This window comes from Zosterops lateralis (assembly GCF_965231275.1).
Source record: "Zosterops lateralis genome assembly, chromosome: 2".
Lineage (NCBI taxonomy): Eukaryota > Metazoa > Chordata > Aves > Passeriformes > Zosteropidae > Zosterops > Zosterops lateralis.
Genome location: NC_139763.1, coordinates 81,485,331 through 81,549,537, shown reverse-complemented (window position 1 = coordinate 81,549,537; position 64,207 = coordinate 81,485,331). Strand labels below are relative to the sequence as shown.

Genomic DNA, 64,207 nt, shown 5'->3' with positions numbered 1-64,207 from the left:
TCCTTGCCAGTTTTTGAGCTTTTTTAGTTTACGAGGAATTTATGCGTTTTAAGTGAGTAGAGTTTATGTAGCTACCTGCAGGTGCTCCTAGCTTCAGCTGAACCTCACTCTTGTTTTCATTACTCAGAATGAGCAATTCTCACTACTCCTGAACTCAGCATGAGGCATATGCAGTAACTAATAATTTTCATGATAATTCTAAAAGTGATACTAATTTAAAGAAGTACTGTGTGTTCAGGAGTTTATGGTTTGGACCCTTTTTCTCACCTGCACTAAGGAAAGGAGTCCTTTTACCCTGTAATCTTTTCAATTTGTTTTGCATAATTTCTCTGACTACTTCAGGTTGGTCTTATCTCCTTTTAGCTTCAAACCTTTGATTAAACTTAGACTGATGTGGGTGTTTTCAAAATTGAGTAAAATACTCAGCTGTTATCAGCAATGCACTTGTAGAGGTATCTCACACTGGTAATATCTAAGTTCTAGCTGGAAATGCCCCATGTGAAATAACAGGGTGGCTGATGGATGTGGCCAGGAAGGGACTCAAAGAGAGGTGAGTCTTTTGGGCCACTGATCATCTCAAGAGCTCTGAGGTCTCTCCTTGGGTACCAAATAAGATGATCAATAAGAGCTAAGAGTGAGATGAGGTTTGAGTTGGAGTAGCTTCTTCCACCTTCTCCCATACGTGACTTTACATTCCTGACATGCTTTATTTTGGATCTCACATGTCAGGAGCATTTTTATCTGACTCCAATTGGTCTGAGGAGCATTTGTAAGACTTCATACTACACCTCTAGCTTTGTGATTGAGTTGTGTGTGTGTGTGTGTATGTGTGTGTGCATATGTATGCATGCAACCAAACCTAATCTTGCTTCTGTTTCCTCTGGGTGAATGGTAGTTACTCAGCCTTCATATGCTGATTTTCTTCCAGGGAGTTTGTAAGTGAGATAACTCAGGGATACTTTCAGCAAGCAAATACAAAATATTGGCATATCAAACAGGTAGGATCCCAGGGGGACAACAAACATTCTTGTGTAGTAGTGTTACTCTTTTCACTGCCCTCCACAGCATACCAATCTGATTCATAGAATGCAATACAATAGTTTGGGTTGGAAGGGTCCTCCAAAAACCATCTAGTTTTTTTCCAGGGATGGGGAATCCACCACCCACCTGGGAAACTTGTGCTAGTGACTCACCACCCTCACTGTAAAAAAATTCTTCTTTATATCTAGCCTGAATCTACCCTCTTTTAGTTTAAAACCGGGAGTTGACCTATTGCAACAGGCCCTACTAAAAAGCTTGTCCCTGTCTATATTGGGTTTGTGTGGCAACATCTTCATAGTGAGGGGCTGCAGTGGTGGCTTCTGTGAGGAGCCCTGGAAGCTTCCCCTAGGTCTGACAGAGCCAATGCAAACCAGCTTCGAGATGGCAGCTGGGCAAGGCTGAGCCCATCAGTGGTAGTGGCAGCACTTCTGGGATAACAGATTTTAGAAGGGGAAGAAAGTTATTGTGCAGAAGCAATAAGTGCCAGATGAGAGAGGAGTGAAAAATGTGTGAGAGGAACAGAATGCAGACCCCAAAGTTAGTGCAGGAGGGGAAGGGGGTGCTGCGATGTGTCAGAGCAGAGATTCCCCTGGAGCCTGTGGTACAGGCTATAGTGAGCACCCTAGCTGCACAGAGAGATATTCAGAAGAAATCAGAATTACCCCAGAGAAAGAAGCTGTTAGAAGTTGTTACCCCAGAGCAGGACACAAATGCTGCCCTGTACAGGTTTGCTCTGTCTAGAGGCTTCGGACACTCCATGAGCTCCCAAGTGGCACTGGCTGTTTTTCTGTTAGGAAGTGAACACTGTCAGTACAGAATGATTGAAGTACCTAAAATTAGATGCTTATCACACTTTAGATACCCTAGGATGTCTGGCCTGATCCCAGGATGACCTCTGTGTTGCATATGGCAAACTAGTGGCACAAAGGAGTTGGGAGTAAAGAAGGTTAAGCTGAATAAAATGGTTGCAATGTGGGAGAAGATGTCTTAATTTCTGGCTTTGTTTCTCATTTGTTATCCACATCTATTTTAATTTGTAATAAATTATTTTTCCCTGAGTGAAATCTGTTTTGCTAATGATGGTGATCAGACGTGATACCCCTGTGTTCATTTCAACCCATGAGCTTTTTCATCTTATTTCCTGCCCCAGTCTTATTGAGGAGAGCATGTGATTGAAGACAGATTTACAATGTACATTATACTCACATTTAATTGTAACTTAGTATAGTCCACCTGTGGCTAATCTATGGCATGTAAGAACATGTCACAACTAATAACTAATAGTAATAGGACTGTATTTTAAGTGGTAGAAGCCATTTGGCTGCTGCTTGTTGTTCAGCCTTAGCACTGCTAATCCCCTTGTCACTTTAAAAAGACATTCACAGAGAAATAAATGAATTTCATACATTCTCACAGTTGCTATTCTTGCCTTCTTCCTCCACTGATGTTATTATCATGTGAGGTCTAATTTTGATAGTAATCTCCAAAAGCCCTTGTCACTTTATTGTCTATTATGTGCCAGTCCTACACCTGTGGTGCTATATAAATGCTAATAATACATCAATATGCTCATTCTTTATGAGTTCTGTAGGTGGAATTCCATCTGGTTTGTATATGTCAATTCAGATGCTGGTGTGAAATGTCATTGCTGTTCAGAATTTGTGATGGTTTATGAGCAGTTGGGAAATGACAGGAAAAAAAAAATCACAAGACTGGACCTGTTTATCATTTGAACAAAGACATCCAGCCCTGTGCTTAAGACAGTGGCAGTGACTGGTGTGGAATACGCAGGTGGTGTAATTTTTCTCTGAAAAGCCTTAGTTTAAGTAATTAGGACATTACCAGTCTTTTCTGCTTTTTCTGAATATTTTCAGCTCACCATAATGTATTTAAGAAAGTTTTGATACTCCAAGTACTCCCATTTCTTTCACAAACCGTATCTACTTTGGACTTCAGGAGTTAGTGGTAGGAATTTGGAGCATGGCCAGGCTCCCAGAAAGGCTTTCCTGCCTTCAGCCATACATAGCTGGTCTCAAATGGGCAGGTCCTCAATTCCAGAAAGATCAACCTTGGCTTCCATGTAGCCGTGAAGGAACTTGGCAGCAGGGAGTGATGTGCAGGGTCAGAATAAGTTTATGCAACTGGACTGAAGTTGTTTCCTTCCCCATGAGATACTGATGGATTTGACTAAATTAGACAGGAAAACTTGGTCTTAAGAACCTTGTAATCTTAAGTGCAAGTAGCTAGAGAATATAGGACATAAATTTGCAACTTTTCCTAGTTACAAATTGGATGATGTCTGGAATTGTTCTGACTGGCCAATCTAAATTATGTTCTCAGCTGCTCTAAGTGTACATTCCTTCTTGAGGATTAATGTTACCATGGAATAAAAAGGGAAGCAATTCAGTGTTTCTTTTGCTGGTAAAGAAGAAACAAGTTTTCCCTTAATTTCCTTTCTTGGCTACTTCCACTGGAACAGGTTGTGAACAAGTCTAAAACAGGAACTTTCAAAACCAGAAAGTGCTAATAATTAGTAGGAATTAGCATCTTGAATACTACATGTACATTGTTTAGTGCCTGGTTACACATTTGTTACAGAGACACACGCACAGAGGCTGTCTGGTGGAGTGAGACTAAGAAATGAAAGTTTTATTCCATTTGGAAAACTGTATCATCGCCATCACCCAGGGATTAAGGCTGGTTAGGCAGCATGAGAACTGAGAAGGAAAGAAGGCAGGGACAGCCCTGGGGCTGCGGGTGGAAGGAGGAGGAGGAGGAAGAGGAGGAGGAGGAGGAAGGGAGCTGTTTGCCAGCCCTCAGAGGCTGCCAAGCCGCCGGCCGGTGCTGCCGCTATGGCCGGGAGCGGGAGCAGGAGCAGGAGCGGGAGCAGGAGCAGGAGCAGGGCCACCCTCCGTGCGTGGCTCGTGTGCCCGGGGCTGCTCGGCTGCTTCTTGCTGGGCTTTCTCACAGGTGAGTGCACAGACCCCGGGGCTCAGCCCCCGGCTGCCTTCCCCTGCACACACTCGTGTGCAGCCCCTGTTGTGATTAACGCACCAGCAGGGACATTACACTGCTCTTCAGGGACATGGCAAAGTACTCGTCCCACTGCTTTTCTCAGCTTTCCTGTCCAGCAATTTCAGTCTTCAGGGAGTGAGGAACAGAACGGCTCTGTGCTTCAGCTCAGGACCAGTCCTGGTGAACTGACAGCTTCCCAAAACAGGCAGCCAGGCATTCAAAGAAAAAAATGCAAGAGTTTGAAACTTCAGTGATTGCAAGATCTCCCAGATTTTTCTTTTTTTAATTTTTATTTCCTGTTTTTTACTGAAGATATTTTTAAGTGCTCACATTCAGTTGCTATTTTAGAAATTAAGGGTAGTGTAGAGGAAGAGTTTGACTGTGAGCCAAGTTACTGAAGTTTTCATTATGCACAATGAACTTTACTAGAGATTCTTTTCTGAAGTCTCGTGCAGCATTTTTAATTAAAATTGCATGTCCTTTTTAAACTTGTGTTGTAGCACAAACCTAAGACTAAAGCATGAAAGAAAAATCCATGAGGGCTATTAAATATATAAAATATTAGTTTAATTTAGGACATCCCTGACCTGGTAATTTCTGGTGCTTGTGCTACGCTTATACGTTTCCCTGAACATCATCTTTTGGCCCTTTTCCTAAACAGGATACTGAGCAAGATGGACTTTTGGTCTGATCAAACCTCACCGTTCAGTTCAGAGTGTTACTACAATTGCATTCAAGTGGAACAGGTCATATATACTGTGTATTTGACAGCACACGTGTTTGTCTTATGAAAATTTTCCCACTTTGGGATCGTCTAGCTGTAATAATAAAAGGAATTTTTTTTTGTTGTTTTTCTTAAGACAAACTCATACAGTTGATATACCCTCTCCTACTACCATTTATGCTTACTGAATAAGCATTTTAAAACTGGCTTGGGTGACAGTTAACTTTATTCTTTTAATTATTAAATAGACTAACCCCACCTTTCCCCAAGTCTGTAACTATTACAATGCTGGCAGGGTGGCTGTTCAGTCCTAGACCTTCACTTTGAATATGCTTACACAACTATTTTAAAATACATGCATAAACTAAATAAAGACATTTCATCATGAGTATCAGGAGCTCAAACCCGACACTACAAATAGTTAATTGAGAATTTAAACTATAGTTTAAAATTAATGAGAAATGAGTCTCCCTTAAAAAGGGGATTTACCAGGGATTTAGTGTATACTCTTTTCATTGTGACACTTTTAGGCATTTCAGTCAATTAAATATATTTTACTTTTTTGCTTGAGCCCTCAGACACTGACAGAGGGTGCTCTAAGCCCTGCTCATCCTCGTGGTTTTAACTGTTTAATACCACAGGTTCACCTGTGCTCAAACATCTGAGGACATTCTTGCTAATTAGGAAACTTTTCAAATGTGTTTCAGGCTGGTTTACAAAACTGACCGAGAAAAACCCCAACTCTTCAGATGTCCACCAAAATATGAGGCAGAAACTTGCAGCTGAAATGAAAGCAGAGAACATCAAGAAATTTCTTCGGTAAGCCTTGTGCCATGCCTAGTTTTTTAAACAATTTTATCAGTCAAAAAAGCCAGAAAGTGATAACATTAGCTCCAAGGAAGGGCCTCTGAAAGCAGAGCTTTTAAGATGCTTTGGAAGTATCTAATTTGTATGGAATGTCTGAGGGAAGAAGGGAGAGGTTTACAACTCTTCTGTTTCCCTCCTCCCTGTTTTTGAAGTTGCCTTTTTGAACTGGTTGTGCTGTCAAGTGTACTTCCCTCAGCTGCATTAGTGCCAGTGCTTACCAGTCTTCATGATTTCTCATCTTCATGATTTAATGAAATGTGCTTTTTTTTTTTTTTTTTTTTTTTTTTTTTTTTTTTTTTTCTTTGCAAGTATCTGAAGCTCTAAACTCAGATAACTTTGTTTTCTTTCAGACTGTGATGATTCTTCTGTGTTAGGGATGGTTGGCATGAATTACATCTGACTGATCATCTGTTCAGTGTCTCTTTAAACTTTCAGTTTGAGCAACTAGTCTAAGTGGAAAATTAATCTATTAAAAATTAATGCTACAAGTTTGCATGGCACTGAGTTGCATGTATACTTACAACTTAAAGTTCCTTTAGTGTGGCCATACTGGATAATGTGCTGTTAATTGGGAGCTCTGACATCTCATTATACCCTGTTTTCTGTTTCAGAGATAAAGGGTTCTGTCCATGCTCAGTTGCGTGTATGGTTGGTTAAGGCTTGCATGATGTAAGTGTTAGTAAATGAACTTTTTTGCATCAGAGTGCATCCATGCAGTTTTTCAGAACATCTAAAATGAAAAAAACCCACATTACTGTATATATTTATACTTTCTAAAGAGGAACAAATATATTCACATGAAAAGTAAATAAATACTAATTCTGGTTAGTAAAATGTTTGTATTCAGCATTTAAGTCAGCATCTGCATCAAGAACATCAAAAGACTACTGACAAATTTGATTTCTATATGTTTATTCTAAACCCAGAAGGTTTCATGCTTAACATCAATTAGCTTTTTAAGTCTACAGGCCTAATCTTATTTTGTATTTCTTGCTTTCAGTAGATTGGAGAGTTCCTGAACATTATGTTTGACTGAGAATCTAGGCAACATAGCCTGAAATAGCTCTGTAATTATGCCAAAATCTCTTGGCCGTGGGATATTAATGGTTTCTCATTTGTCTGCTTGCTTTGGTGATGGGCCAAATGCTCCATGCTTGTTGGGTTTTTCTTTTTTGCCTAAATTCAAATAAAAATCAGGAAATGCAGAGGAATTGTGTTAACACACTTTCCAAAAAGTTTGTCAAAAGCGTAAAAAAATGTGAACTTGAGAATTTTGATCCACATTCTTTATTTTTCAGACTACATCTGTTTTTATCATGTGGGGAAAAAAACCTAAGTCTCAGAAAATTCAGCCGCTTTGGTCTTAGCATTGTGTCATAGTTCTGGAAAGGATTAAACTGTTTGGAAGGAAAAATTTGAAAAAAAAACCCCAATCATGTGTGTTTTTCCTGATGGCATATGTAGTATTTAGTATACTTAAAGAATTAAAAGGTACTTAAAATACTAGTGAGAATTAAAGTGCAAGGAGCAAACAAGCAACAGGGCTTGGCAAAGGTTGCTTCCAGACTGGTGCATACCCTCATAGTTTAAAGAGAGGGAACAACAGTGGAGAGAAAAAGGTTGTGGTCTACTTAAAGAATGTGGATGCATTCAAATCCTGGGGCCAGATGGGACTCATGTGAAAGACCTTTATGTTATGATTGCAATGTTGCTGTAGATGAGAAGTTCTGATAATTGAAAGAGGCCTCAGGTGGTTGAAAAAGGCTGATTTTGTGCCCCTCTTTCAATAAGGACAACTTGGAAGGACTCTGAGCTGGTCAGCTTCAGCCCTGGAAGGGTGACAAAATATCCTTCTGGAATCTATTTTCAAGTACGTGAAGGACAGAAATAAAGTTTGCAGGAGTCAGCATTTATTTACTATTTGTGTAGTCAGCCTACCTCAAGGAAATGACTAGCTACGTGCAGAAGTGGAGACATTAGAATGGCTGTAACAGCCTTGACTTTAACAAGGCTTTGAATATCATTCTCATTTGGAAGCTGAGGAAGTGCACACTGTGGAACAGGGGTTAAAAAGAGTCTGAAATGACAGGCTGAAGTGATATTAATCATGGTATTTGCTACCACTAATTAATGGCAATTGCTGGTATCTGACATCTATGGAGCAGCCATTGACAAGTAGCCTGTTGGGAATTGGAAGCTGATGGAGCATACCTGGATGACTGATGAGCCTTCACCATTCCTTTCTTACTTGTCCAATGGGCCGAACAAATTGTTCACAGATTTCTGTAGGGTAGCCCAGAGGGACTGGATTCTATTTGTGACTATTTGTCACCATTATGTGCTATATCTGATGTGGAAGTAAATATTGTTAAGAAGGTTTTGTTATTCAGGCTTTGATTAAGAAAAAAGAGCAAAACCTGTGAAGATAATGTAATGATTTTCAAATTAAACTTATTAAGACCTTAGGACGTGTTATGACAACAATACAAATCCATGATCAGATACCAGAATTATCTGAAAGTCTCCTTACTGAATGTGTAGCTTTCCTATATTTATTTCTGTTTCCTGCATACTGCTAATATTTTTTTGCTGAATCTTTGGCATTGATTTTCATTGCTTGTGTGTAAATGTGGCTATTCCTGCTATGCAAAGAAAAAAGTTCAGTTGACTTATCTTAAGGCCTCAGGAAAGATCCTCTGCTCTGAGTGTGTTTTGTTCATGTCCTGATATTGACTCTGCTTAGCAATCATGTTATACAGCTCAAACTGTAAGACTTTACTGTCCATGCAATGTGTCTTGAAGATTAGCTTTATGCACACTGATCCTATTTCACTGTTGTTTCTCTGCATTTGCTGCTTACTAGTGGTTTTCTGTTTTATTCTAGTTCATTTACCAAGTTGCCTCACCTCGCAGGAACTGAACAGAATCTTCTTCTTGCCAAAAAAATTCAAGGCCAGTGGAAGGAATTTGGATTGGATTCAGCAGAACTTGTTAATTATGATGTGCTTCTTTCATACCCAAATGAAAAGCAGCCAAACTACATTTCAGTAATTGATGATCAAGGGACTGAGGTGATCTTTTCAATGACAAAACTACATTTATATAAAACAATACACAACAACCCAGTGACTTCTTGTTAAAAAAAAGTGTCTTCCTCTGTATTCTTACCTACTCATCTGAGCATGTACTTAATATTTATTAAAGAAAAAATCTACTGCAAAGGGAAATCATATTTAGAAATGGTTTTCCAGGCTATGCAGAAAGCACAGCAAAGTGGCTGAAATCTCAGTGCCTCATATATGTGGAGAGAAGGCAGTTAACACCAGTAGACCATAAGGTGTTAGAAGGGTTCAGCTTAAGCATACATCTAGGTTAATATCCTGTTTCCATAAAAAGCCTTTAGTGGGTGCAGAGGGATGTTTAAGAACAAAGAAATGTATTTCAGGCATGCAGTTCTTCCAGAGTCTAGCTGTTTTCAGCTCAGGGCTTCTCTGAATGTGCTGCAATTAGTCTCCTGAAAAATCCTCATTAGACCTTTTCCAAGCATTTATGCAGTCACTGACCTCATTACATCTCTTTTCCAAGTACCTATCCAAACCTTCTTGAACATCTGTACAATATTTGCTTCCACAACATGCTGAGGAATTGCAGAGATGCTATCACTTTCATGTAGTATTGCTTTGTTTCCCTCACCCGTGAACCTGGTCCCACTGGCTTCCTACGGTGTCTCCTAAGTTAGTGTTGGAAGTAGTTATGAACTAGTCAGTCTACGGACACCTTCCTTTTGAATACCTGGGGAAATAAAGAAGTAGATGTAAATTTCTGACAAGGATCCTGAGCAAGAAGAGGAGGTGGGACTGCTAGAGGAGCATCATAGCACATAGGTAAGGATGATGGGCCAGGTAGAAAGTAAGGAATTCAGGGATGGCATGAGCTTAGAGGTGAAAGAATGAAGAAGTTCTTCCGGAAACCCTGTAACTGCCTCAGCTACAATCTCACAAGGTGACAAAAGGTGGACATGCACCTTAAAGCAACATGAGTGTTATAATATGGAGTGATAAAAGGCAGCCTGATTAACTGGAGTATTGCTAGGTAAGAGATAAAGAGAATAATAATGCAGGTGGGAGAAACCACAAAAGACACCTGGGATGGCATGGATGAACCAGATGTCTTTTACTGTCACCACCTCTTGGCAATTCTCAGCTACTTCTTTCCTTAGGTTCAAGCAGTGACTGATGAGCAACTTCTGACACGTGTTCTGTCTCTTTGTGCTCATATCTGCATTCTATTACAAAATTTCAACTCTGAATCCCTACCTGTGTTTCTGTTTGAACTTATTTTTTTCTATCAATTTATGAAACTATAATTTAAACTGCTGACAAAGCTTAATAACTTGGCAAAAGCCAAGCCTTTTGATACTTTTCATCCACAGAACTGCAGTATTTTGAAAGAGTAATTATTTGACAAGGAGTCTGATGCACGGAAACTGAATAATTGTCTCTTCTGACTTTAGTTTAAACTATAATTAGCATGTGCTTAGTGTGTGAGTTTGTGCCTAGAATGCTTGACCAAACATTACTGTTATTTTTTTGATAGGTTTTCAATACATCATTGTTTGAACCACCTCCACAAGGGTATGAAAATGTTACTGATATACTGCCACCATATAATGCTTTTTCAGCACAAGGAGTGCCAGAGGTAAGAAAAGAAATTATATAACAGTTCTATTACCTATTTTTTAAACACTTTCTGGGACAGATTGTTCCAGCTTCTCAAAATATTTTTGCAGTAGTTTTAATTACCTCTTGTCTTAATTAAAGAACACTCAGGCACTGATAGGCCACATATTATGCAAAGGTTAGAAGTCTTTTATGACAAAAAGGAGTTTTTTCAAATTGCTAATCTCTGAATCACATAATAAGTGGCAAGTTTTTATCTTGATGGAAAATTTTGGATACATCTTGGATTGCTCCATATTATTCAGCACAGGTAGAAGTAGCAATATTGATATCCAGTTGGAAGACATTTTAGATTAAATTCATGCCTTCAAAGGCCACAAAAGTTCCTCATTTAATCTGCTAATTCATTGTGGAACAGGACAGGGGCAACATTGCATTACATAAATGAGTGAAATTATATAGTATTGAGTGTTTGTGTATGCAAGGCATACCACTCCTTTGTCAGAGCCAGAGAAGTTTGTCGGTTTACCAAAATACTCTGCTTTATTTTCCAGCCTGTTTTTAGGACTGTTGTTAAGTGCAGGATAATATTCAAACATCAAAAATTTGAGCCAAAACTTCCTGTAGAATATTGTGGATATCTTTTTCTATTGTTTTTATGGACACTGGATATCATTTGTAGAAATAAAAAAAAAATTAAAAATCCTCTATCACACATAGTGAATGAAACTGTATTTCCGATAATTGATATTTTGTTTGTTGACTGATCACTTGCCACAACACTGCTTTTCTTTTCCGCCCAGGCAGATCTGGTGTACGTGAATTATGGCCGTACAGAAGATTTTTTTAAGCTGGAACGTGAAATGGGAATTAACTGTACAGGAAAGATTGTCATTGCCAGATATGGAAAGATCTTCAGAGGAAACAAGGTAAGGGTTGTGTTTTAATTTTTCCTCCATGGGTCAGACACTGTTCATGGTAGAGCCTGAGGGAATTAGTAAGGGCTGTTCATTGGAACATATGAGCAGAAGGAAGCCTGCAATGTATCCATTGTGACTGCAGTCTAAGAATAACTTCCAAAACAATAAAACCAGATGAATGTATTAAACTCCTGAGACAGAAATGACTGCAAACTCCCTAGGCAGTTCTTGCAAGAGAATAGTTTGGAGAACTGAATAGTTCGTAGAGCCAAGTCTTTTGATACTTGCCATCCATGGAACTGCAGTACTTCGAAATAGCAATGTTTTGACAAGGACTCCTATGCACAGAAACTGAGTAACTATCTAAAACTATGTCTGCATGGAAGCAAATCTCAATGTTCAGATTTATCTGAATTGCATTATAAAAGAAAAAAAATAAAAGCCACATCTTAAAAGTAAATAATTTCACAGGTTAAAAATGCCATATTAGCAGGAGCCCAAGGGATCATACTTTACTCAGACCCTGCTGACTACTGTGCCCCAGGAGTAGAGGCTTATCCAGGTGGCTGGAACCTTCCAGGTGGAGGAGTCCAGCGTGGGAATGTTTTAAATCTGAATGGAGCTGGGGACCCTCTAACACCAGGTTATCCTGCAAAAGGTGAGTGCAAGTTCTGTAGCCTGGGCCATCAAGTACTTTATAAACTGCTGCTGAAAGTGTGGCACTAGAAATTCATTTATTTTCAGCACAGATGCACAGAAAAATGTTGCTTGAAATTCCTATTGATAGTAGTTAATTTTCTATTGCAAACTAAGTTCTATCTGTGTCATTCTAACTGGTTTCAGTTAGGCAGGGGAATAAAGTTTCTAGGAAATTCTTTGTATGGTCCCACCCTTTTGACACCTAAAAAAGCAGGATGTGTAGGTTTATAGACTGTGAAGCAGTAGAAAATGACTGAGAATTTATAGCCATTTTAAAGTATCTGTGTTTCTCAAGAGGGTATAGCTTGAACTAGGTTACACTTTGTCATCAAAGAGGACTAATAGCTTTACTTGGAGGTGTTTTTCCTTGCTAGTCATAAGTTCCAGGCAGAAAAAAACAGTTTAAAATCCCTTTTAAAATGGAATAAAATTCTTGTAGCAAAAATAAGAGCAGCCTGGAGTCTTTTACAAGTTGGCACTATGTACTTCTCTTGTCCTTGTTGGCATCCTAAAGTCAGTCTGAACTAAGATGCCTGCCAGTGCTAGGTGCTGATGGGATGACTATACAGGCACGCTTCTGGAAAGCTCATGGCCTTGTGTGGCCACTGCTGAGGGCATAGGGCAACCTAAAACCAGGAGAGATTGTGTGTGCCAGGCCCAGCAGACTCAGAGAGATGCTGGCCGTCTTCAGCCCAGGTAAATAAATGCACCAGTGGATGACCTCTGTAGCTTGTCAGGTGCCATCTTCACCTCACACACCAGCTTGGTTGCCCCAGAGCCAGCCTGCAAGAGATGTTATAATATGGTGGGACAGCAAATCTAACCTTGCATCAAGTATGGGAGCATCTTTTGCACTGCTGTGCAGATGCATTACTGGATTTGTCATTACAGTTTGGTTTTCTAGAAGTGGCGTGTGAAAATGATGTAAGAATTAAAAAGAATTGTGCATGCTGGTGGCTGCTCTGCTCAAAAGTGTTTCCAGTTTGGTAAAAGTTGCCAAGAACTTTGCTATAAAGTTGACATTTTGTTCTGGTTTCTCAGAATACACTTTCAGGTATAAAGTTAATGAAGGTGTAGGGATTCCCAAAATCCCCGTTCATCCCATTGGATATCACGATGCAGAAGTGTTGCTGCGGTGAGTATACATCAGTCCTCCTCTCCAGAAGTCAGTATTGACAAATCTGCAGATAAACTTTTCATATTAACATATCAAAATCTATGTTGTTACTTACATTTGCTACTCTTTTGTAGTAATGTGTACTTTGGAAAATGTGGAAAATTCAAAGCCATCCATTTTGCAATAATGCTTTTGAAATTTTTGCAAAACCACCTAGGTTTTGTTACAATAATTATTAAGAGAATTTAAGGTTTCAGCCTAATGGTCAACTGCATGTCTTAATTTTCACTTCACAGTGCAATGGGAGGACCTGCAGCTCCAGACAGCAGCTGGAAGGGAAGTCTCAATGTGTCATATAACATAGGGCCAGGATTCACAGGCAACTCTTCTACAAGGTCTGTTTTAATACTTGCCTGTTTATACAATATTAGAAAAAAAAATCCCTCTGAGGGGAAGACTCTCAAACAGTACATATAGAGATACTCTGGAGATATTTACTTCCTTCTGCTAGGGTTACATTTGGAGATAATTATTAGAATTTGAAGATTGCATTAAAAAAGATCACCAATTAGTAGATCAGGCCATATGTCAATGACATTTGGCAATAAATTGCAATAAAGCTAAAGATCACTTTTCTGTGACTTTTCCACATAAAAATAGTTTCAGTTTACATGAGGTATTATTCAATGAGAACAGTTAGTGGACTCTGATGAACAGTGTGTAAAAATGGTGTATCATTATCACTACTCCATCTCTTGGGTAAACAAGGGTATGTCTGAACATATAATTTTATAAAGACTTCATTTGTCATTATTCTTTTCTGTTCTGCTTTAACACTAGCTGAAAATGAATAAAGTAGAAATAACTAAATAAGAAAGCATATTTGACATAATTACAGTGCTGTTTGAGGTATCTTGAACAGTGAGAAAACAATACAATTCTTCCACAGAACTTATGTTTTTCAGTGGAATTTTTAACATCTTCGTACTTGATAGAGTAAATTTCTTATTGTAAATACGCATTAATTCTACACAAACTTCCTTCTCAAAGTGGTTCCATATCAAAATGAAACTTTTGATTCTAGGTAGAAAGTCACTTGCACATGGAAAGGGTGTAAGTATACACACATTCAAGGCACTGGTGTCAGTTATCTTCTGGGCAAAGATCCAGTGGCTGTCCTGAAGTAAGTTTTGATTTTGACAGCTCTGCAGATTTGCTGCTGAAAAGATAACTTTAAATGTGGAGCTCCTGAGGTTTTGCCAGACACAACCCTCCCCATTGTTTGGTGCTTTTTTTCTTCCACAGGTTAAGGGGGCTGTATACTGTGTTTTATCTCTCCGAATATCTGATTCCCTTCGTTTTTATAAAATTTTACAAGTGGATTTTACTGGTGGGGGACAGGGAAGAAAAAAACTGCTTCTAGTAGAAGGTTTTCTGCCTCTAATGAAAGATTCCCTGCCCGTGACAGGGAGGTTGGAACTGGATGACCTTTAAGGTCTCTGCCAACCCAAACCATTCTGTGATTCTGTGATAAATGTTGATCACTTAGATCTGCTGTCTTAAACAGAGATTTTAATTTATTCCTGGATGAATATTCCTAATGACCTTTCTTCTAAGTTCTGTATTATTACATGGACCTGTCTAGAAAACAAGTGTGTTCATTATAAACATCTGTATGTCCACAATTAAAATTTTGGTCAAAATGTAGATGGATTTTTAATTACTGTGCATGTTTTTCAGCTTATTCCTCTAGTACACAATTATCTAATTGGTTCCCACAAATGAAAATTCAATACATTTTGTAAATCTTTGCAAATTTGTAGACTGGCCCAGCTCAAAGGCTTTTTCTAAGGCATCAGCAGCAGGCTAAACTGAAATAAAAAATGTGTCTCTGAGATAGTATGAGTTGCTGAACACACATTGGATCAGTTCTGAACACAAGGTAGAGAAGCACAAACTCTCTGGTTTCCGTGTTATTAGCATGGGCTTTTTATTGGCTTATTACTCAGAAATGGTTATTCCACAGTCTCTTTCATTTCAGAAAAGTCAGAATGCATGTTCATACAAGCAATAAAATAACACGAATATACAACGTCATTGGGATCCTCAGAGGAGCTCTGGAACCAGGTGAGCATCAGGTGCTTGATGATTTTAATTCCTTCTTTCTTTTGCATTTGTTGAAATTGTACTTATGTTCTAACAAAGTTTTTTAGGAAACCATACAATATGGAGTTTTGAGAAATTTTTAATAGTTTTTCTGTCCTTCCCATCAAGCAATTTGTGATTGGCAATTCCATTAAAATACAATGAGAGACATCAGAGGTTGTTGGTTTTTTTTTAATAATGTCTATCATTTTACTGTAGGCTTCCCGTTACATCAGTCGTACATTTTGCCTTTGCAAAAATTAACATCATTCACATTACAGAAAGCTAGTGATGATTTGAGACTTTAATATTATACCATTGATACATAGTAGCAGGTCATACACATGAAAGACTTCTAGGTGGAAAAATACTTATTAAATATTTCTTGTCTTTAGTAAGCATACCTTAGTAGAGTAAGTGAATGGCTGCAGATTCCCTTAAAAAATAAACTTGTAGCACTGGTATTGAACTTCATATTTAATGTGATACAAGTAAAGATGTAGTCAAAGGAAATCACAAGTAAACCAAGTGCATTTTTGATTATAGATTGATACTGTATGTTTGTTTCCAGACAGATACATTATTTTAGGTGGTCACAGAGACTCTTGGGTGTTCGGTGGTATTGATCCAACAACTGGTGCCGCTGTTCTGCAAGAAATTGTACGGAGTTTTGGTAAAACGAAGATGGAAGGTAACTTACTACAGATGTAAAATGATGGATATGGAAAAACAGCAGCTTTGAGGATCAGTGCTTCCATAAGCTGTTGTATTGATTTAAATTTTCACTTCTGTGGAAAGTTTTATTTCTCATTATGAAAGATGTAAATTCATTGAAAGGATGCATGTGTAGCATTGTGTGGTAGCTGGCTGATTTTATTTCCTCGTGAGTATAATGATACCCTCTTAGCTGTGCAGAAGGAAAATATTGCATTAAGAAGAACTGCCTCTGCATTTATATGTTCCTCTAAGGATTTTAGAGAGGATTTTTTTTACTGTTATATCAGTTAAATGCTGTTTTTAAAGCAATTTCAGTTAACTGTGGTCAGTAGACTTTTAAAGTATAAGTTGAGTTTTCAAGTTTAACTATGTAACTGCAGGTTGGAGACCGAGGCGGACTGTTATTTTTGCTAGCTGGGATGCAGAAGAATTTGGATTATTGGGTTCCACAGAGTGGGCTGAGGTAAATAAAAAACTGTGTAAGCAAAGCAAAGCTTTGAAAGTGTGTTGCAGGTGACTGCAGTACCCAGGATCTATCCCTAGACTGCAATCAAAAACTTCATGGTAAATTGGAGCACAACAGACTCCTTCAGTGTTGTGAGGCACTCATGTGTTTACATAAATTACCTACCTACCTACCTACCTTTTTACAACATAAGTGCACTAATCTTCTAAGATTTAAAAATCTACTTTGATTCAAAGCTAATATTCCACAGTGGTCTCTATGTGGAAAACTATCCTGTCATTTAACAGAATGACAGCATTTTATTTAACCCAGATTGATCTAACTTTCCATTTGAGAAATTCCTTAGTTTGTATAAATTTAAGTCCAGATCCTGAACCTCTGATCCATAAGCATGCCAATCTTTTGTATGGAAATCAATCCTACTGAGCAAATTAAAGAATAGGTAATTTGTGAGTGAATAGATCAAAATTCCTGTGAACTCCAGCATTGTAGGGTCTCAGGGGCAGGACAGTCAATTAATTCTCTAGGAGGATCCCTGGCTAAATACCTGCCTGAAAGAAGAATGTCGGGAAATTCAGAAGTGAGGTCCTGGATGTTTTTACCTTCTTTTTCATATTGGGCATGTTATTTTCATCTTCCTTTTCTTGCCTGAGAGAAGAATGTTGGCAAATTCAGAAGTGAGGTTCTGAATAATTTTATCTTCCTTTTCCTGTTGGACATGTTCCCTTCTTAGTGGACTTGTTCAACCCCAATAAGAAATGTAGGTCTTATGAGAGTTTTCATTTCTTTGTAAAATCCAAATTAGAAATAAAGCATGAAGAAAATTGCTTGATGAAACACATTTCTGCTGAACTATGTCAATTTATTAGTACTGACTGGTTTAACAGAAATATGTTGTATTGTTCTTCTACTAGAATTTTATTTGCAAGTTAATATTTATCTGTCTGGATAGAGCTTTCAGATTCTATGAAATAAAAAAAAATAAAATAATTCTTTCTAGTTTAGTTTGTTGGCATGTATTTCAGCAAATCACAAAATTACATAGCAAAATGGCACATGTCAGAGGAAGTAACAAACCCAGAAAAAATGCTCCCAAAGACCAAAGGGATTCCATCATTCTTCTGTTGACAAAGCTGAGATTTCCATTCCTTTAGACTTGCACTGGTTTTTTTTCACCCACAACCTGTTTAGCTTCGAGCTGTAACAGAACGTCTGCATCCTACTGCTGGTTTATGAAACATTAAATGAAGTAAAAGTAATTTAAATAATTTTAAATCATTTACTGAGAAATTTTAACTAGTTGGCATTGAAGTTTCATCCCACCTGAACTCCACTGGTGGCAAAAGTATGCTGTATGTATAACTTCATTTGTGATTTCCTTATCTAGGCATCTCTGCACACATATAAGCACTGTCAAGAAAAAACCCTACACAATTGTTTTAATTATGAAGAATATGAAACAATGATACTTAAAAGATCAATTTGTCTTGAGCAAAGTAATTACTAAATTAAGGAGTTTTATTATGTTCTATTTGTTAAATATTGCTACTGCTGCTCTGTAATGGGTTTTGTTTAATAATTTGGTATCTAGTTATGTATCATTCTTTATTTCATGAAATGGCAGCTGTATAAGGTTAGAAAACTGTAAGCCCAGTTCATATTTGAACGTGTGTTTTAATATTATTTTTTTCCTTGCTTCATCTTCTTGGTGGTGTGCATTACTACTCTTTTAGACCTAAATTAGATTCAGTTTCTCTAGAGACATTCCTCACAGCTTACATTCCTCCTCTCTGCAGCTGCCAGATCTGTCATGTATTAAATCTCGAGGAAAATTAACCCACGATATTCACTATCTTCTATGTAGCAGAAAGAATTCAACAGTGACAACATCCTTTTGCTACACAGATGATCTCCATTGCTCATAAACAAAGGAATTTCTTTATGCTGAAAATATGATTTTGCATATATGCAAGACCCCATATGGGGAAGTGCAGTCAGGCTTCTCCCATCGTATTCTTTTGCAAGATCTCCTCTCTTGGTTTTGTTTTGGTTCTTTTTTTTAAAGATATTAATTTCATTATGTAGTTATCAATTACCAATTAAATTTTTAGTTTACATGGCTTATAAATTATGAGTTTGGTTATAAATTGAATGAATCAAGTAACAATTGCTAACCTAATTAAAAATATCTGTCACAAAGCCAAAATCTCGTGAAATACCACTTACTCATTAAAATATCAATTTCAAACATAATTACCAGTTTGCAAAAACACAAACAAGATGTCTGTATATATTTAGCATGAAAGCAACACTTAGTGGACTCAGAATAGTCAGCCAACTGCATTTTAGTAGAGAATTTCATTGCTTTGAGTAATCCCTTTTTGAAATGGTAGATATGACAGAAGTTCTTGGTTTATCAGTGTTAAAATTGAGTTCAGTGCTGGGAGCACATATGAAAAAATAGAGATTAAAAACATGGAGGGATTCTGGCTGACCTCACAGTCCCATGTTGCATGTTCAGAAAGTCCTGAAGTGCAGAGGTAAAATGCATGTAGTAATGTTATTTTACTGTGTTACAATTCTATTCAATATTTTTCCTGCTCCATCTTGCTCCTGTGTGATGCAGCAGGCAGCAGCTACATTTTGTGGATGTTTTCCACAACAAATTAAGTCCCAGAAAGGAGCAGTGAGTGTCATATGCCCAGATCATTTACCCATCCTCGAACAACATAATTAGTAAGGTACACAGTAATAATTATCCTGACTGAGATCTTAAAGGTAATGCTGTAAAAAACAGTGCACTTGACATGCTCTTGACTAAATGCCTCTAGTTTGAACTAAGAATTACACATTTACAACCCTAGGAAAATGCCAAAGTCCTTCAGGAACGGGCCGTCGCTTACATCAACGCAGATTCTTCTATAGAAGGTGGGTCTTTTATTTTAAACCTTACCCAACTTTACAGATGTAATTTTTTGTTAGTTCTCCATGAATTATTTACTGCATAAGATAGGTATTGTGGTGTAGAGAGTAAGTGTAGCAAATACAGAATTAAGTGGAGAGAGAGAACAGTTTAAATTTTCATGTCACAAATAGTGCCATCCATGAGCTGCAGTCCATGTGTCTGAGTCCAAAATGTCTCCTCTGGAGGAGTTTATTATTCTGTGCTAATGAACTGAGAATTCTGTATGTTAAACTCTCTCTTAACTGCATTAGCTTTAATTTACAGTTGTAGTTTTAATATATGACAGTCTGCTCCTTGTTCTGGCCACAGCTCCAGCTCCTTTCCTTGTGGAATTACAGTATTTTGAGACAATAATTACTATGATTGTAAGACCTCAGGCTTACACTTTGTGGGGGTGGGAGATGCTTTGGTGCTTTGAGCCAGTGTGCTCACCTTTGTTGATTGCCAGAAGAGGGAGGTTATATATTTATTACAGCAGGACTTAAAAAAAAAAAAAAAAAAAAAAAAAAAAAAAAATTAAGCACTAAAAAGTGACAAAAAAACCTTATCCACCATTATCCAATTTACTGTGTCCTTCAGATTATGAGAAGAATATATTATTCAGGAATGCTGCTTAGAAACTGGCCTTTTTTTTTTTTTTTTTTTTTTGAGAGGGCCCAACACTATGATCTATATCATAAAATCCATCTGAAATTATGCTGCACTTTATTATGGATAGACCTTTTCTTTTTTTTCTGTTTTCTGTGCTGAAATAATAGTCAGAAGAGTCCTGTGAAGCTGCTCTGCCTCATAACCTCAGTTATTCAGGGCATTACTCTTCCCATGTCAAATCCAACTTATTTGGGCTTCCTGTGTGTGAATAAAATGGATATCTACAGGCATATTTAGGAACTCTTTTTATTCCTGTCAGCTAAAAATTTTGTCTGTCACAAAAGGATTGGAAAGAAAAGCCAAACCCAGTTTCTAAATGCTCAGTTGGAGTTGGGGAATAAAGAGGGTTAGAGCTGTTCCTTCATTTATGCGGCCTACATGCTGTGTAAAAAGTAGAGCAGAATTTCACGCCTAGAAAATCTCACGAATGAAATAATAGCTTTACAACTGCTTCATATTCTCACCATGGATTGTAACACGTATTTTTTTTAGTTGGTTGGCAGCCAACATGCTGCTGCCTTAACAATTTTCTTCTAAATCTTGATTATTCAAACGTGTCTCTTGCTTTATGCATTAAAGAAAATGTGAAAGCAAAACAACTGGAAAAGAAGTGTGTAATAAGGAAAAGAACACCATGTTCAGTGCACTGGTTTAAGTGTCTTGGACATCTCTCACCTGAGCAGTAAAATCCCCTGTAGATTCATAGCATCCATATACCCTGAAAATTTTGTTTATCATCATATGTTCTCCACAACACTTTTTGGACAGCAAATTATTTCTATTCATTGTCCTGTAGACATGAAAAGAAACAAAGCAAGTCATTGTTTTGAGCACTTTTTTGGTTTTAATTTCCAGTTTTCACATATAGACTCTTCTTGGGAACATCATTAACATTATCTGGCATTTTTTCCCCCATCTTACTTTTTGCCTTCTGTTCAACAAGAGCTTTGCAAAGTGTATGAGTGACAAGGGCTTGTAGCTAATGAGGGATAATTAGGTATAGTTTAGTGCTATGGGAAGGCTTAACTATATTACTGTGGATATACTATAACCAATACGTTATTATCTTGTAGTGACAGCAGCTTACAAAGGAAGACCATGCAATATATTTCTATATATATTCTGAGGCAAGATCTAAATTCTTGCCTCAGTCAAAAAGTTTATCTAGGAAAGGACTGTAGGGTTTAATCCATTAAGAAGATAATGCCACTAGTACATTAAGGGAAAAATTCCATGTCTTTGTTTTATTTTCAGGTAACTACACATTAAGAGTTGACTGTACGCCTCTTCTCTACAAGCTAGTGTATAATCTGACAAAAGAGGTACAGAATCAATCTATTTTTTCTGCCTTTCTAAGAATAATTAGGACTACACATTTATTTGATAAACTTGGACTATTGAATAATATCAGATTTATTTTATTGCTGTGCTGGAAGAATCTTGATCCCACCAAAATCAATAGCAAACCCTCCCATCAGCAGTACACAGTCCATGCTCACAGTTCCTCAGCATTCTTAAAAGGATTGAAACATGTTGCTGACATAAGTGGAATCTTATTTGCAATATACAGTAAAAATAACAATGATAAAAGCAAGATGGTAAAGCACTTGAGCAAGATCAATTCTCTAAAGTTATAAACATTGAAGAAAAATATTTTTGACATTAGCTGGCTATCATTTTCTCTCTGTTCCCCAAAATCTCCTCCATATTTCATTGAGCCCCTGAAATATGTGATAAATATTAAAGAATTAAGAAGATTTTTAGCAGGTCTGATGTATGGATTTGCATTATTTCAAGTGATCTAACCATGACTCCTTTACTTTCACCTCTCTGGGTACATTATCATAAGGCTGAAAGGTTGTAATCCATTAAAGCATGGAACTTTATTTGCTGTATGAGAAGTTAACCAGATTAGGCACCAGTCATGAGGTATTGCCACCCTCCTCAGATGAGTATTTGTCTCAATTAACAGAAGACAGCTTTGTCTGACTTAAGCAACATAGGCTCCCTGTAAAGGCTTTGGGTAGAAATAGGTGCCTTTAGGATGAGATTCATTTGACCAAATGTGATTGTCTACCTTTGTATGTACCAAACTCAAACTATTTCCCCCTGATCTTAAAGGAACTCAGGTCACTTGGTCCAGTGTAAAAATCTGCCCTCTAATGGCACTTGGTAGGATGACTCCCAATCTCCCATCCTGCTGGATGCATTCATCCCGAGTTATTTTCAAACACAGTACACTTTTACCACCTGAAATGCCATGGTTTAGATCTGGGGAAGTTGATCTATTCCCATGAATTTCTTTTCTACATTTTATTTTGCTATCAATTCCTATCTTATTTTTTTCCTATATTAATCTTTCATCCCTGTAGAGGGAAGAAGCTGTGCCATTCAGATATTAGCTCTGACACTTGGCACACTGAAGCACATTCTCTTTTGTCTATAAAAATTTGTGTCCTTTGTGCTGCAGGGCCCTTGATAAAATAATTTACTTTCTCTCTGCAGTATGCCACTAACTCAGGAAGACATTTCACTGCAAAAGATAAACAAAGTTACAAAAAAGTGCTCTGGGCTAAAAATAGTACCTCACTCTTGATCTCAAGTCAACTATTCGGCTATTGCTGGTTTGAGTGGAAAACTTCCATTAAAATACCACGCAAAGTACTTGAGACTGACTTGAAAAAATAAATGTCATATTCACTGTTATTTTAGCTTTTAACAGTAGAAGCATGATGTAAACAATATAAAACCTGGCAGCCTGACCCCTGATTATGTATGTCCAAAGGAACGTTATTTTTTTTTCATATTAAGGTGTCCAACATCCACTTATCCAACACCCAAAGATCTCTTTGCTCTTCTTGTGTTTTAGTGAGCCAGTTCTCACCAGAAAGAAATGTAGTGTACACATGAAGTGTTTTCTTTCAGGAAGATCTGCATTTAAGTGTGGTCCAGCATACAGATGGGACATTTAGCCGTTGACTGGTTTTTTGGCCCTGCTTTACTGCCAGGGTTTAGACATTTGGTCACCACCAAACAGTGTCTGCAATAATTCAACTCCAATTCCCCTCTGATTATCACTGCTTCTTTTGCATTTATACTGAAAGAACTCTTCATCTTCTCTTGAGTTAGCAGGAAGCTTATGCTGATCCTAGATTTGGATCTAAGTCAGGGCAAACATTATGTTTTACTGTGTTCTCAGTGTTGTATGAAAAAGCTGACCAATGTTTTTTACGTGACCAGAGCTGTTAGAATAACATCTTTGCCAGAGATTAGATTGCTTTTGCTCCCTTATGTCAGAGTTCAGCTTGCTCTTATTAATATGCAGTTTCCACTTTAGACCTAGGACTTGACCAGAGTACCCTGAAAATGACAGCAGCCAAGCAGTTATTTCACAAAGTTGTTATTTTCCTACTAGATTCTGACAGGATCTCAGAGGTCAGAACTCTTTGGATTTTCAATTCTGTATGTTTTTCAAGGCTGAATTTAAGTCTCAACAACATGGTGGGACCATGTAAGCGTCCATGAACATTTATGCTTTGTATTTTGGGGGAAAAAGAAGTTCCAATCCTCTGCACATCACAATCAATCTTATATTTAAAGGACTGTGTCTATTAAAGGTTGTTTAGGTGGAGTGGAGGTTGTTTAGGTGGAGAGCAGGAATGGAGTCTTGATTTATTTCTACTCTGCCACAGATTTTCTAAGGGTTTTGGTCAACTTATTTTATACTCTTTCATAGTTTTGCTGGCAGCATGATGACAGCAGTAATATTTACCTTTTCCATCCTGGTTACAGAGGTTTTGGGGGTTTATTTGAGGTAAGGGTGAGAACTACATTTGTACATACAATGTCTTGCACAATGATTCTCCAGGCTTGGTTGAGTCCCCTTGGAACTGCTATAATATGACTGGTTTGTACCCTTCCTTCTAGCACAATTCTTTTGTACCTTTCCTATACAACAAGCAGTCAGATTTTAGGTTTAACCTTGTTGAGAGAATATTGCTGCTGTGCAGGGCAAACCTCAAGTCAAACAAGCTTGTGGTTGTCATCTCCCCATGCCTGCTGAAAGGAAAGCACATTCTAGTTTCTGCAGGAGTCCCATAGTATTATATGTGGTGTTGTGTGTGTACGTGCACCTCTCTCTCAAGTAGATGAGCTCCAGGTATCATCCTTAAGCTTTTAACCTGTTCTTTCCTACTGTCTGTGGTTGGCTCCAAGTGCCTGTGAGATGCTTTCCTTGTTTGGGAACGCATAAATGTGTGCAACAACTGTCAATTATTCACTTCCCTGCCTGCAGCAACACTGCTGGTTAAGAACGATGCAGGGAGCTGCAAAGTATAATGAATTGAGTTAGAGGTATTTCCAATGAGATATAATATTTCCCTCTCCAGATTTTAAGCCCTGATGAGGGTTATGAAAATAAATCTCTTTATGAAAGCTGGCTTGAGAAAGATCCTGCATCTGAAAATAATACCTATCCCAGGTAAGTTGTTAATATGTTTGGGGTTTTTTACTCCAATATTTTAATCATATCATAGCATGGCTACTCACCAGATTTATTTGAGTTGTGCTATTTGTGGCAGCAATACAAAGCCTTTTAGAACAAGGTGACTCTCTAGCAATATTTTTTATAGTAAAATAAGAACAAAATTTTATTATTTTTATTTAATGATGGTGACATTATTCCTGCAGTGAAATGAAACCTTACACTTTCTAAAGACCTTTTTATTTGTAGAAAAGCAATTTTAAAAGCATTTAAAAAAAGCAGGATGGGAAAAATGTTCAAAACACAGTTTAATCACCTACTCGGTTAGATAAAATCAAAATTCTTAGGATAAGCAAACAGTTGAAATAAACTGCCTAGAGCAGTAATTTAAAAAAATTGAGATAATTAACCCTTGTTTATGCGATGGATCTAAATGTATCATATTACAAATCTATATATGTGTGTATTAAGACATCATATTTAAAGGCATTACAACTCCAAAACACTCTTTCCACCTGTGACTCAGACTGAATCTTATTCACAGTGTGGCGTTACTGACATAAGGTAAACAGAACTGCTCCGTTCTGTGATTTGACAAAAATTTTCTGCCTGTTCCTGCCCCTTCTAAAGTGAGTCTCTGGATTCGTTAGACTCACTGGGATTTCTTCCTTTTGAAAAAGTTGCCAGATCTGTCTTTCTTAGTCGATGCACATAGTTCCTTAACTTCAGCTGGTACAGAAGAAACTTTTTTTTTTTTTTTCCTTCCATCTGAGAAACACTAATTATTCACCAGCCCAGACATGTAAACCTAAAACTTAACTTCAAAGGTAAATATTTAAAATTACTCAGAAGGCTACGTCTGTCTGCTGCCGTTTCCTCAGCCCTGCCACGCCACAGCTCCCCATCAGATGGCAGCGCTGTCCCGCCGGTGCCGAGCGCCGCCCGTGCCTTTCCCAGCGGGAATTATTTATCGGTCTTGGATTCTGCTGCGGAATGTGCCAAGTACACAAACACATCTGTCTTTACACATACTGCTGCCCAATTCGTATTATTTTGAAAATACATGATTGATGTTTTAAGACGGCAGAGGCATGCCTGATACAATTTTATGGCTCCTGTGCATAGAGTGTTTTGTTTGCATTTTTAATGTCATCACTGCTGTAACTAGGATTGCTGCAATTAAAAGATCTTCCTAGTAATACTGGATACTGAATCGAGTGTTAGAATAAAATCAGTTAAGTAATTAAGCTTACCACTCATCTAGTCCTTGATCTTACTAGTGTCCCTGATGTGCCATTCAGAAGAACTGACCTCAATTCCGCTGAAAAATCTGCATTTTGCATAAATTACTACTATAACGGTTTAGTAAGTGCTCTCACTAAGATGCTGTCTTTTCTACATGCAGAATAAGTAAGCTGGGGTCAGGCAGTGATTTTGAAGCTTACTTCCAGCGACTGGGAATTGCATCAGGCAGAGCTCGTTACACCAAGAATAGGGTAAGACTGACAGATTGCTTGAAGAAGTTTGATAGTGCTGAGCAGTCATCCTGTTAAAAGCATTTATTCGTAATTAATAAAAAAGCTTCAAAGCATCCTTGACTGGTTTGTATATCAGTGACATTTCTTAATTTAGCAAGAGACCTAAATGTTTGGAGAATGAAACATTTTACAGTGATGTGTATATTCTATAGCATGTCAAGTTCACAGAGAGGTATTTATAGAGTCTGATTGAAGGTGGATAGCTTGTTCCACCATGCTATTAATAGTCCCCTTAATACACAAATCTTCCATAGTTGTGTTCAGAAAAAGCTACACAAGGTAAAAAGGAGCTCTGATCAAGGCCTTTTGCTATCCAAACTCCAAATTGTTTTCACTCTTGGAGAAGGCAGCCTCTGTGCAATTGAACTGAAGGAAGATCTGTGTGGGTAGAGAGAAGGAAGCTTGCTCACTTAATCCTGTGCAACAGTCCACAGATTCAGATTGGTTTGATTTTTTAAATGGGAATACACAAAAATGAAGGATAGTAAATTGTGTTTTGTAGCGAAGAGCTTTTTGATTTGGAAACCATACAAAACATCAGAGTCGTAAAGTGATCAATACATCTTTTAACTGCAGTCAGAATACAGGGCATTGACAAATTTCCTTGCTCTTTTCCAGAAAGCAGACAAATTCAGCAATTATCCTGTTTATCACACTGTGTATGAGACATTTGAGCTAGTGGAAAAATTTTACGACCCCACCTTCAAGAAACAGCTAACAATTGCCCAGTTACGAGGCAAACTGGTTTATGAACTGGCAGATTCCCAGGTCATTCCATTCGACTGTAGAGACTACGGGGAAGCCTTAAAAGGATACAGCAACAGAATTTATAAATTGGCCAAGAAGCATGAAGAACAGCTGAAACTTTACAAAGTATCATTTGGTGAGTAACAGCCACAGGACTGTTTATTTGGTGTATTAATTAGAATCGTGCAGGGACATGTTGCATCTCTCATAGCTCTGCAAATTAATTCTTTCCAGTTTGAATTTTGCCATCACAGTAAAGAGCCTCTACTTTTTTTTTTTTCCAAACACAACACAGGTTTAACACATTATTGTCTTGATAAGAGAGTTCTAACAATTTACATGCATATTATTAATTACAGGCATTATTACAGTACTCATGGGCAGTCAAGGACCTCAGATGTAGGATGAAGAGGTATCTCAGCCTGCTTCTCACTTTCTTACTTTAAAAAAAAGACAACTCAAGTGCTTATGGCAACTGCTTTGAACCTGAAGGCCATAGGTGTCCATTCCTCTTCATCCAAAACTTTATCTGATCTTGGGGAGCTTCACCATCTCTTTCAGTGCCTGGTTGCCATTTTTAAGCCACAGGAGCACTTTCTCAGCTTTCCTGCATGAATACATCTATTTGCTGAGCACCTGAGCACATTGTTCTGGAGCCCATAAAACAGGTCTAAAGCAGCAGAATGCTCTGGATCCCAGGCTGGGATCGTTTCCATGGTCATTTTCTGTCTCCCCTTTTTTTTTTCTTCTTTTTCCTTCTTGCCTTGACCACTCCTTGTGTTTCTGCACCAAGGAGATTTTTCAGTCAGTCCTAAGTAATTTCCTACCTGATAGACTCATGATTTAGAGATATAAACCACCTTTTGGAGATGCAGTCCTCATTTGGGGTATGTGAAATATTTTAAGTAAAATTGAACCCACATTTGGGGAAAATTAAAAATTACATTTTAAATATCATGTAATAATCTAGGTGAAAAATTGTTGACTATTTTGAAAAGACATTCTTTTTTGTTAAAAGGCCTCTTGAGACAGAGGAAACCTTGTGTGATGGATCATCTGGTCTGAGATTCTGTAGAACACCAAGAGTTTTTCAATATGTTCTAGTATTCACTGCAGCATGTCTTGTAAGACAAATTCTATTTTTTTTGCAGTAGTAGAACATCTATTAAAATATCTGTGAAATAACTTATTTTCATTGTTTGAGTTTCTATTTTCAGTATAAAAGTTGCACAAACTGCTTCCTGACCAACACATTTATTCTTGTTCCTAGAATCTAGAAGCACTCTTCTATTTTTAGCTTTTTTTTCCCAAATAATACTGAAACCTCTCCTTAATAACTTTATAAATGTGTCATTATGGCTATTTTTTACAAAGCGTGTTTTTCAGTCTTATTATGATTTTCATGGCTTTTCTCTGATGCCTGATGAATGTTATATTATTTCTTGTATGAAGTTATAATTTCTATTTTTTTATTTATTCTATTGCTCCAGAGTACATCAAATAACATAGGTAGGTTTTACAATACTGTGAAAATTAAAGTTTATTTCACTCAGCATTTTCATAGAATTGGTTATTGACACACTGAATATCAGAAAATTGTTGATTAAGCCTGACTGAATCATATAACTGTCCTTTAAAATAATAGATAAAAGTTCTTATTTGCATTTGGATTCATATTTTAGCTGCTCATCTGCAACAATGAAGGCTGCAACCTTTTCTTCATAAAATATGTGATTGTTGTCATGGGCTATCAGGAAATAATGTTTTCAAGTGGGGAAAAAAAGAAATGTGATGTTTTCTAAAATAATAACATTAAATAGCTAGTGAACATGAACACAAAGTTTCTTACATATTTTTCAGATGATTTTTTTTTCTCTTAAATCCCCTTCTACTGCTTCTGAAAGATAATCTGTTGCAGTGTTATGACCATGATGTCAGCAGGGCAGAACTCTTCCCCCTGGCAAACTTAGAGCTCTTGCCACAGGGTTGTGGACAAGTGTGAATTCTCACCCTCACGAGGTGATGTGTCCCTCTGAGCTGCAGTCTGTAAACAGCTTGCATACATAAAATCTGTGCCTCCATTTGCACCAACTAAACAACAGCAATAAGACAAAAAAGAAGCAAGTGTAGGCTTGTGATGAATAAATAAGTTTGCTAGAAATAGAAGAGCAAATGAGACTGAGGAACAGCTTTCAACAGGAGTCCTGGGAACAGAAAGCCTGTCACGTGAAATTGGGTGATAAATCTATAAACAGTGAAGGGATAGTAGTTGCCAACAGAGGACTGGATTTAGGGAATGATCTAATCATATGTCCCATCCTCCTTCACAATTGAAGAGAGGATACTCAGGTTTAGCCAAAGTTTTCTGAAACTTTTGGGCAAAAATTGCATGTTTTAAACTTTCTAACTTTCTTTCTAATTGAGTTGAGTTTTGGTGTGGCCATAAGTTAGCCTTGTAACATCCACCTGTGATTTATTCTACAAAAATTTCTTGCATTAATCTGTATTAAATAGAGCCTTCCGCAAGAAAATACAGCTGCTACTTCCATTAAAAGGGGAAAAAAAACTCCTCTAAGTAAGTTTTTTCACATGTCTCAGATGTACTAGGCTGGGACAGGGCAGGAAAAAGCAGCAGCCATTCCTGCCCACCTGCCTGCACAGTCAGGCAAACCCTGGTGTGAGTGGCAGAGTGGCAGTGGGACAGCATGGAGGGAGGGACAGCATGTGGCAGAGACACCTCCTGCGCTGCAATTCCATTGTGCAGCAGGCACAGGACTTGGCTGCTTTAACCTGCTCTGTCTGTCCCTGTGTGCCTGTGTCTGTCCTCTCTGTCCCCGTGTAATAGCTGTGCCTTTTGTGCCTCACCTAAAACTGCTCAATGCACATATCACACTCTCCTGTTGTGCTGTGAATCTTTCTCTGAGAGCAAAATCCTGCTGTTCTTGCACAGCCTTCTGGAACAGCTGGTATTTCTGATGGAAGTCAGGCTTTTTATACCTGAACACCGCAGTGCATTTGTTAAACAGGCAACTGCAGAGCTCTCAGCTTGCAGAGACAGCCAATTTTTTGCTTGCAAGGCTGAGGGAAGATGTATGGTTGTGAAAGCTTTACCAAGCATTCTGCTTTACTGTTGCTCTCATTGCAAAAGGTATTTGCTAGTAGTGCAGCTCTTTAAAGTCTGCACTAGGGAAACCAATCAATTATGGAAAGACAACAAAATTAATGCTATTGTATCAGCAGGACAAATGTAGTTCTCCCACTGGGCAACTGAAAGGTATATTTGGCTTAGTGAATACTATGACGTTGTTCATATAGTCCTTCCATTCCTAGATCCTCTTTTTTCTGCTGTTGTGAACTTCTCAAAGGCTGCTGCTGAATTTCACAGAAGACTTGAACAAGTCGACAAGAAAGAGTAAGTCAGGCAAAAAAAAAAAAAAAAAAAAAAAAAGTTATATATATGTATATGTATTTATTTCTGTCCTAGTTTGCCTTAGGTACTCAGAGTGGCAGTTCTTCTCCTACTACACAAGGATTCTCTCTGATTAGTGTAGAACAGAGCTCTGAACTCTGAGACAGGCAGTATCTTTTAAGATGAATTAGCAGATACAAGAATGTTTCCTGTGATTGATAGTACAAGCTGTAGAATTTATTACTAGTATCAGTTTGTCATTAAAATTAGTGTAATACATGGAAAGGCAGGCAGCAATGAAAGTTAGAGTTGGACTGAGATCTCTATTTAGACACCTACACTTGAGTTTGTAGGTGATGCCAGAATTCATACTTTCAGCACTTCAAAGACAGGGGATGATTTTTCAGAGTATCTGAGATATCCATATGATGCTTGAAAGCCTAAGGGCCCTGCAGGATTCTTGTGCCCTCTGAGTGCAGTGACTGCAGGCCACATATGGTATCAGTTGTGTTTAGGCAGCTGAATCCCATCCTTACTGTTACTGTATAGATTAGAACAGGACTATGGACATTTGGCTTATGGGTGGATACCAAAATTTAGCTGTCTTCATCTATGTAAATCTCAGTCTTGCTCTCCCCTCTGTTAGGTGGCATCTTTCCAGTGCCATTTAATACTAAGCAAGTATCTGACACTCTCAGAAACTTTCCCCATTTTATTTTGCATAGTGTGAAATGTTGTTTTCTAACACAGAGGATTCAGAATCTCCATTTGCAAAACTTCATATTTTTTGTGAACTGTAGGCCACACTTTTTTTTTTTTTTTTTTTTCTTCTGTCAATAAAAAAAGAGAAGTGTTTTAAAGGATACTGGGAAGCCATGTTTCCCCTCTGTGTGACATTTCTGTCTGCCTCTCTTGCAGCTCGGTTGCAGTGCGCATCATGAACGATCAGCTGATGTTGATAGAAAGAGCTTTCACTGATCCTCTGGGCTTGCCAGGAAGGAAGTTTTACAGGTGAGGCTAAAAGTTTCTTGACCTGCTGTCTAAGGTGCTCTATTTTTGCAGCTGATTGGTCAATTGAATTCCTGTATAGTTCTCACAGAAATTACAGCAATACATTGCTTTAAGAACAGTGAGAGTAGTGGACTTTGTTTATAAACCTTACAGAGAACTCCTTGGCTACATCAGTCTTGTGGAACCAAATTCCTCTCTTTTGGCTCTCTATCACCTGTGGTCAAACAACACCACCATTATATACTTTTATACATGTAGATGTGCAGTCCTTACTACTGCTGTTACAACTTGCTCTTGTCATCGTCTGCAAAGTGAGGATTGAGTGGAGAATGAATGAACTGTACCGAAAAGAAAGGTGAAAGGAGGGTAGAGCAAAAGGGAGACAAGAAGGAGAGCAGACATGTAGTGATGGTCAGTTGAAGAAAAAAGCCGAGAAGGGAGAGCTTGGAGACAATTTGGAGAGGGGAGAGACCTCTCAGCACAGGATAAAGGCCTGTGAGCTGTGCTACAGGCTATCTGTCCAGCTTTGGCTGCTTCTACAGGTGCTCCAAAAAGCTTAAACAACTCACTACTCTATCCTGTCTAGAAACCCAGTGCTTTTATTAAGAGTACCTGACAAGAAGCCAGCTTTCAGTGTCAGGGGTGTGAGTACCTCACTTTGCTCTCAGTATCTCCCTCTTCCTAACAACTGGATGGATACATCTGACTCACTGATAGATGGCTTTCACGTCATGCCAGAAGTCTTTCAGGCAGGTAGAACTGAGATTCACACTTCTATCCTCCTAAGGTAAACTGTCATTCGCACTTGGAGAAGAATGAAGTTATTTCTAGAAATTCTCTTGTTGGGTGTTTGGAACTGTCTGGGGTTTTTTATTATTAGTTCTTACTTGCTTGGATTTATTAATGTAATTTTAATGCTTCTTTTCATCTGGGAGGACTCTTTCACATGGTGCAATTGTGCTTTGATACTTCATAGTTATAATCAATTTAAGGGCAAATCTGCAGCTATTCATTTTTTAGGAAAAAAAAAAAACCCTGTACCAAAACATATTGACATTTTGTGCAGTTCTGGTCCAATATGATTACTACTTTTCTGAAGAATTCATGCTTTTCATAAGAATTCACCCACAGATTTTTTTCCCCTTCTTTTAAATTCCTTTCCCAGGTAAGTAATCTGCTGACCATCATGCAGCCACTTTGTTGTTTTTGAGGTTTCTATTCCATTTCTCACAATACACTTATAACTAGTTTTATTCCCTGTTCTAGACTGACAAATTACTTTGTCAGGTTTGTTGAGCTCCCATTTTCAAAAAGCGTAACATGGTTTTGTTCCTAATTAAACAAATGTGTCATCCCTTCCCAAGGAGAAGGCCACCTGACCTAAATCCGTGCCCTTTCCTGTGGATGTTGCTCTTGGGACTGTTCCTATCGTTTTAAAGACCAATTTCCTGTGTATTTAGTAAGTTCTGATCTTCCTAGGATTCATGGCTGCTTTATATAGTACAATGCTTTATACAATGAACATGCACTCACACCCCTTTAATCGTTTCTATTGCTTAGGATAATTGCCTTTTTTCTTCTTTTCCCACAGACACATCATCTTTGCTCCAAGCAGCCACAACAAATATGCAGGAGAATCCTTCCCAGGAATCTATGATGCCATGTTTGATATCGAAAGCAAAGCTGATCAACATGAAGCCTGGGAAGAAGTGAAGAGGCAGATTTCCATTGCAGCCTTCACTGTGCAGGCAGCAGCAGGAACACTGAAGGAAGTGGCATAAGATGATTGAAACCTCATACAGTAGGGTCTGGCACGCAGAGCTGTCAGGCTGCTGCAGTGGCCCTGTATCCCCAATTGAGTCTCCAGCCTCCCAAACCACATGGCGGGTGAGCAGAGCTTTGTGTGTCAGAGAACTCTTGAGCTGGGAATTGCTGCATCTCTGGTACCAAAAGAACCATAGCTTTGTGAACAGCCCTGCATGGAAGCAAATTTGGTTGTGGGGAGAAGTGGGAAAAGGGGGAGGCAGAGATCTGAGAGATCTGCCAACTTTGAGGACCCAGTGTTTTGGATGTACAGTTTTGGATGTACAGTTACAAAAAACAATTATTTGCCAAGCTAATTTTGTCCACAGCAGTGACCAACAGCACACATTTTGACAGAAAAAATGTAATACTCAGCTTGCCCATTTTTTGGGCATTCGCCCATTTTTATATTAGAAGACACCAAAGGCATCTCTGCATTTCAGAGATGCAGGACTGGTGAATGTTCTTTACACTGATTCGCTTTTGATTAGCTTTCTTTTACTTAAAAAAAAACCAAAGTGACTCCTATTGATTGCCAAGGCAGTACTGGCCATGCTTGATAATCATGGAAATCAGCTGCTTATATGCAGAAATCCAAAAGCATGTTCTCAGTGGAGTTCATGACTATTCCTCTATGCATCTCCTTCCTCTATTTGAACTTTGGAAAATAAAGGTTTTTGGAGGTAACCAAAAGCTGATCTCTATGCTCTTTTTGGCATTTTTCTCTTGTTCCAAACCCACAGCAGCTTTTGTTCCTATTTTTTCCCAGGCAATCTCTTTCATATTTTTTCCACCTGAAGGAGCTGGAGTAACAAACAATTGTTTCTATTAGCTTGGAGCTTGAGATAATTCTTTCTTCAAATAAGACCTGAAGAAAGTTTTCCACCAGGAGCTGATTTTATATTCAAAGAGGAACTGAAATGCATGAGAAGGCCAGTTGTAGAAAACTGTTTAATTTGCATTAAAAAAAAAAAATCTTGCTTCATTTGCCCTTTGGATTTAATTCTCAACTACATGCTTTAATAAAATTGGTAGAATTTTACAGAATCACATTCCAGTTGGGATTGTTCAGCCTAGGAAAGGATCTGGAGAGACCTTAGTTACAGCCTTCCAGTATCTGAAGTGGCTTCAAGAAGGCTGGAGAGGGACTGTTTATAGGGGCATGTAGCAATAGGACAAGGGAGAATGGCTTCAAACTGGAAGAGGGTATGTTTAGAGTAGAAGAAATTCTTTACCATGAGGGTGGTGAGGCACTGGCACAGGTTGCCTAGAGAAGCTGTGGAGACCCTGTCCCTGGAAATGTTCAAGGCCAGGCTAGGTGGAGCTTTAAGCAACTGGTCTAGTGGAAGGTGTCTGCCCATGGCAGGGCAGTAGGAACTAGAGGATCTTTAGGGTCTCTTCCAACACAAAGCATTCTATGATCCTGTGAACAATGAAGACATTTTTGTTGTTCTCTTTACTTTTACCTAACTGGGGACACTCACAGTTAATAAGTTAATCTCTACATCTGTAGCTGAAGTTACTTCTTAAGGATATCTCGCAATGATGTGACTGGCACATAACTGCACTGGGGTTTTTTTCCCCCTTTCTTTGAACCACGTGCCCTTCCTGCTCCATTGTAACTTTACATTAACTGCAACAGGCAGTACTGAATGTGCCCCCAAAGGAGGGTTAGGATATCTAGATGGTGGAAAAAAAGCCATTAGTGCCTCTTCCTTATGAGCAGCCAAACTTGAATATGTCAGTGGTTGCTGCCGTAGGATCAAGAGTATAAGGCAAACAAGGACTTTGTACACTGAAAAGAAGTATTTGATGAAACTTTCTTCTTCCTTCATTTACAGAAATACATAAACCAGTGAACAAATGTTTCATCAGTAAACATAACTCTTTCAGTGGTAGCTAGCCTTTGAGGTTCTGTACTATTACCTTGCTGCTGCAAAAGAACATATAATCTCTCCTTGCTTCCCTGTGCAGTTTGAAGCTGTAAGAATAAATTACAGCTCACAGCAGGCTGAATGCACAGCTGGCATTGATCGCTGTGTTCCTCTTGTCAATTTAATTGATAACTGTGTGGATGTGAGATTCATCATGACCAGCTACATCCTGAGAAGTATACAAAATAGATTAAATCTATTTCCATTCCTGTCCATAAAGTTCTACTGAGGGAAAGTGATATGCAAACCCTTATAAATAAGGAAACCAAATCACTTACAAATGGCTTATACTAATTTCCACAAAAACTCTTATTCTTGAATTGAAAGGATCAGTTACTCAGAGCTCCAATTGCCTTAGTAGAGAATCTTATGCTCTATAGATAAGCAAACAAGCCTCTGTTGCTGTCACTCAGTACAAAGAACAGCCCTGCCTCCCCATAATTTTGAAGCGTGGGAAGGGAATTTTTCACACTCTCTTTACAAATGGATAACACTGGATCACCTACTCTGACCTTCCCCAATTCCATTTGCCCAGTTCCTTAACTGGCTGAAGCAATCAGTGAATCTTACAACTGGGAGAAACTGACCCTTCAGCCTAGACTGGAGCCGCAAAATAATCTGGCAAAATTAAACTTGGATGGACCAAGTAGCACCTGGATATTTGGATTTTCAATTGCCTCTTTAGAAAATTAGTTCCAAAGGGACTGTGTGTGCAAATTTATTTCAGCTTGGAGACAATTTTAGCAGGACCTGTTGCATTAATACAGGAGGTCGTAGTTTTAAACTGGAGAAGGGTCAGATTAGATACAAGGATTTTTACAATGCAGTTGAGGAAACACGGGAACAAGCTGTCCAGATTGATGGTAGATGCCCCATCCCTGGAAACATTCAGGATGAGAGTTCTGAATAACCTGATCTAATTGAAGATGGCAATGGGATTGGACTGGATGGCCTTTAAAGGTCCCTTCCAACCCAAACCTTTGTTTGATCCTATGACTCAGATTCTGTTATCGTTGAAATACCTTTGGTTTGCCTTTGGAAAGAAATCTGTAACCCTAGGTGCTGGAACCTCCAGGTGACAGTGTCAAACTCATCTGGGGACCTCTCTCTGTAGCTGATAGAAACTGGATACACTCAGCATGACCTGTTGGTTTTGTTTTTTTTTAATCTTTAAATTCCTCTAGTTTCATTCATGGGATTTCAGTGTACAGTTTACAGTGCTATTGAAAAAGCCGAATAATGGTGAACATCATGAACTTCCCTATGGCAGAGAAGACAACACTAATTAAATGAAATACAGAACTCTTGCTTCTGCTGTTTGGAGCAGAACTGAAGTGCTCTGTTGCTCACTGAACAGCACCTACTCACAGAAAGTGTCCCTAGAGAAACCATTAGGAGCTGAATATAGCAAGCGGTCTTTGTTAAGGTAAAAGATTGTTCTCATTACACCACTGAGACTTTGCCAGTAAGAATCTATGCAGTCAAGGATGTTCCTGTCAGCATTGACAGTGCTTCTCCTGATGCATGCTACACCCTTAAATATCTTCTTCAGGTTGGGGAGCTCAAGGAATCTAGGAGGAGGAGGAGGACTAAGAATGCTTTGTTAGACACCCCATGCAGGAAGGGCTGGACCTGGTTCAAATAACTCCAAACATGTTCCAACCTTTAATTAAGGGAAAGAACAGGAGAGGCAATAATAGAAAAACATTTCACAGGAGAGTATTGGATAAGAATAGACTTGCTAAGTTTACATGGCACTTCCCCAGATGTGCTTTGTTAGCTTGCTGACAGTGCAGCTGACGTGTTCCTGATGCTGCCAGCCACATTACTTCCAAACTTGGTTGTACTTCTAGAAGGAAACCCAAGTCACAGTTGCTGGACACAGTGACTGTTGTGACAACACACTTTGTAGCCTGTAAGAAGCAGGAGCTCAGGCAGAGGAAACATGGTCAGCTGAGAGCACTGAAAGATTTAGATCTCTCTGAGGCCGCTCATCCTTTCAGATATTCTGGAACTAACACCCCCCTACTGAAGCATTGCTTTTGTTTTCTCAGCTCGGTCTACTAAGCCATATTTCCATACTCTCCACCAGAGGCATCGTGCCTGGACACCTCCTGCCTGCACTAAAGCTTTCTTCAGTCTGCAGCATGCACCATGTTATCCTGGAACTACCCTTACAAGAGTGTGGGTACTGACAACCAAATTATAGGGTCATCCACTGCCATGGGAAAGGAGTCAAACAAACATGCTCAACTCTTAACTGTGTGATCAAAGAATGACTAGTCTCTATTGTTAAAAGAAAAAGAAAGGATAGTACAAACCTTTCAATAGAAAAGAGTTATATTTATGAGCTGTTTCTCTTCCTGGGACCTCCATTATCCAGAAGTGCCCCTTCTCCAATCACTCCATGTCAGCAGTTGTCTACAACACATCCCATGCTCGTTTTCAAGGCTCCTACATGTATCCCTCTGCAACATGGCACTATAATCAGAAGTATGTTGCTCTACACAGTAAATCTGCTTTAGTTTTAGTAGTTACATAAAAAAGTCTACACCAAGCAGCTACACAATGAGAAACAAGATAAACCAAGTAAGACAATAGCCACCTGGACATGAGGAAAGTTTTAACAGCCAAACGAGCCAGAACAAAGCTTCAGACAGGTTAAAAGAAGTTCAGACAAAGCAAGCCTAGCAGGTTCTGGGGCCCTGCAGAGCTGGAATGAAGCTTTTGCCACGCTGCCAGCCACAGGAATCCTGCATTCATTGAACTGTCACCAGAGATTGGCACCTGGGGACTACATGGGGGAGGTCCCAAGTTTTTTGAAGAGCAATCATTAAGGACAGCTCTTTATCCAGTCATATGCACACTTGTGTCCAGCCCTGGTAAACACGAGAAATGGATGAAATTAACCCAGCTTTTCTTTCTATATTTTCAAACCACTCCAGCTCACCTAATTCAGCCTGACTGGACCTTGGTTTTGCAAGTATCATTTGCAAGTATCATTTTGCAGTCTGATAAAAACAACCAGCCTGAGGACCAGAAATTTGTATAGGATTCAGAATGCAACTGCAGGACTTGCCACTTGCTTCTCAGGCAGCACTACACTCTGTTTTGTACTAAAACACACTTACCAGAATATGGAGAACCTCTGGCAAAATCTGTCAGGTGTCTCATGGCTACTGCTTAGTCTGCACAGGTGAAGAACACCTGCAATGCGCGGAGGAAAAGGGAGGAGGTACAACACTGCAGGCTGCAATATACTCCTGAATAGTTATGCTTATTGAAGTACCCTTATGGGACAGTTTAAGGTAAAACACATGTGCATTATATAATACAATTGTGAAATACAAACACTCATTAAAATGACACATGGTTTAGCTTAAGAATTATGCACCCAGCATTTGGGTATTGCCACTAAACCACACTGAATTTTTGGCCACTTTTCATTGTTCCAACCATACACAAGTCTTCAGGCAATGTATGCCAATATAACTGTTTAATAATAAATGCAACAAATTGAATTGGCTGCTTTGTAAAGTAAAATGTTGTTGAGGAAAAATAATAGCAGAAGAAGCGCTGACCAATACCACAGTGCTCACACAGCAAGATGAACCCTTACAAAGGTATGTGAGAAAAGTATAAAACACTGTCAAGTTTAGCAGTTGGGAGTTGTTGCTTTGTTTTATCCTTAGCATGTCTTCTCTGAATTATTTTTTCAACAAACATGTGACAGTCTTTCTCTCGTAAAAGCTTATTTTCAATTACATTTCAATATCCTCCATTCGTTTTACCAACCTTCTCTTCTTTACAGCTGTTAATCACTCTTGGAAAGCACAAGCATCCCACTTAAGTTACCCAGTTAAGTAAAACTCCGGTAACAGAAGAGCCAACAAGCTTCCAGTTCACAAAGCTGCAGTTGAAGAACTAAAACTACTTCTTTATTGTAGGTTTTGCTCATGAGTAGACACTCCAATGTTAAGTGCTTTCACTACGGGCAGAATGTTTAAAATTTGGGTTCTTTATGTACAAAGTGATATAACCTGATTACAAGGCATTCCCTTGGAAAAAAACTAAATTAAGTCCCTTGGGGTATACAGTGAAGCACACTGTATAAACTCTGCCTCCTTATACACAAGTCTGATTCCAATTAAGGAGGAACAAATTAGGTTAAACACATTAGGCTAGAAGCACATTAGATTAGTTTTCTCCCAAGCATGGAATTCAGCAGTAATATTGCAGTATCAATATTTATCATAAGTTTAAATCACATTTCAGAGAACAAGGTTTCTGGACTAAAAATATTTCATAGATCATTGTAAGGTAACAGATCTGCCTCCAAGGTAGCTTTAAATGAATTTTGCTGCAATGCAGCTTTCTTTAAAATTTAACAAGGAACTAATTTTTCAAATACTTGTTTCCGGTAGGTAACAAAAATATTTTATTCAAAAGGATATTTTCTTTTATGCTTAACACTCATTTGACTGTGGATTAATTTGTAATGTCTGTGACAATACCTTGCTTACCCTCTGGTTAAAACATCTACCCAAACTTTGGGAAAACACCAAGAATTTATAACCATAGAAGATACGAGGCTTCAAGAGGTGAACCCTTTTCTACACTGAGTGAATGCCACAGGTTTTGAAAAGTATCTTCTTTTTCCAAGAAACCAGAAAAAATCATCCAAGCAACAGGACCTTCAGCAACTTTAGAAACAGCCACTGTATCTGGAATTACTCCACTTCCATTAAGTTTGTGACAGCTCAAAATTCTTGGATGGAACTATTTCTGTGAATGAGACAGGCCCTCATCTCAAATTTCCGCAACTCACATATCCTGACTGGGCTGTAGCATTAGAAAGCAACAAATAAAGAAAGGAACTACAGGTGGGGAAAAAGCCCTTGGCGATGCCATTTCCCTCCCGTATAGACTCACATGTGGAAAATTGTCCACTTACATTTTACTTCAACAACCATGTTGCAAACTAACAGGGAAGTTCTCACTCATAACAAACGTAGTCAAAAACCAACCCCAAATGCAACCAGCATATAGTAAGAATTTTATTGAATACATTTAGAAAAAAAACTAGAGCATGAAGACATGAGATTAATTTCTGTGTATAAGTTTTATGAATGTGCAGAATCAAAGAGCCATGCAAAAAGTCATCTCCTCTTCAACTGTTATTCAATACTCCTATAATGGGAAAAATTATAACCATCCTAAAACAGTGTTCCAGACACATAACTCATTACTTTAAAAAGGATCTCCTTCCTGCACAGAAGTAAAAAAAAAATAATAGCAAATTGGGATAGACCAATCATTAACAGGTACAGTATTTATTTAATGAATACTCATGCCATGTTTAAAGAATGCAAGCCAAAAATGCATCATTATGTAGAACAGGCATTTTTTCCTTCAAGGCAAAATTCCTAGTAAAACTAATTCCTGAAATGGTGACTTGATAATGTACATAATCCAGAATACCATCCAATGGAAGATTTTTTTTGTCAAGCTGTACCAGTGCTATGTATGACGTAAGAGTCAGAGTAGCTGATCAGCCCGATGCTTAGCAGTGTATTAACATTCCACATAAATCCCAATTCCTCCAAGAAATGTTATTACAGATACAAGATCATAGAATTGTTATGACTGGAAAAACCTCTAAGATCACCAAGCACCAAGGTAGCACCACCACCATGTTCACCATTAAACCATGTCCTTAAATGCCATAGCCATGTTTTTTTTAACACTGCTTCTCTGGACAGCTTATTCTAATGCCTGATAACCCTTTCCATGAAAATGACTTCTCCTAACATCCAATCTAACTCTCCCCTGGCACAACTTGAGGCCATTTCCTCTCATTCTATCACTTGTTACCTGAGATGCAATATTAGGTATGAAATATGTTATGTTAGATAGGAAAATGGGCTTATACATGAGGGAAAGGATTAAGATTTCTGTCAAAAACTTGCAGACCCATGCAATTTTTCATATTCTAAAGGGATCGTGAAGATGAAGTTTTATATGCACCTGGACAGTCAGTTCTGACTCATGTAACTTGTCTACATGTAAACCCACACTGAAACATACTACAGCTCTTAAACACTTATTTATAAAAATATAGTTAGACTGCATGAACTTAGTCAATTTGATAAATACAGCACAACATCTGAAAGCATGAAAAAAAGACAAATTCAACACCAAGTATTCCTGTTTGTACTGGTTTGCAATTTAGCATTATATTATTAGACAGGTGACAGCCTGTGATCAAAAACCACTTTACTTATTTGACCAGTCTTGCTTTTGGGAAAGTATCAATCGTGATTAGTACACAGGTCTGCTACATGTATACAGTTGGCCTCACCTTCCCTCCACACTTACTAATCAAAGTTACAGCCAAGCCAATATTCCATCAGTGCCTGCTACCACTATGCATGCCAAGATGTCATTGCATGACACACCAGGATCAACCCTTGGTGTGTTGAAGCCAGCTGTGAGCAACTGCTCAAAACACAAATTCAGTGACAGCTCTTGCAGCTTCAGGATAGATGCAGATGGTTATAAAAAATTGCTAAAAATTGCTGCAGGTAAACAGAGAGCTCATGGCAGTCTAGGCCATCTGAAGGTTTATCTATTTTGAAAAGCATCTGAGGCCATAGAAACTACGCTGTTATTGTAAAATCTATATACCTTCTATCTTGACCAATGCTGGTGGGGTTTTATGGGTTCTTTAATTTGTTTGCTTGCTTTTTTAAACAGGTAAGTTTTAAAACTGGTTGTATTGCCACTGATGGGGAGAGTCATTATAGAACACCTGAAGTGTCTTTAGTTTTGTGCTGAAAGTATGAACAACAGGAGAAGAGTAGGAGGAATGAACAAAAAGCAAAAGCAAAATTGGGGACTGTGTTTACAGGAGCTTTCTCCCACTTATGGCCAAGGTGACAAAGCTACCAGTAGAATGTAGTTTGAAAAGAGTGTAACAAGTAGTTACAGGATCCCAAAGCCTGCAGCATTCACAGCAGATGGCCCGTTCATCCACATTTCTCTCCATTTAGGGTTTAGTGCACTAAGGCAGAATACGACTTATTTAAAAACAGAAATTCTATTTTCCCAAGGAATTCAATTCTCCATATAGTTCTTAAAATGGGTTTTACATTATGTAAACCTACTGCAGATGAGGATGCAAATTAAGTGAAAATATGTTTTCCACTTTTTTTAACATATTTAGGTTATTTATATATCCATATGGATAGACACATTTGAACTTGCTCGTTAAACAAGAACTTTATCCTGGCGTTTAAGCACTGCTATTTTTGCTGTCCAAGTTCAGAGTTGTGCACACGCAAACACAGACGGCACGCTAGGAGCTACAGCTATCTAGAATTTTTCATCCACTGATGTTCTCAGTGTCATACTAATAAGTACTCCACTTGCTGGTTCAGAACACATCAAGGAACATCTGTTCAATTTGCAGAGGACCACTTGGCAGGCACACATTTTATAAGCTTGTACCCTATCGATTCTCAGTACCTGACATTTTCAAATTAAAAAAAAAAAAAGAAAAAAAAAAGAGGAAAAAAAGGCATTATTAGAGGTTAACAGAATCTATACAGCAGAACATAGAGCTGAAATTATGTAGAAGGGCCCAAGGGAGTAAGAAACCATGCTCAAACTAAGCAATCGAGGACAAAGGATCTTGAAATGAAGGTAGAGAAGCACCAAAACAAATTTATATATGTGTACACACATATATATATATTTGTACCACCGGTGTTACTTCCTTGGTATTCAGGGACGGTTTCTTTGGTAATGTATTTCCTACTACTTAAAGCATGAAGTAGGACTTCAAGTACTGTCAAAAGAAGTCTGAGCTCAAGTCAAATCGTACTTAATGGAAAACAGCAAGATTCTCAGAAATCTGTATTTCACTTCAGAATGCCTTTACTACACCCTGTGTTTGTCCTGACACTATTCCAGGTCTGCCAAGCCTGGTAGATGAGCACCCATGCATGCCAAGAGCCCGTAAGACCTCTTGTTTACATATACAGGATTAGGCACAACAAAAAATGATGTGCATTTTTTATTACTTTTATAGGAAAACATCTTTATTTCAGCTGTAAGCTGAAATTAGGAAATCATTCCAAGCAGAAATAGAAAGGAACATTACTCTGTGTGTTGCTGCTTGGATACAAAGAAAATAAAACCTCATTTTTACAGCTATCCTGTTTTCAGCCACATACCTTTCTGATGAACTGAAAACAAAACTAAGGTCTTGATTTCTAATTGTGGTCTGTTCAAAAGATATAGTATTCTTTTTATAGTATTTTGATTCAAAAGTACAATTTCAGACAGACATTTAAAAGCATGTTGTTTCTCCTAAGATTTATCCTGTACATAACTGCAGTTTTTAGATGATCATCCTCAGAGTCAAGAGATAAACACATCTATGTGGAGATTATTTTACCAAGATACCTACAGTGTGTCCTGGCTCCTCCTACTACACATATCCATCTACTCTGAGAAGAGTCTTGAGATTTTCAATGTTGTAGAACAGGACAGGCTATACATTCTAAAGGCTGTCAAATATATCCAGCACTTTGGTAATTTTATAATAGTTTTTTGTTTGCATACTCTTCACAGCTGAAATGCTAAGTTATACAGCCATTTCATGGTCCATTTAGTTTTATATTTAACAATTCAAATAGCAAATGTAAAGGAGTAAAAATAAAAATCCCTTCTTGCCACCTGCCTTTTAATTTTAAGCCGATCTGCTTTGATACATCAAAGACAGAAGGAGCCATCAAGTACTGAAATCCTTGGACTAATAGCAATTATTTCATCCCTCCATAGCCAACAAGTATTGAAACAAACCTACGTTTCAGAATACAAAATCTACAAGTGTACAACTTTATATTTCTGTTTATGTAACCTTTTATTCTAGATGTGGAATTACATGCTAATCAGTTTAAACTCAGATTTTTTGTATCTGCATTACTGTATGCTTCATAACAGTGTTGAATTTAGCACAGGCTACCGAATGCATCCAGTCTAAAGAGAAGAGCTGAAAAACAAAGAAACCCACTGTGAACAGAAAGCACATCTACTGGGATAGTCAGTGCATGGCAGGGAAGGTTGCAAGCAAAGGGCAATTAGCTGCTTTGCTCTAAATTCCCATGGAGACATTGCATCTAGCATAAACATACCCATGGGAGCGGGAGAAGAAATAACTGTTACCCTTTCAAGTTTACACCCCCATTTACTGTGCATCAATTCCTTTCTAGAAGGGAACAGATGATCTAGCATTAAAAAAAGAGAAATCTATATAAAAGTTAAATATTTGATTACAGTAGCAAGTCACCACTTCATCATGGGAAATAACTTCTCTTGGAATCGTTATTGATCCGAACTCTCCTTTTTGGGTTGTGTGTTGGATACTGGTAACTCCAGACTTGCCCATAGCAGGGGCTCTGCTTTTCTCATAGTGAGCTCGATCTTTGTAGCCGTCATGTTCACGTAACTCCTCTTTACATCGATCACCTGGAATGGAAAAGGTATTTCACACTTCAATCTGACAGACTGATAGACATTGGGGAATTAAGTTAGGGAGTACCTCATCACTAAATTTCAGTAGATGTAGAGGTAGATGAAGATCCCTCTGGTATCTTGAAAAATCAGCTGTTTCTCATTCCCAAGCTATGGAATGTTTATGGCATAAACATGCCTGTGCATATCCAACATACACTGGCTAACATACAGAAGCAAGACTTTTCTGCAACACCACTACCATGGTGTTGGGACCAGAAAAGACCTTGGAAAGCCACCTTCTGTACAAAGCAGTGTCCATTATGATGTCACATTGGATCTCCTGGGTCATTATATTCAGATTTAAATGGAATTACTCAATGTCATGCAATGAAAATTCTTGCACAAAAATAGAGTAACGAGTAAAACAAAACCATTCTGAAAGAGAGGAAGCTGAATGCTTATGTTTTGTTTTCCTTCTGGGTTTTTTTGTTTGATTGTTTTGTTTCTTTTTAACAGAAAAAAATATTTTTGTACTTACTCCCCATAGCTTCACACTACGATGAAACTCTTTTTCTCCTTCAAATACAATATGGATATTTACCTTAAAAGGAAAAACAACAGAAAATAAGAAAATTTTATCATGTTAATGAAACATCTTACATGTCAAGCATGCTTAAACAGAATATACTATGTTAGGACTTGGATCCTACAATGACCAAAGTGACAAAATTGTCCCTCAGAAATAGAAGTGAGTATCTATTTTAATGGATTCTGATACAGTGGTAGTTGACAGTAACCACTGATGGCTTCTCATTTTAGATAAAGAAATCAAAGTAACATTTTAACACCTGTTTAATATCAGTAGCTGTGAAACAGAATACAATGAAGAATGCTATCAAATTACATTAAGTCAAATATAACTAAATGATGACTATAATTATTTATACATATGGTGATGCAAACCCATCACAATTAAAGATTTTTTTTGCATGCTGTATTGCAGCTTTTAAAAAAACCCACACATTAAACTGCAGATGTCCAAACAGAAGGGAGAAGAAAAGCTATACAAATTTGAACAAACACAAATGCCAAGAAAAAGTAGTTACTCAAAAAAGTCTTATGCTCTCTCTGCCTTGTAAATAAAGCCAAGCAGATTTTCCTAAGTTCAAGTTGCTGATCTTAAGGTAGAGGCTCACCACGGTGCTGTTAGCTTCTACGTAGCTCAGATCAGGGACAGAGTTTTTAGCATATACAGAAATAGTCACTTCTCCTCCAGTCTGGTGCCAGTCATGCCTGCATGGAACTACTTTTGTACTCTATATAAGGAAAAAGGCACAGAAAAAAAAGAACAACTTAGAATTACATTAGAATATTTTTTTACAAGATTAACAGCATAAACACCCAGGATTTTTCTAAAATAGCCAATTAGCATAGCTAATAAAGGACTATATTTCATCTTCAGAGGAGATTGCAAGACTTCACTTACAACTCTTTTTACTAAGTATTTCAGTATCTCCCTCTCAAACAAACTACAACAAAAAAAAATGTTACTTGGTGGATCAACCTCCTTTCCAAGACTACAGTTAGCCAGCAGGTTATAGAAAGGAACTGAAGGAAGAGAAGGAATGCCACGACTCCAAGAATGTTTCATATTCCTGCAAAACAGTTTTATTACCCTCTGTTCTCTGATGCAGAAGAAGTAAACTGTGAAAAATCCCCCAAAATAAAAACAAAAAGCTAAAGTAAAAAAACCCTTTGCTGGATAGAAGCCCATTATCTCAATACACATACAGTTAATACACACATGGTTTCTTTAAATGTAGGTAAATTCTTTACTCTCTTTTTCTACACTCTCCCGCTTCAGGCTCACAACTTCGGCTTTTTTTTTAATCCCTACTTTCTGTACTTGCAAACAATTTTTGAACAAAAATATAAATCTTCAAAGCAAGCAGCTATTATAAGATTTAAAGGAAGTAATGGATTTGTGAAGTAATTTTTCTAAAACGAGGTAACAAAACTACACTTTTTGAAATGTATCTTTATTTTCTTCTGTTAAACATTCCTGATGGTCTCAGTGTCAAATCCATTTTGCCTCAGCAACAGATGATATATTCACAACAAGACCTTTGTGATCACCTGCATCCATTGTGTGACCAAATAACGTATTTCAAGTGTTATGGTCCATTATTATATTCTATAATATTCTTAAAAAATCAAGTGTATCTGTGCCACAGACTACTTCACACTCCATTTCTCAGTTCTCCTGCTGTGTATCCTTCACATTATGTCAGAGGCAGTGATTTGCAATAGCTCAGCTACAGTAATAACTCATTCAAGCTACAAACTACATTTCAGTATTCGAAGTTCAGAATGGCCAGTTACAGAATGCAATCTTAATGCCACTTACCGCATCCTTTTTAGTCCATACGTGTGTTCCTCTTGTGCAGCCTTCTTGAGCTAAAAATGTATTGAAGTCAGAAGTTTTTCTTTTACAACAGCTCCAATACTTCATCCTTGAAAGTTTGCAAAGTAATTAACAAACAATATTTAGGACATTATTTACTGTGAAGATTGAAGATCAGTTTTTTATGCAATATTACTGTTACTTTAGTATACCCCCTTCAAGCATTGCCATTTTTGACTGAAGAGGGAATACAGAATAAATCAAGGCAACATCTACAAAGAAAGCATGAACACACAACTAGTGTGTTTAACTAGACTAGTTAAAAAAACCCTGAAGCTAACTGAATACTAACCCTTCACAGAACACAGGTACAAAAATGGAAGTTAGCTGAATACTAACCCTTCATGGAATATAGGTACACCAGAATGGTATATACATACTTCTTCTGTGCTGTGTGGTCCTTCGTATGTCTGGGGGGATAAAGAATTTTAAGTGTTTTACTGTTACAGGATTTGGAGCAAAGAAAAAAAAATAGAACAAAACACAACAAAAATCAGAAATAATGACCAAAGTACAACAAAGCTTTCGGGTAAATAATCTATTATCTAATGGTTTGTCCTAGCTTTTCAAAGTAACCATTCAATCTTCCTTCACAGAAGGCTCTCTGGCATTGCTAAGAAGCTGTATTTTCTGTTAGTTCAAAGGCACACATCAATGGTGACACCATTTATGCTCATAAAGTTCACTGCAGATCCTCAGAGATTTCTGCCTTTAAGATACTCAGCATTCAGAGAAAACAAGAACTTAACTTGAAAACAAATTAAATTCATTGTTCATAAAACACATGGATTCTTAAAAGACAGTAAAATAAACAATATACAACTTAGCCACTGAGTATCAGATCAGTTCTTCCCAACACAAAGACTGCCAAAGTTCTCCTCCCACCACAGCTTTGGTAGATAATGCAAAAACTGTCAGGTAAAATAGCTATTTAAATCTTACTGTACCATTTTGCACAATGCAAGTGTGTCACTGTAACTTTCACTTTAAATGACTACGTAATACAATGAATAATTTTGGTGCGGGAAGTGTTAAAACACTGACTTTTTAATTCTTCTTGCAGGAAGCATTAACTGTTAAGATCTGTAGATGCTTCTATTATCAGATTATCAAGAGCAACTCAAGTGTTATCAGTAAGCCACCTCTCACTAGTATTATATTTAATATGTTAAGTCAAAACACAAGAGTACCACGGATTTGACAAGCCTACTATTTCAAAGTTCATGACAGCCTTAAAAAAACTTCAACTTTCTGTAAACAACTCACATTTGTCCATACTGAACTGTGTTATCAAATGTGCATTTGTTAAACCAAATGGACTTTGTGCCTTTTCCAAATTAACTTGTAGCACACAGAAAACCAAAACTGCTCACCACACAAAAACCCAGAACTGCTCACCTAACAGCTGAGCAGCTGGATTTAGAGTGTAACTGAACCACTTACTTTTGAACAGCCTGAATTTTTACATGCCGTCCCAATCTTGATTTCATCACTATCTTCCTCTGTAAACAGAATATTACAGAAAATAACGAATGAATTGTATAATCTACTGAACACTTTGCTTTTATTAAGAACGGAGCCAATGAGGAGATTAGAAAAACCTCCCTCTTCAAGCCTCTATTTTCTGCCTGACACTGAAATCTGCCAGAGGTACAAAGAAACATTCCAAAAGCTGTATTACCTATGCATCAAATTCTGGGCTCTGTATCTTTACACATTTTAAGTGGGGTAAATAAAAAAAGATGAAGAGGATCATTACAATCACAGGGGAAGAGAACAATCATTCATCTTGTTCAGTTTTGTAAAACTAAGAATATAAAAGGCTTCAACTGCTGTCTATAAATACACACAAGGAAATAATCTGGATACCATGGAGAAAGAAGAGCTAAATTAGTTTGGCACAAGAACAAAAGAGCACAAAATAGCCACAAGCGTAGGTTGAAATGATAAAGTTTCTTAAGGATCAGTGTCGTTCTGGAACCAAATTCCAAATAAAATGTGGGAAGAAAGAGGAAAAGCACACAAGGGAAAACCAACTACTCTTCAGAGGAATTCCACCAATTTGTGAAGGATTTATATGATGCTGTCTCTGCAATAGGGAGTAAAGTTCATTTCTTGGTAACTCTGTCAGTCACATATCCAGAAATGGATATTCCCATTATGTCCGTTCTAACCAGGAAATCTTAGAAAACACACAGTTCAAATAATGCTAAGGACAATGTACTTCTCCTGACAACCAAGTCTCCATGTTATCCACACTTGAACTTCAATCATCATTCCCTGGACTGGAAGGTATTTTCAAGATTATTAAGAAAAACAACATAATTACAGGAAACCATTAGTTCAGAAATGATATGATCAGCATTTCATTTATTTGTCTGACACTTAGCATCACATATACTTAATTAATTTCCCTGTTTCCTTACCTTTTCTCCCTTCATTTTCTGATGACAGTTTCAGTTTATCAAGAGCTTGTTTCAAGGAAGCTGACACTTTCAGCTGCAAATTTGTCATTGGCTCATCTGGGCTAAAAAAATCCATGCGTTAGTGTCAACTTACTTTGTGAGAAAGAATTTATAGAAGACAAAGTAGTAACTTTTAATCTTCCTACAAGGCTATTCCTTTTAAATCTCCCTTCAACAAACAAACTACATTTGTAAATGCCAATCTTTCCTGTTCATTAAAAAACAGACCAGAAACTGAGAAGGCAAGTCTTGGTTTTCAACTGGAAATCCTAAATACTTTACAAAAATTAAAAAAAAAAAAAAATCAGAGATTCTAAGTAATCTAAATTCAAGCACCCCAAATTATTTTTATTACTGTTTAAAACACTTTACACAGCTCCTAGCGGCATTTTAAGCTATGAGGTTATAGACTTTAACGGTTGCGTCTTGTGGATCTAAGTGCTGAAAGATCAAGCACTTCTTTGTCATAACCAAAATTCTTTTCTCATATTTTGACAATTAAGATAACATCATCACTGCTATCAAAACCAAGGTCTTCTAAGGTTAGTTTTGGAATTTCTACACTATATGAAATGTACAACACTGAATAACCAAGCAAGCTTTAACCTGGCAAACTGAAAACCTTAAGTTTCATATACTGTACCTTGGCCTCTTAATTGTTTCCAATGGTTTTGGTGCCTGAATTATGTGTTCCTGAAATTTGGGTTTCAGTTCAGCTAGCTCCTTTCGTTCAGAGGTAGTTTTGACTTCTGGTTTAACAGGCTCAGGAGGTTTCTCGCTATTATGGAGACCCTTTGTACAGCCCTATTGTGGAAAACATGTTTTTATTTATATATAAATGCAGCGTAGATCGTGTGCATGAAAAATTAACAAAAACTGCAGTAAGTTTTCTAGAATCATTTCTTCAGCTCCATCACCTCTTTTAGCCCACTCTAAACAATGGCTGCAAAAGAAACCCTACCACTAAAGTGGAAAATATTTTCATTTTGGACACTGGTTAAAAGAAAAATGCATACTTTTCTGTCAAGTAAAACAGCAATAAATGTTGACCATCATAATGGCCATCCATGACCATCAAATATTGACCAGCAATAAGTGTTGTCTTTATTAGCAAGTAGTTCCATCAAAATCTATTTTGAGAATTTTAACAATTAAAGCTTGAAAATGAGCCTTGACTTCACCATTATATGAAGAAAAATAAAGCATATAAGAATTAAGACAGTTCTAATAGAAGTAAGCTAATTTAAAACATGTAAGCACGTGTACCATTTAATATTAATCACGGCCACATGACAAGGATAAAAACTGCAAATAATCATGAGTACATACCACAATGCTTAAGAAGTCAGAGAAGTCTGTTGTTCTCCTCTTACAACATGACCAACCCTACAAACATTTGGAATAGAAACAACATAGGCATGACTACCAGACTTGACAACAACTAAAAAAAAGCAAAATATTTATTATGTTCCTTTAAAAGATGTGGCACATCAAAATTAGCAATTGTTTTCTTCCCTTCTGTGGACAATATTATCATTTGCATTTTTAAAAGTCAGAGAAGACTTCTAGCTTGCTGATGCTGCCTTTATCAGAAAGTTCAGTAAATGTGAGACAATACTTCCATGACAAGTTAGGTGCCAACTCTGTACAACAGAAAATAGAAATGTTACTTCATCTCACAAAGTAACATGTAAGCAAAACAAACAAATGCTACACCTGAGACCAGGCTCACCTATGGCCCAATGCACAGGCCCTCTCCCAAAAATGACAGGGATTTTGTTTTTCTTTTCTTGAGCACCACTCAGATCTTTCAATTGCTTATTTCCCACCAACAGAGCTGGATATTTGCACTGCACAGCTATCCAACTACATCAATCAGGAGCACTTTTTGTTATATAAACCAGAAATTCAATTTTAGAGCAAATTGCCTTTCCACTGTGAACAATGTATCTTAGAACTCAAAGAACCTTATTAGAGGCAACAGTTTGACTAATGCAACAACTGCTTTGAAAGCTTAAGTGGTGCAACACAATGGGTTTTAGGTAGGTGGTTCTAAAATACCCTGAAAATATTAACCATTTCCACAGCTGAGGAGACAAAAGGTTCATCCTGCCCACCTAGATTACCTAGAACTCACAGCAGGAAGAAAATTGCTCATTTGCAATTATGATAAATTTTTAATTAGGTCAAGAGGCAGATTACAAAAAGGGAGAAAGTGGTACTTGTTTATAAACAGTGAATATGTAAGAGAAAGAGGGAGTAAATGTAAGTTTTCGAGCTAACTGTATAATTTCTCTCTTTACAATTATGTTGAAGATTTTTGTACTGTGCTCTGAGTACAGCTATAATCTATTTGTAAAATAAATAAATAAATAAATAAATAGCATTGTCTAAGCAACTGTAAAGTATTTGGTCTAAGAGCATTTGTCCCAATTCACCAGTGGCATATGATGGCTGATTCCAGAGTCAGGTACTACAATATAAGCAGTATACTGCAGCTCACAGCAAACACACTGCCCAGCACAAATGCAGAACCTTTCATGAGTCCAAAAGACACCACATCGTAAGGATAAGATGCACTTCCAGTAGAAGTAGTTCATAAGTACCAAGAAAAAAAAAACAAAAACAAAACACTCACCCCTCTCAAAGCTCAGCTGAACAGCAGTTTAGTGTTCTAAGAAAAGTCACTTAGGCTACATCGATAGTAATAAAGTGCCAGACGCTATTTTTGAACACCAGATTTCTGACTACACATAATAAATCATTAGAATGATTTCCAGTACAGTTTCAGTTGTCTCTCAAATGATTCCCTGTAAGCACTTTGTACGCATTCTTCAGTAGACTCTGAAGAGGGAAAACAGTTTAGCACAAAACCAAGGATGGGCTGTGCAGTTGGCCTAAGCACTGGAGACCCAGGTATCCCAGGTATATTTAATTCATCACTGAAGATGGAGCCTAAGAATCCTGGACAGCTGCATAAGAGGCATGGCTGACCAGTCCCAATTTAAGCAACATCCTCATTTGGCTGATTAAATGAACGTGACTGTTTTTTACAGCAGACAAATATTACATACACATTAGTGCCCTGACCACATTAGACCACATGCAGCTGCTCTGAATTCCAAGCAGGTTAATTAACTGAAAGAATATGAAACCTCTCAATGGCTCCACAGTCCTATTTAGAGGACGTAATTAAACTGCTGAGAAACCTAAAGTCAGTCAATCAACAGGAAACAAGTCACCTAGACCTGCATGGCATTTAGACCATATGAGTGGAGTTTTTAATTTCTTTTTCAGGAATGACTAACTGTGCTTTTCTAATTTCATGGGGTTGCTCGCGATAGGCTGAGCATCAATTTCTCAACACTGAAAGATCTGGAATTAAAAAGATGAAAAATCAAAAAGATAATACTTAAAAGGACTGTTGCATACTTACTTTGAGAGCATCATGAAAAACGGGCACACCTGGATGGTATGTGCATGAATCTAGAAGACAGTGATTATTATTAATATTGAGGCATACCAAGAATCTTTATTCATATGATTACAAACCCAGAAAAAAGGTCACATTTGCAATTCATGTACACCATGAGCTGCCCCACTTCCCTGAGTGCACATCATTACTCAGAAAAACACAGATTCCACAAAGAAAGCTCTCTGAGTGCATATATTAAACATAAATAATCAACTCTTCTTTCTTCTTAAGTATTACACAACACAAAGCAGAAAGCAGGTACCTAAGAGAAACTACTACTTCCACGTGGAGCAAGTAAACTTTCTATGGACCATCCCTGGCCTTCATCAGTAATTCAGAAGTAAGAAGGTGACCCTATGGCTACCTGACAGACAGAAAATACTGATTTACCACTTCAAATATATCTATTTGAACCTGACCAGAGCTATTGAGAAGCATTCTGTTAAAAAAAGCCCCTTATTGCAAATCATGAGTTAATTGTTTTAACTGTAATTACCTTGTTCTTTTTTCAATGTCTGTAGTATCTTAAGCCACCTAAGAACCCAAAGGTTAGTCTCCCATATGCATAATTTTGATATGTCAATACTATTTATTACTAACAGATTCTGTACAAACACTATGCTGGAACACAACCTCCATTAATGAAAGTGTTTGTATTCATAGATGTTTATCAACGTTACACAGCTGTTCTCTTTTACTTGTATTCCTTTCACATGTAATAAAACTGCTCTGATTATATAACTTCTCACTGACATTTACTGCGTGGATAGTATTTTACTGACTGACTCTAAACACTATCTCCTAGCCTTTAAAGAAAAATTAGAAACACTTAAAATTAAAAGTGACATAAACAGTAACAATGCACATAATAGGAAGCAAAAAAACCAAAAAGTGTTAAATAACTTTATTAGCAATCTGCTTACAGATATCTAATAAGTAAAAACCCAACCCAAACTCAGTGGTTTTTTTATAAATATGTAGATTTTTAAAGAAACCTTGTGTTGCATAATTTTGATTTTATACTCAGTGCTTAAGTCTAAAGCACTAATACAGTCTGAGAGACACTAGTTCCCACCTTAACTCAAAATGCACTTATTTTGGCACATAAGACCTTCAGCAAGACTTACAAGTATAGCCATAAACCTCTATCAATTCCTTCAGTTTCAGGATGAAAAGCTAATGCTGGTAATCCTCACAGGAAAATTAAAAAGGAAAAACTTGGTTATTTTGCATAGATTCCAGGACTTCACTGTTAAATCAAATAAAAATAAAAGTAGAGATTATTCTTTTCCAAAAGTATGAAAGTATGTCACTAGAAGCATCATGAGGGTAAAAATAAACTCTTTTTTGTAGCAAAGATTATTTCTGAGTCAGAAGACTTAAATGAACATTTTTAATTCTTCATCAGAGGGATGCTGTTAATAATGGCAACTGTTTTAGAGACCAAAACCATCTCATAATCAAATAACTCGGAGGTGGCTACGCTCCAGCTCAAGGCAGGCACAGAAAAGTGCTGGTTGTCCATCTGGCCAAGGGCAATCCTTTTTTCTGGCTCCCTGGAGCTGCTCTGCAGCAGGTACAGCCTGGAGCAAATGACAGCCCACTTGGCTGCTGCCTCCTGAGGGCCCTGTGTGCTCCAGGAGAGAAGATGCCAGGACAAGGAGCTCTGCAGTGCCTCAGCAGATCTGTCCACTGTCCCTGCTAGAGGACAGTGAAACACCAGCTCATCTGCACTCTCACCGAGTCCAACAGCGCCTATCTGGCACAAAGAATCCCTTCTCATGCTAGGTAGGGAAAACTGGAAAATTAGGATACAAGCAGAGAAGAGCATATTCTAGTTCTGATTTGTATGAGATCAGATTGCTGCAGCTTTCAGTTGCTATTCTACATTTTCACTGAAAAAACCCAACAAAACCAGTTACCTCTCCACTGCTGTTAATACCTTTCCTTTACCAGGAAGACCAAAGTATTTCAAAGCCGTTTTCTCTAACCCTCAGATAATTGTTGCAGATACAAGTACCGCAATTTTTCTGGCTTTTCTTTCTGTTTGTAGCTTTTTTGATGTCAATTTCATAGCCAAACTGATCCTACTGTGCACACACTGCTATCACCTTACTGCTACATCCTCAAAGCACTTTATTAGTCATTTCACTAAACGTCAAAGTAGAAATTTGTAGAGGTCACCCAAATGCAAAACCTGGTTCACTGTAGTGACCTGTAAGTAATTACACTTACCTTCAGAACTGCTCAGTCTAGGAGACAGTGATTACACTACATGTTCCAGCCACTCACTGAAACAAATTTCATGTCCTGAAATTGTTTGCCTCAACCCAAACACCACAGAGTTAGCATATAGCCATGCCAACATGACCCAATTTACTACAGCTTGATCACAAACCCTAAAGAAATGTTACTTTTACAACGAGTTCAAGCCACAAAGTCCTAATAGGATTTCTTTCTTCTTTTTTTAACAATAAACACCCTTATCTGTTTTGCCTTTTGGGGCAAAGGGGTGTAGGGGATGGCGGTGGAAAAGACAACTAAATGTAAGCATGCCACAACTGTGCCCACTCCTGCTGTTACTGATATTAGCAAGTCCTACTCAGTATGTTGCCCCTCTCTATGCAAAAATATGTAGCTCGGAAAAACAAACACTCCTTACTGGCACGGTTCTAAACCACGAAAAATGCACAGGCCATAACAGGTTGCCCTACTTCTAACCCTGGGGGGAGTCGCTAAAAACTAAATTAACGCAAAGAGAGCATTCTAGAAATTTAACCAACAGAATTACTTTATGAACCAGGTGAGGGAGAGCCTTCTGCAAACTCAGATCACCCTTCTCTCAGATCAGCCTCTGCGGAATTATGAAATGACAGTTTTCATCAATGCGTTTCATCAGGATTCCCCGCACTCCCAGGAGAAGCGCTGCAAGCGCCCAAGGCACTTGTAAAGGCAGACACACGTGTGCTGTTCTGACACATATAATTACCTGCTTCAAGTCCACACATGTGAACTAAAAAACAAAAAAAACCCCAAACCAACCCACTAAAGTAACAAACAAAAAGCCGCTGGTAACTGTGATGAGTACAACCCCCACAGAGGCCCGCAGCAGAGAAACCTGTGGCCTTGAGAACCTTTGGCAGCGCCGGGCCAGCCCCGGCCCCACACGCGTGTCCCCGGGGCACCGCGGGCCGGGTGACAGCGCCAAGGGCTGGCACTGCCCCGCAGAGCCCGGAGCCGCCCCCGCTGCCCGCACTGCCCGCCAGGGGAGCACCGCGCCCCGGCCCCTCCGCCGCTCTCACCCTCCGTGTTGTTCTCGGGGTCGAAGCGCTGCCCGCAGCCCCGGTTGTAGCAGAGCTGCGACATGGCCGCGGCACCTCCTGCCCCGCCGCCCGGGAGAGCCGAGCCCGGCGGAAGGAAGAGGGATGGAAGGAAGGAAGCCGGGCAGCGGCACCGGGGGCGGGGCAGCTCCGCGGCGGAAAGAGCCGGCCGGAGCCTTCCGGAACCTTCACGAAGCTTCGCGGGGCGGCCGGAACGGGCGGCCGGAACGGGCGGGCGGGCGCGCAGGCGCCGAGCGAGGCCGGGGAACCGCCGAGAGACCGGGCCCGGCAGGGCTGCCCCGGCTGGGCAGGAATTGTCGGCCTAGGGAGAATTTCTGGCACTTGCCTTTATTTTTTTTTTTTTTTTTTTTTTTTTTTAAATTGTGTGTGAGTTTGCTCTGAAATAAACGCTTGTGTGTATTACGTGTTATAAATGTCTGTCTCATCTGCACTGAAGCACTGATACCAGCCCCAGAAACCTACTGTGAAAAACGCTAATTTATGTTCTTTCAGTTTTCTGGAAGTTTTCTTGGCTGCTCCTGACTGCTGGCCCACTCATATATATGCTCTATAGTGTGGATTATAGGGCTTGTATTTACAGTCATAGAATAGTTTGCAGCAGAAGGGGCCTTCAAAGTGACATAACTCCAGCCCCACAGGAAATGCAAGGACACCTCACAGACCACAGCGCTCCAGGCCCCGTCCAGCCTGGCCTTGAGCACCCACTGGGATGGGGCAGCCACTCTCCCAGTGCCTCACTACCCTCACCAGAAACAATGTTTTCCTAATACTGAGTCTAAAACTTTCAGTTTGAAGCCATTCCTTCTTCCGTCACTACATGCTGTTCTAAATACATAACTACAGACATCTACATTTCTGCACGCAATTACAGAGATTCCTCCTGGCTAAACATCTTTTGCACAGCTTTAAAAATAGAATTGCCTAGGTGTTTGCTCAGCGTGTGACAAATCCTGAAGCGAGCGTGCACAGAATGAACAAAAAAAGGGCTTCTTAAAAGGGAGTTGCAGGATGCAAAAAGGATAATCAGGAGGCTGTTTCCAATGTAGCCCTGAACTTCTGCAAACTTGTGAGTTGATGTCTGCTGGCATCTTTTTATGTGTGTCTCACATAAAGATATTCATTTGTCTGAGCCATGGAATACCGAGTGCTTCCTTGTGATCTGCAGTTCCCTTTGAGGCCTCTTGTAGTTTAAAACAGCAAAAAAAAAAAAAAAAAAAAAAAAAAAAAAAAAAAAAAAAAAAAAAAAAAAAAAAAAAAAACACATTCTCTTGCTATTTACCTGAAGCATTTTAATGTATAAGTGCAACTGGTAATAAGAGTTTGGGAAGAAAGGGGAGATGTAAGAATGCCTCTCTTTCTATATAAAAGTGTTTAATTGTTTCTTTTTGTTAGATGCCTTGTGAGTAGAAGATGGACAGAAATACTGCATTAAAGGTGTATGCTATGTCACTACCATAAGGTGAAGAATTGTTCTTAAATATAAAATTCATCTGTTTCCCTGTCAGTGAAAGTGCCCATGAAAATAAAATGTGATTTATATCCATAAAATAAGTTTTGTGGTGTTTTTGTGACCGTGGTTGCATTTCAGCCATAGCGTGCAAAGATACATCTGTTTTAGAAGGAGGCGACATTTTGTTGGCTTTGTGTAATGCAAAAAAAAGTTATGCTTCTGCGGAGGCAGCATCAATTTTTGTTCAAAGAATATTTTTTAAAAAATTCAAGAGGAGTTATTTTAGCAGCGTGGTATTTACTGCATTAAACAGTAGCATTCCTGTGGTGTTAGTAATGGAGATTAGTTCTAACACTCAGAGGAGACTTGTGAAATGAAAAATACAATCGATATGTTTCCAAAAAGCATCATGTGTATATTCCTCACCTAATTGCTATCTCACTGATACGGAGACATGCCTTTATATCTTCCAGGCAGAAATCAACAAAGAATGTATTTGCTTTATAAAATCAAAATTCTACAGCATATTGCATTAAAGAAAATTCACCTGAAAACTCAGTTTGTTGTTAGTTTTAACACAGAGTCAGATCTCTGAAAGTTACTGAGCTGCATCTGTCGTCTTTGTACGTGACATTAAATGGAATGAGGTTTTTTGTTCCACAGAACACTATAGAAGCAAATAATGGTTTGTAATCGGCTCTTGAAGTTGCATGTGTTCAGCCTGCACAAGACACTACAAATTGACAGTACATAATCCTCATCTCATAGAAGTCTGCACAGCTTCACAAAGGCATTTGCTGTGCTTGATAGGAAGGCATGAGAGGCTTTCAACCTACTTTTGGAAAGGTAGAAAGTAACTTGTTCAAATAAGATTTAGATAATCATCTTGTGGGCATGATAGACTTAAATCTAATTTATTCCACTATGTTTTGGGTAGAAGCCTTTCATTTGAGATTCACAATGATAAGGAATAATCATGTAATGGATGATCACTGGGTTTTGGTTCCCTAGAACTCAAAACATGAAAAGTATGTAGATAATTTTTATGTGTTTTGTCCTTTATTTTCAAAGTCTTCCAGAGTGTTGTATTCCAGCGTGTTAGACAAGGTTTTATGGTGCCTTTAGCGATTGGATCTTGTATGAGGTGTTATAAGACATCTTATCTGAGGAATAGTGATTGATTTGGGAGTGTACACTTTATTTTAATTACATCTGCTCTATTTTTCTCATGTCAGAAATGTTATGGTTAAAAATTTTTGTAAGCAGTGTTCTACCTTGAATAGATATAACATAAGAGAGTGTACACTCTGGATTTTATGTATGTATGATAGCAGAGGGATTTATATCCCCACCCCCAGCCTTTTTTTTTTTTTTTTTTTTTTTTTTTTTTTTTTTTTTTTTTTTTTTTTTCCCATGGAGCTAGATTCTATGCAAAGTCATTCCATCTCATCCATGTTTAGTGGGACTTAGGTGTATTTCCAAGCATTGGAAATGGTGTAGTTTCCCTGTAGAACTGGAATCTGTAAAGAAGTAGGATGTTTGAGTTCACTTCTCAAAATGCAGAATCTTTGCAAATCTGATTTTCTTGCCAGTTTGTTGGGGGAGGAGTTTTTCATCCTGGAGTCTTCAAGTCAGGAGATTGTTCATGCAGAACTGCTGAACATGGGATTGCAAATAAGCCCCACACTAAACCAGTTTTCAATAAATCTGAAGGAGGGTGAGAATAAGACTCAGGCTTCAGGCTAGAGCTGTTGTGTCACACCAGAATATTTTTGCTTCTAATCAGAGGCAGAGGGCATTTTGGGCTCCCTCAACTTCCTTGGAACAGAGAGAGAGTCCTTGAAATTTAAGTGGATTTGGAGAAGTCATTTAAAATCAAGGCAGGTAGCTCTGTTTAAAATCAAGGCAGGTAGGTCTGAGAATATCAAAATGTGAAATAATTAAACAAATCCTTTCTTTAGGAAGCTTAACAGAGGTTTAAAATACAAATGTAAATCCTTGTAAAGCTAAAAGCCAAAAGCCTGCAGAGTTTGCAAGAAACTGTCCTGTTCAACTGAATACGTTCAGATTTGATGGGCAGAACATCTTAAAATGTCACATCTCATGGAGATGCAGAACAACTGACTTTTTGGGAGAGAACACTTTTCTCTCCCCTCTGTGATTTTTTAAATGCCAGGTTTTCCCAGGAGGTAAGAGAGATTAAACAGCATCCGCTTCCAATAATCCACCGGAGTGCTTGCTGCTAAAGCACGACCTGAATTTAAGTAGATGCTTCATTAAAGCTCACCACTTCCTTTGATATTAGACTTTAGCACAGGCTTGCTGTGCAATTGTTGGAATTCATTTAAGGCAGAATTTTCAAAGGTAATTTTCTAAGTAACCTAGGTGCAATATCTAGAAAACATTATAATATTTTAGGCAGTTCAGAAGTCTGCTTTCAGGTGCTGCTAAGGAGACTGGAAATGTCATTACTGAGTTCATCAGGATATGGGATAATATGTTGATGCTTCCCTGTTTAAATTTTTCTATGCCTTTGACTTTGCAGAACGTAAAACCTGTTTGATTCAATATATACAGCCATTCTCCAGAGTGCTGCTTTGTCATAACTTGTAGTGATGCATGTATTATAATGACCTTTTTCATTCTTCATGCAGCTGAAACAAGATTGAAATGCTTGAAATTCAATCTGTGAATTATTAAACATAAATGCTATGTTGAAATTTAAAGAATTCAATTCCCTAGATAACAGAAAATACTAAGATAATTCGTGTAGCTACATACAGCGCACTAATGCTGTGACCCAAAGCAATTCAAACACAAAGTTGATGGATTACAGGAATACTGGTGGGAGAAGAACTGAAACTAAATACGCCATCCAGAGACTTTAGCAGACTTGAGAGGTGGGCCTGCATAAACCTCATGAAGTTCAACAGGACCAAGTGTGAGGTCCTGCATGTGGATCTGGGCAATCCCAAGCAGAAGTCCAGGCTGGGAAGAAGATGGAATAAGACCAGCTCTGAAGACTTGGGGATGCTGGTGGATTAGAAGCTCAACACAACACAGCCTGGCAATGTGCACTCACAGCCTAGGTAGCCAACCATGTCCTGGGTTGCATCAAAAGTGGCGTGGCCAGCAGGGCAAGGGAGAGAATTCTGTCCCTTTGCTCTACTCTGATGAGATCTCACCTGCTGTGGCCTCCAGCACAAGAAAGATGTTGGCCTGTTAGAGTAAGTCCAGAGGAGAGCTGTGAACATGCCAGAGGGCTGGAACATCTCTTTTTTTGAAGACAGGCTGAGAGAGCTGGGGTTGTTCAGCCTGCAGAAGAGAGGGCTGCAGGGAGACCTTAGAGCATCCTTCCAGTACATAAGCAGGGCTGCAAGAGAACTGGAGAGAGACTTTCCACACAGAGATGTAGTGATGGGACAAGGGATAATGGCTTTAAACTGGAAGAGGTCAGGCTTAGATTAGGGAGTTATTTACTGTGAGGGTGGTGAGGCACTGGAACAGAGGATGGAAGTGTTCAAGTCCAGGCTGGATGGGGCTTTGAGCAACTTCGTCTAGTGGGTAATATCACTTACCATGGCAGGGGGTTTGGAAACTACGTTTAGGGTCCCTCATCCAACTTAATGTTTCTATGAGTCTCTAAATATACATCAGATATTTAAAAGTTATGGTATAGTAGCATGTTCACTTTAAATTGGTGGATATTGTAATGGAGTGTTTGAGCTTCCATCTCCAGCTTTTTGTCCTTTTTTCTTCTTTCCCTTGGAGGTGACTAAAACAGTTAAATCTGGTTGAAGTTCTGAGCACCAGTTTCAGCAAAATAAAGGGCTTACACTAGAAGTGACCTGGCCTTAGTCCTGGTAAAATAATGATGACCTTTACTTTGCTCCTCTACCCTTTCCTTCACGATTACTCTCACTCGGTCAGTATTACCAAACTCATTCAAAGTGCTCTCTTGGACAGTTCCCCACATCTGATGTTGTTTTCAAAATAAGGGTATTTTAAATGCCTAAATACACAGTGTAAATGTCTTTGTCATAAGGACTCTGAAACTTGAATCTAACAGCTTCAGGTTTTTCTGGAGCTGACATCTGGCTACTTACTTAAGAGCAAAAGAAAAAAGTGCTGATTTTGTTTGGCAACTGCACAAGTTTTAAGAATAAATTGTGGCTATGGTAGAAAAGGTCATTACACAGCTAAGGAGGCTGTGATCTGGTTATACTCTTTTTTTCCATTCAATTTACTGCAAGCAAATGTATTCAACTAAAAGCAGCTATCCAGCATGCTGATTACATTTGTTTCTGGTGCTATTAAGTTAAGTGGGACTAATTGCACATGCGATGGGAGTAGTGTGCAAAAGAATTTACAAGACCATTTTTTGTGAAGTATTTTTCATAGTGGCGTTATCAATGGATTTCTCTGTTTGTTGATAATGAAATAAATTGGGTCGAATCACAACACTTTTTTGAGAGGGATAAGACGTGGAAAAAGCACATTTAGTTTTATGTCAAGAAGTTTAATTTTGATTATGAAAAATTTAAATCTTCCTAATTAAAAAACAGGAGGGTTTGCAAAATGACAGTTTGAGTTTTTGTGTGTAACTCCTATTTATGTATTAAAGAAGATGGGGCAGTAACATGTGAAGAGTGCAGGCTGAAAAACAGCAAACGTATTATGAACTAAGTGTATGCTGGTTAAATAAGTGCTAAGAATTTCTGTCAGCCAGAAGGTGGTAGCAGAATTCTCCTGTAACAGCCCTGGATTGTGTTCCAAAAGGCATTCTCAATACAAAGTGATTTTGAAATGCGGTTCAGAAAACATATTTTTTTTAGTAGCAGGAACAAATAGCACTGACATTTTTTTTTTCATTTGGCAGCATCTTTGAGTAGGAAAGTGTCTTCACTTATGCCTGAGATGTCATGCATTGGGAATGCATGTAGGATCTGTTACTTGGGTTTTGTCTCTGGTTTTTTTTGCAATTGTAATTATGGTTTTTGCAGACTTTTTAATGCCAAAGGGAGCCATTTATGGGCTGAAATGACAAGAGATTTATTTTCCTCGTAGTATCACAAGACTGGAAGATGTCAGTACCATGAGAAGCCCAGATAACACATTATTTCCATCCAGAGGAACTCTGTCATTCTTTCACAGATATAAACACAAATGCAAAGAGTGATATCCTTTGGCTAGGACTGATGCAACACCCCAGTCAGACTCTTATCAAGTCTAAAAACTTGAAGATACAAAGGGATAGGTTTTATTACTCTGTTTTATTGTTTTGTGATGGACTTGTGTGACCCTCTGTGCACATAGCCATTCCTATTTCAACAGAGACACTTTTCATCGCTGAGAGAAACTTGTGAGAAATTCAGGCTCTGGAGCAAAGCCTGTCCCTCATTTTTTCTTAACCACTGTGTCACAGCTCTGATGATACACTGTACTCCTCTGCAGACTTCTTTAAGAAATTGTTCTGTACCTAAGAGATAGTTTCTATGGTAACTATGATTATTATTTTTGTAGTTTCTTGGGATTTTTTTTGTTTTGTGGGTTTTTTGGCTTTTTTTTTTTTTTTTTAATTTACTGGATAGTTTGGAAATAGAGGGAGCAAGGCTTTAGTGTGACATTAGGAAGAGTCACCACAATAAAATAAGCTAGAAAAATAAAACATTCTGTGCTTGATCTAGCTACCAGTAAACTGAAACAGCAGTTCAAAAGAACATCATATAAGCTGCCTGGCTTATAAGTAAGCAGGCTGAAGCTGCTGGAGCTATGCAGGAAAGAAAAAAAAATAAAAAGAGGAGGCCCAGAGCAAGCTCTGGAACTCTTACAATTTTGCACCTGATGGTCTTTTTAAAATTGGCTTTTTACAGTGACTGCAGCTTTCATAGTCTCCTCTTACTGAAGTTCTGACTGAGAAAATCATTCACCCAGAAGACTACAACAACAGGCTATTTTATAATATGTGCTTCTCTTCCCATTTACTGTTCTTTACAGTATAAATTTGAAGTTGTTTTGGGCACTGTGTGCAGAATTTCTAGTGGAGCCACAACAATGACAGTGATGAAGATATGAAATGAGCTGGTTTAGAACACAGCAAAGGATGGCAGGAAATACAAATTATAAGTAGATATAGATATCAGTAGATGTATAAATATTAGAATACAGATATAGAAAACATGGTAAAGACCAGTGGGTATGTACCATGTGAAAAACATGCCAAGATATTGAGAAAATAACAAAATTCTTTGCAAATATGCTGGGAAAATGTATTCGTAGGAAAGGTCCCTTTTAGGCAAACGTGTAGGTGTTGTAAAGATGCCGGAGGTAAGATTGTAGAATACATTGCAACAGCTGGGCATTTGAAAAACCCAAGTTTTACCAACAGCCCTGTTTTCTCTTCAGGCAGAAGCTAGGAGAGGATTAACCCAAAATGAACTTATTGAATGAAAATTCAAATGATTATGTAATAAATAATAAATGTCCTAAAATTGTATTTGAGATCATTGCCATAATGCTGACCAGTTCTCTGTCTGCATGTAACTGTTTCATCTCAGAA

General features: G+C 38.2%; 2 protein-coding genes across 5 annotated transcripts; one reads left to right on the top strand and one right to left on the bottom strand.

Moving 5' to 3' along the window:
• Window positions 1-3,848: 3,848 nt before the first annotated feature.
• LOC310924026 (N-acetylated-alpha-linked acidic dipeptidase 2-like) lies at window positions 3,849-33,806 on the top strand. 2 transcript variants are annotated; one of them, XM_083885039.1, is made up of 19 exons: window positions 3,850-4,011; window positions 5,488-5,599; window positions 8,532-8,718; window positions 10,244-10,345; window positions 11,130-11,255; window positions 11,718-11,904; window positions 12,987-13,080; window positions 13,359-13,457; window positions 15,104-15,189; window positions 15,779-15,898; window positions 16,305-16,387; window positions 19,255-19,318; window positions 21,261-21,328; window positions 24,395-24,486; window positions 25,895-25,985; window positions 26,646-26,910; window positions 30,105-30,186; window positions 31,102-31,194; window positions 32,786-33,806. In XM_083885039.1, exons 1-19 carry the CDS (start codon window positions 3,894-3,896, stop codon window positions 32,973-32,975), a joined length of 2,259 nt encoding a protein of 752 aa, XP_083741165.1. In that variant the 5' UTR covers window positions 3,850-3,893; the 3' UTR covers window positions 32,976-33,806. The 2 variants fall into 2 exon arrangements, with proteins under 2 accessions (XP_083741166.1, XP_083741165.1); XM_083885040.1 differs by lacking the exons at window positions 30,105-30,186; window positions 31,102-31,194; window positions 32,786-33,806 and adding an exon at window positions 27,134-29,270 and having other exon boundaries at window positions 3,849-4,011.
• A 6,169-nt stretch (window positions 33,807-39,975) lies between these two features.
• CHORDC1 (cysteine and histidine rich domain containing 1) lies at window positions 39,976-56,707 on the bottom strand. 3 transcript variants are annotated; one of them, XR_014589300.1, is made up of 12 exons: window positions 56,160-56,707; window positions 52,819-52,868; window positions 50,712-50,768; window positions 50,026-50,186; window positions 49,344-49,444; window positions 48,361-48,419; window positions 47,257-47,327; window positions 46,861-46,966; window positions 45,650-45,769; window positions 44,992-45,054; window positions 44,132-44,465; window positions 39,976-43,989 (listed from the first exon to the last, which is right to left on the bottom strand). XR_014589300.1 is itself a non-coding variant. In XM_083854753.1 (12 exons), the coding sequence occupies exons 1-11, from the start codon at window positions 56,221-56,223 to the stop codon at window positions 44,322-44,324; spliced, it is 996 nt and encodes a 331-aa protein (XP_083710879.1). In that variant the 5' UTR covers window positions 56,224-56,707; the 3' UTR covers window positions 39,976-43,989; window positions 44,274-44,321. The 3 variants fall into 3 exon arrangements, 2 of the variants coding, with proteins under 2 accessions (XP_083710879.1, XP_083710878.1); XM_083854753.1 differs by having other exon boundaries at window positions 44,274-44,465; XM_083854752.1 differs by having other exon boundaries at window positions 39,976-44,465.
• Window positions 56,708-64,207: the final 7,500 nt, after the last annotated feature.

Excerpts from the sequence above, each read along its gene's own strand:
- CHORDC1 (XM_083854752.1), bottom strand. The coding sequence starts at position 56,223 with ATGTCGCAGCTCTGCTACAACCGGGGCTGCGGGCAGCGCTTCGACCCC. Across the intron at positions 47,328-48,360 it reads AAAATTCAGGCTGTTCAAAA|ACATACGAAGGACCACACAG; the intron begins GTAAGTGGTTCA and ends TTATCCCCCCAG. Across the intron at positions 45,055-45,649 it reads TAGAAGCTAACAGCACCGTG|GTAAATATCCATATTGTATT; the intron begins GTGAGCCTCTAC and ends TTTCCTTTTAAG.
- LOC310924026 (XM_083885039.1), top strand. The coding sequence starts at position 3,894 with ATGGCCGGGAGCGGGAGCAGGAGCAGGAGCGGGAGCAGGAGCAGGAGC. Across the intron at positions 11,905-12,986 it reads ACCAGGTTATCCTGCAAAAG|AATACACTTTCAGGTATAAA; the intron begins GTGAGTGCAAGT and ends CTGGTTTCTCAG. Across the intron at positions 30,187-31,101 it reads GAACAAGTCGACAAGAAAGA|CTCGGTTGCAGTGCGCATCA; the intron begins GTAAGTCAGGCA and ends CCTCTCTTGCAG.